Source organism: Quercus robur, chromosome 2 (genome assembly GCF_932294415.1).
Source record: "Quercus robur chromosome 2, dhQueRobu3.1, whole genome shotgun sequence".
Taxonomy (NCBI): Eukaryota; Viridiplantae; Streptophyta; class Magnoliopsida; order Fagales; family Fagaceae; genus Quercus; species Quercus robur.
In genome coordinates this window covers 9,656,424-9,726,927 of record NC_065535.1, presented here as the reverse complement: position 1 = coordinate 9,726,927, position 70,504 = coordinate 9,656,424, and the positions used below count along the sequence as shown (strand labels likewise).

At 33.6% G+C, this 70,504-nt stretch overlaps 8 protein-coding genes across 10 annotated transcripts; 4 read left to right on the top strand and 4 right to left on the bottom strand.

Annotated features, from left to right (window-relative positions):
- The first annotated feature begins 171 nt into the window (after positions 1-171).
- Positions 172-5,525, top strand: LOC126700401 (uncharacterized). Its single transcript, XM_050398541.1, has 4 exons — positions 172-343; positions 3,964-4,055; positions 4,591-4,784; positions 4,894-5,525. Exons 1-4 carry the CDS (start codon positions 282-284, stop codon positions 4,942-4,944), a joined length of 399 nt encoding a protein of 132 aa, XP_050254498.1. The 5' UTR covers positions 172-281; the 3' UTR covers positions 4,945-5,525.
- A 3,724-nt stretch (positions 5,526-9,249) lies between these two features.
- On the top strand, positions 9,250-10,529 carry LOC126694596 (xyloglucan endotransglucosylase/hydrolase protein 2-like). The gene is made up of 4 exons (XM_050390956.1): positions 9,250-9,421; positions 9,664-9,764; positions 9,880-10,070; positions 10,160-10,529. Exons 1-4 carry the CDS (start codon positions 9,250-9,252, stop codon positions 10,527-10,529), a joined length of 834 nt encoding a protein of 277 aa, XP_050246913.1.
- A 1,815-nt stretch (positions 10,530-12,344) lies between these two features.
- Positions 12,345-14,010, top strand: LOC126694587 (xyloglucan endotransglucosylase/hydrolase protein 2-like). The gene is made up of 4 exons (XM_050390946.1): positions 12,345-12,519; positions 12,719-12,819; positions 12,931-13,124; positions 13,629-14,010. The coding sequence occupies exons 1-4, from the start codon at positions 12,345-12,347 to the stop codon at positions 14,008-14,010; spliced, it is 852 nt and encodes a 283-aa protein (XP_050246903.1).
- Positions 14,011-20,285: 6,275 nt separating this feature from the next.
- Positions 20,286-25,559, top strand: LOC126712254 (sugar transporter ERD6-like 6). The gene is made up of 18 exons (XM_050411517.1): positions 20,286-20,671; positions 20,885-20,947; positions 21,037-21,126; positions 21,246-21,305; positions 21,420-21,485; positions 21,572-21,637; positions 21,744-21,819; positions 22,746-22,810; positions 22,894-22,986; positions 23,169-23,249; positions 23,338-23,422; positions 23,821-23,867; positions 23,978-24,040; positions 24,130-24,189; positions 24,298-24,363; positions 24,453-24,512; positions 24,943-25,057; positions 25,285-25,559. Exons 1-18 carry the CDS (start codon positions 20,480-20,482, stop codon positions 25,395-25,397), a joined length of 1,461 nt encoding a protein of 486 aa, XP_050267474.1. The 5' UTR covers positions 20,286-20,479; the 3' UTR covers positions 25,398-25,559.
- A 4,555-nt stretch (positions 25,560-30,114) lies between these two features.
- On the bottom strand, positions 30,115-32,285 carry LOC126712253 (3-ketoacyl-CoA synthase 4-like). The gene has a single exon (XM_050411516.1). It carries the CDS (start codon positions 31,991-31,993, stop codon positions 30,419-30,421), a length of 1,575 nt encoding a protein of 524 aa, XP_050267473.1. The 5' UTR covers positions 31,994-32,285; the 3' UTR covers positions 30,115-30,418.
- Positions 32,286-34,687: 2,402 nt separating this feature from the next.
- Positions 34,688-41,230, bottom strand: LOC126712251 (uncharacterized). Of its 3 annotated transcripts, XM_050411512.1 has the most exons (10): positions 41,072-41,230; positions 40,567-40,638; positions 40,416-40,490; positions 39,722-39,805; positions 38,793-38,873; positions 36,899-36,968; positions 36,707-36,798; positions 36,446-36,487; positions 36,253-36,333; positions 34,688-35,163 (listed from the first exon to the last, which is right to left on the bottom strand). In XM_050411512.1, exons 1-10 carry the CDS (start codon positions 41,096-41,098, stop codon positions 35,092-35,094), a joined length of 696 nt encoding a protein of 231 aa, XP_050267469.1. In that variant the 5' UTR covers positions 41,099-41,230; the 3' UTR covers positions 34,688-35,091. The 3 variants fall into 3 exon arrangements, with proteins under 3 accessions (XP_050267469.1, XP_050267470.1, XP_050267471.1); XM_050411513.1 differs by lacking the exon at positions 38,793-38,873; XM_050411514.1 differs by lacking the exon at positions 39,722-39,805.
- A 2,760-nt stretch (positions 41,231-43,990) lies between these two features.
- Positions 43,991-52,155, bottom strand: LOC126712252 (uncharacterized). Its single transcript, XM_050411515.1, has 9 exons — positions 52,123-52,155; positions 50,405-50,476; positions 50,249-50,323; positions 47,713-47,793; positions 46,786-46,855; positions 46,598-46,689; positions 45,536-45,577; positions 45,331-45,411; positions 43,991-44,227 (listed from the first exon to the last, which is right to left on the bottom strand). Exons 1-5 carry the CDS (start codon positions 52,153-52,155, stop codon positions 46,796-46,798), a joined length of 321 nt encoding a protein of 106 aa, XP_050267472.1. The 3' UTR covers positions 43,991-44,227; positions 45,331-45,411; positions 45,536-45,577; positions 46,598-46,689; positions 46,786-46,795.
- Positions 52,156-54,579: 2,424 nt separating this feature from the next.
- LOC126712250 (protein RADIALIS-like 2) lies at positions 54,580-56,028 on the bottom strand. Its single transcript, XM_050411511.1, has 2 exons — positions 55,619-56,028; positions 54,580-54,865 (listed from the first exon to the last, which is right to left on the bottom strand). The coding sequence occupies exons 1-2, from the start codon at positions 55,882-55,884 to the stop codon at positions 54,841-54,843; spliced, it is 291 nt and encodes a 96-aa protein (XP_050267468.1). The 5' UTR covers positions 55,885-56,028; the 3' UTR covers positions 54,580-54,840.
- Between the last annotated feature and the right edge of the window lie 14,476 nt (positions 56,029-70,504).

The window sequence follows — 70,504 nt, the reverse complement described above, 5'->3', positions numbered from 1 at the left end:
CCATTATTATAACTAATTAAAAACAAACAAAAAAAAGCACCAAGCCCAATCCATCGTCCAAGACCAAGGTTGCCCACCTCAATGGGCCTACAATGTGAAACCAAATAAAATAAAATAAAAAAAGTTACAGAAAACTTAAAACTCTCCTCCGATAAACCCAAAGTTGAAAACCTTAAACCCACGCGCAGAAAACATAACTCTTCATCTGCTTCCTCTTCTCTCTCATTCTTCTGATCTCAATCTCCAACAACCCCAAAAACCTGAACACACCATCTGTATAGATGATGACTTTGATTATGCCAGACTCAACAGGCACAGTTTCCACCATTGTCAGTTCTTCTTGGTACGCTTGCTTTTCCCTTCTCTGAATCTTGCAATGCAGAACTACGTTGGTATTCTTAAGTTTGTATAGGTTTTGGTTGTGCTTTGTATGTGGTTTTTTTCCTTGATTAAATTTGTATAGCTATTTAATTGATTGGTAGATTGGTTTAGATTTGTTATGGTTTCAATGATGTCCAGTGCTAACTATTTGTCATGTAAGCCAAATCTAAGTTTAATATTATAGTCTACAAATTAGGCTTGCATGTTATGCTAAGCTGACGAGTTCTATATTTGATTTTTGTTTTGGACAATATGACGATGAGAGTTGTCTTTGATCTGTTTTCCTTTTGAGCATAGTTGTTGCAATAGACGCCCATTAATCAATAAGTTTAGGGATATAAGACTTTTGAACTTGTGATTGGTGTATAAGAGAAGCAGTGTTAGAAGCAATGTCAGTGGTAGGTTTACATGAATTTGACTTTTTACCTTAGCAAATTGTGAAATAGATTGTGTCTTTAACATTGTTTAACTTGAAAACTTCTCAAGTGCATGGAATTATTTTTTGAATATTACATTCAATAGCTTTCCCATGCCGGGTTAGCGACTAGGAGTACTAGTAGAACAACTTTTCTGGTATACCCAAGACCATGCCTTTAAATTCTTAAGCTGGGGAAGTCTTGAAATTTGGTCTTGCAACCATTGTTCTGTAAATACTGTTTCAGACAATGATAGACTTCTAAGTACTTGACAGGAAACAAATTGAATCATGAATTGGTTATAATTTCCCATATATGCAAAAGACTGAAGATTCATAGCTTCAATTTGAATTGAAAGAGGACAATGTAAGGTGGTGGGCTGTGCTAGTGGTGTTGGGCTGCCTCCTACTGCACTAAGCCCAAGTTTTCTGGATAAGGGAGTTGGGACCGGTCCAACTTCAACTTAAGTTGGTCCGGCTTGTGCGCAAACTAGGCCAGCTCTGTCAGGAACGTGTTCACGACAGACAAAACTGTTTCAGGCAAGTCGTGGTAGACAGACATAATAATAATAAAATAAACAAAAATATCTAACCACTCAGTGGGAAATGACCAAACAGCCCTTGAACTCAATTACAACAGCAATATTAATCGTTTTCTTTGCTGAAGGGAAAGAACATAACAGAGGATATTAAATATTAATATGCATGGGTTAGTCAGAATATTTGGGAAATCAATCAAAATCCAATCCGCGGGAGCAGAACCACAAAGGAAAGAACATTCCTTCTCAACGCAGTCAATCTCTCAAGAAAGAGTCCTGCTGTGGAGATTAACTGCCCTGAGGGAAATGGGCCTGAGTGGTTTTTCTGCACAGATGCTCTTGAGGTTTTCACAGAAAGCCGGATTTCATGAGGGAGAGAATGGACCAATCTATCGGTGCATGCCTACCGTTCTAATTCTCACTTTTTTCTTTCTTTCTTGTGGTTTTCTTTCTTTCTTTTCCCACTCGTTTCTTTGCTATTTCTTTTTAAGTTTTCTATCTCTTAGTCGAAGTTCCTGTCGTTCTCCCCCTTCTATTCACGGCAAGACCCTCCTTTTATAATGCCTACCGTGACCAGATTTTACTGTTTTAGCCCTTAACTCCCTTTGTTTGGTCTGGGTGTACTGGCCGACCATCACTGTTCCGTCTGTGTGTCACCCTCCCATCACCAGACAAGGAAGAGTATTTTGTTTGCTTGTCTGCCGTGGCACCCTTTCCTGCTACGGTCTGGGTTATTTCTCTCTCCCTATCCCTCATGGCATGCACCTAATGGTTCCAGCTCAGCTTGCCTCTTTTGGGTAGTAAGCCATCCCAGCAGACAACTCCCCGAAAGAGCCTGAGTCGAAACCTTCAAAATAGATTTTTCCCCTCTCCTCACCACCAAACCATGCCCTCTGAATCTCTAACCCCCCAACCTCACCATGTTCTATATTGGCTGGGTACAGGCTGGTGGTGCCTGGGTCTTGCGCATGCCTTCATTCCATATGTGTCTAAAATCTGGCTGCTGTCCATTCATCTGCCGTGGTTTGGAGGCTCGCCATCTGTGTTTTTTGACCTTTTATGTGGGCTGCTTTTTGTTTTCCCGCTCCTTTCAGGAGCTAGGCTTTATTTGATGATGGGCCTTACATTTCTTTGGCCCACTCCTTGGTTTCCCTCATTTCTTGCCATATTGTTCTGTTATTCCTACTGTAATGATTTAATCCTGATGGGCCTCTTTAGGCCAGCCGTTTACTCTTTCTCCCAGTGGCTTGGTATGGCCACTAGTTTCCTCTTATTTATGGGCTCCTACGTCCCTTTTGTCTTTTCCTTGGGCATCCTTGGCCCGTTTGCTTTCTTTAGAGTTCCTCGGCCCTTTTGCTAATTTTGCATTCCCATGGGCTTTTACTAACTTCATTGGGTTTCCCTAGCCCAATAACCTTATTCTCATCCTTGGGGTTTATGGGCTTGCCATAAACCCTTTACTTTCTTAGTTTGCATTACTTTGGGTCTGCGGCGGCCCTTTCTCACTTTTCTACATCATACACTGCCCATGAGATGCTATTTCTCTCTTTCCTGGCTTCTTTAAACCCACTTGCCTCTTTAAGGCCCATTTGTTTATTTCTTGGACCTGTGATCTATTATTCCTGCCGCGTGGGCCTGATGGTTTTGCTGTCTGCTTTGCCAATTCTTTGTTGCCCTTGTTATTGGGCTTTCTTTCTTTTCACCTGGATTCTCACAAATGGCCCTCAACAGACAACAATGCTGAACTTACAAGTACTTGAGATTTGTTCTGTAACATTGTACTTTGTACTATCTGCTAAATCATTAGTTCTACTATTTTCATTACTCTGATTTTTATTTTGTTATGATTGAAACAATTGGTTTCATTGGGTTTTGAGAGACCTATAAATAATGTCTGATTGATTATAGTATTATGAAATTTTAGCAATGTAAGAGAATTTTAGAATAATTTATCAGTGTAGATCTACATGGTGCTTTTGTGACTTTTAGAGGTCCTTTTATTTTTCTTAAGTAAATTAGTGTGGTATCATTTTTTTCCCTTGGGTTTCAGTTTTCTAATATAAAACTGAGAACTAATATAGTGAGAAATATATTAAATCAATCAACTTGAACATGTTGCAGAATGTTTTGAACAAAATTTTAAGATGTAGTAGCATCTTGGGGGGAAAAAGAATATATTTTGGGGAGAAAAAAATATAAAATATAGAAGGTTATTCAGGTAGCTTGATGAGTAGCATTTTGAATGTTTATTGTTTGGCACTGGATACAAAGCATTTTCAAGAATTTGGGTTTTGGCCGCAACTCTAATCCTATATGGATCATCATGATAATATACCATATATCATCATTCCCAAGGGGATAGATGCAGGCTCAAGCAAAGTGGTTGAACTTTTTCTAGGTCTGCATGTTTGTGCAGAAATAGGACATGATTGCTTTTGAGTCTCCAGAAATCTCCCGTCTTAGGGACAGAAAGAGATACTATAGGATGTACATATTTCAGATAACATTTAATAAAACTTGAACCTGTTCCAGGAGTGGGGTGGGTCTAACAGGAAAAGTAGGGGATTCCCCCTGGATAATGAGTTTTCATATTGTTCTTCTTATACTGATGTTCGCCTTTAACACTAGGTATAAGGATGCAATTCTACAAAAATTTACCAATACCTTCACAACACATAAATCCTTGGCTAGACACACGGTTGTTGGATGCGGTTCTAAAGGTATGTTAATTTTCTTATCAACTTTCTCTCTCTCCTTTTCCCCTTTTAACTAGATAGATTTTGATTCTTAAAGTTCAAATCATTGAGGCAGCCTTTGGGGAAATGATACAGGTTTAGATAACCAATTTATTGTTAGTGGCACAATAATCCTGCTAAAGAGAACTGATTGCATAATTTTTTGGAGGGAACTGGCTTTGAAGAACCTTCCCTGTTTCTTCCTTTTGCTATCTACTTGCAAAAGTGCTACATCATTCAGAAAGGGAGAGTTTCTACCTCCTTAACTTGTCTTATATTGCTTACGTAGTCAATAATATGGAATATCTACCCATGAGCTATAGCTTAACTAACACTTCCTTCTCCTATAACAATTGGTTGGAGGGTGAGGTTGTGGATTTAAGATCAACTAGGCACAAAGATGGAATTTCTAAATATTATTAAGAAGCTTGTTCATGGTTGAATACTTGAATGGATCATTGAATGTGGGACATCCCCAAGGTCATTGATATTTTCTAATTCCCAATTGTATAATTTGTAGGAAATTCATTCCCACACCTTTCCGTTACATCATCTCCGTTTTCAAGTGGGAATCAAGGTGGCTTGTTGCATAGAATTCCTTTATTACCCAGACCACGCAAATCTATAATGCCTCTGCAAGTATCCAAGGATAATCCATTCGGTTATCGCAATCCAAAAATGACTGAGAAGCCAGAATGGTGGTGGACCATTATTGTATGTATCCCCTATCTTTTAGCTTTGTAGATGTTTGAGACAGCATCTTATGTCAAAAGCTTACTTGACCAACATGGATTCCTTGAGGATTTGTTGTATTATATCCCAGGAGCAGTTAGGAGGTTGCCTTGGTGGTTCCATATACTACATTTCTACTTAGCATACTTTGGAGTGGTGCAGAATAAAAAATGGCCTCATTATCTAAGATTCCATGTGGCAATGAGCTTTTTATTGGAACAGGCCCTGCAAGTGGTAGTTTCGTCAAGCAATTTCATGCCACTTATACACTTCCAAGGTACATGTGGATTGTACTATTGGGTAGCTGTGTGATTCTTATATATTTTCATCATGTTGGAGTGTGTAAGGTGTGCTCTTGCTGGTAAGTATGTTAAAATCCCTTTGATCAGTGATAGTGCATTTATCCATAGTCTTTTTAAAATTGGGGGATACCAACGGCCTTTCTAGGAAGTGCTATTTAGGTCCCATAAAATTTAGGAGCTTGGGATTTGGGGTATGCCCAACATGGAGTCCAATGTTGCCCGGAAGAGGAGGAAAAGAAAGAGTGTTGAAATTTGTCTTTCCCTTTTCATGATGGTTATTTCTTGAGTTGAAAATTTTGATGAACAATAAACTAATTTTTTTGATGGTACAATGTATAAAATGTCTTGCAACTACGAGAACTTCTAAATCTGTGATTAGTGAGAATGGATTACCAAACAAAAATGAACTTTGTAAGCTTAATATACACTGTACAGTGTTCCTTTTTGCACACATGTTATGATCACACATTGTCAGATGTTTTGGCGTGTACATTTAATATTATGCAGTAGTTAAATTCGATGTAAAATGATTATACTAGCCATTTTATGTTTTTACCTCAAAATGGTTGTTTCTCCGATTTGCATGGTAACATGTTAAGGGTTACAAGATAAGTGTTGAAGAAAATGTACATTGATGTTGTCGATGTTACTTTCAGAAAATTATATTCATTTATAGCAGTTACCTTAGCACTGTGAAGTTTACATGTTTGACGAGTTAGATTACCAGTGTCTTTATTCATTCACTAGCAATTGTTCAGAAAAATGGACTAAATTATTGAGCACCTCAAACTCAATAAGTATGAATATTGATCACCAGTTTTTTCAGCAATTGAAATTCTCACCAAGACCAAGTGGTACACTTACAGTTACAGATGCAAAACTCTAGAAAATACATTCAACCTAAAGATGTAAAAAGAGGTATACAATATCCTAAAGCATGATATAGTTGCTTCAGGTTTAGGGTGCTAAAGCTTGTAAAATGGAGCTTTGATATACTATCAGAAATTCTCAGCGAAGCGCAACCTACTCTTTCCAAGTTGCATACCGATAAAAGTTGTGGCACAAAGTTTGAAAGATTACAGGTTAATTAGTTTTGTGGGTTGCTTGTATAAAATTTTAGCAAAAGTCTTAGCTAGCATTAAACTCAAATGGGACACTATAAATCCCAAACTTTTATCAATATACATTTCATTTGTGAGTGTGAGATTTGTTAAAAGTATTTTTTGGGTATTTTTTATGAAAGTCTAGGGTGTAAAATCTAGTGATTATATAAGAACGATCTTACAATCACCAAAGCTACTATGTACCATTCCATTATCGTACTTTCTCATCAACACAACCTGTAGTTAAGTAAAAAAAATACCGTTACTAAATAAGTACATCAATTAAAATATTGTTACTAAATTAACAACTTAAAAAAAATTAATTAAAAACATAAGAGAATGAGGCAATAGTTGTTGGATATATTTCAGAAAATTAATTTATTTTTTGTAATTATATAAACAAGTACAATATTCACAATTCTAATCACAAATAAATTCAACCGGCAAGAACAATAAATAGAAGAAATATGTAAAATAATTAAATAACTCGCAATCCAAACAATAAATAGAAGAAATCTATAAAATAATTAAAAATGATCAACAACATGTATAAGAAGCATTGCAATCTTCGTGCTCAGCGAACTAAACTATGTTTCTTTTTCTTTTTTTGACTCTATACAGATGTATGCAGAAAAATATATGCTTTGAGAAATTTCTTAGTAAAAATATTTATATGAATGAGAGATGATAAATATATACGTTGGTGAATAGACACAATGTTCAAAATTTCTATTGTGCATAGACTTAACGACACAAAAAATAAAAAATAAAAATATTATTTGGACAAGAGGGCCCAGCCCACACATGCATAAACTCAATTTAATATCCAATTCATGAACATATAAACTTATAAAATATTTCTTTCCATCACTATGTGGGACTCAAAAAACTTCACCACTTTAAACGTTGTTTAAGTGGACACATTAGGATTTTCCTAAAAAAAAAGAAAAGAAAAGTGGACACATTAGGATAGGGGCAAAGGAAGAAGGGCTAGGGGCATGGCCTCGTGACTTTTCAAAAAGGGGTTTGACTTACTTTCAGTACTTTTTTAATTGGAATCTCCTTTTATTTTAGTGAAAAATTATCATATCACCCACTAACTAAATTAAAAATAGATATTAAAACTCACTACCACTTGTTATTGTATATTTAAAACAAATGGACATGTCCAGTTGAAAAAGTATTAAAGGACCAAGCCAAATCCTTTTAAAAATCCCTCATTCATCTTATATTTTTTGATAAATAAATGTAACTTTAGATAAAAATTTAAATGATATCCCCCTAGATTTTTACTAAAATCTTGTAACAAATTTATTTAGATGACTAATGCATCATTTTTGTTTCCTCTAATTACTCTTATACCATAATAACTCATTAATTCAAAGTGTATTTAATTTATTTCATAAGAATAGAAATTTTATAGATTATTTATTCACGGTTTCTTTTTTCTAATTACTCTTATACCATAATAGCATTTCCTAGAAATCTATAAGTAAATCTTTTAAATAAAAGCATTATTCACTTCTTAAAAAATTTTCATTTATAAAATTAGAGATATGGAAGCTATTATTTTTCCTTTAGAAGAAATAGTAAATGTTGATTTAATAGTTAGGATTTAAAATTTGTAAGGACCCGATTTGAGTTCCTAGCCCAACACGTGGATGGCTTTAGGCCCAAGAAACCCCAAACAATGAATTTGTAGAGGAATGAGTTGGAAAACTGGGCTTTAGTTGGTCAAACAACGAGCTAGATAGGCTTTATGAGAAAAAGATAAAAATGAACAACCGTAAAATGAAGGAAGAACGTCCTCGGCGGAATCCAAGGACAATAGTTCTTGTATAATGCTTTTAGATAGCATTACAAGTTTGATTGTGGATTACTACAGTATCTCTTCTCTCAATTTTTTGATTTCCTCATCTTGTTTCCTCCTCTTTCTTTTATACTCTCCCTCCTTTTCATCTCCACCTTCCACCTGTATGCTAGATGGTTAGGGCTGATACTTGTCCCATCAGCACTTTTCATAAGTCCTCATATAGTAGCTGTAAGGCTGAAATACACTGTTCAGGTATTACTTCTACATTAATGCGGCCAGGGGATTAGCTACAGTGCATTTAATGCGGAGGTAGCAGCTTTCTCCCCAAATATTTTGGGGCTTATCCTTATCTTATATCTCTGCAATACTTGTTCGCCCCAACTGAATTTCAAGAGTTGTCATCCTTGCTGTAAAACCATCTTCCAGGACCTCGGCCAAGTCCGACTGAGGAAGTTTTCATCCTCGACACACTCTTCGGAGCTATTATGACCAAACCCCACTTTTTATTTATCAGCGGAATCTCCTCTGATGAAGACTTCTCCCCCTCAGGCAAATCCTCGTTCTCGACTTGGGCCACAAGCCCAATATATGGATAAATAATGAGAATCTGGGCCCAAGTGCCCTACAAATTTTTTTTAGTTTTTAGTTAAAATTAAAAAAAAAAAAAAAGAAAAAGAGAGAGAGAGAGAGAGAGAGAGAGAGAGAGAGAGAGAAAGAGAGAGAGAGAGAAATGTTATACACACACCTTGTTATATGTAAAAAAATAGCATTTGTTAAATCATGTTATAAGCATATTTTGGGTGAGTGCAGGTTATTCTTTGGATTTTTATTTTTTATACATATCTTTAGCTTGGCACCCTTGTAGAAATTTTATGGCTCCATCACTGTATTAGAAGTCAATTTCTTATCCGCTTCTTAATATATATATTACACATCTTAATATTTTTTTTAACAATAGTGAGGTATCAAGATTAAAGAAATTTAAAATTGTAATGTGTAAATACTAATGATGATCAAAGATTCATCATATGATGTCGGGTTACACACATTAATAGAGAGCAAGATAACCAAGTTACATCATAATTTAGTAGTTTCCTATCCTATTTTTGGAGCTTTTACCTTAACAGGAACCGTAGAGCTTCCTATATAAACACAACACAAGACCACAAACCACAAGATAACTAGATTTCTTTCCCTTGATTACACACGTACACACTCGCACTTTCTTCATGGATTCATTAGTGCTATGCCTTTTTGTGACTCTGCTTGCTGCTGTTGGGCATGCAAGTGCTGCCGAGGATGTTCCTTGGTCACAAAACTATGTCATCTTGTATGGACAAGAACATACCCAGCTTCTTAACCAAGGGAAAGAGATTCAAATTTCAATGGACCAATCATCAGGTTGATCTTCTATTTTATGATTGTTCTTCTAATTAATTTGTTCTTGCATGCACTTATACACGTGTTTGTGATGTTAACTTGTGCGTCTTGTTTGTATCTTTATGGCTTTTATAATTGTGAAATAATGATGCTCATGTCTAAAAGAGATTACAAAATTTTAGTCTTCGATTCTTTTGTGTGTGTGTGTGTGTGTGTGTGTTTTTTTTTTTTTTAATTTGTATGTGCATGCTCATGCAACACAGGTTCAGGTTTTAGGTCCTTAAAAACTTACGGTTCTGGATTCTTTGGTATGAGAATGAAACTCCCGAATAAAGATACAACCGGAATTATTACAAGCTTCTATGTAAGTAGTGTTTCATATTTTGGACCCCTAATCTCCCTTGGCTAATCCCATCAATTTCCTAATTTGGTATACATCCATAATAAATGATACTAATACTAGTGTTTGTTAATGGCAGCTAAGATCACATACACCCAAGCATGATGAGCTCGATTTTGAGTTTTTGGGTGGTAAGACACAACAATATTTGTTGCAAACAAATGTGTTTACAAATGGTCAAGGTTTTAGGGAGCAAAGAATCTCTCTTTGGTTTGATCCAACTACAGACTTTCATAATTACCAAATACTTTGGAACCAACATCAAGTGGTGTATGAATAATATCTCTCCCATGGCCTCATCCATTTTATTTATTTGCTTATTCTTGACAATATTTTCTAACATAAAAGTTTATGTATAGGTGGTTCGTGGATGACACTCCCATAAGAGTGTTTAAGAATAACAACAAAATTGGAGTGGGTTACCCAGCACAATCAATGCAAATAGAGGCAACCATTTGGAATGGATCATGGGCTGGTGAGCCAAATTGGAGTCAAGCACCCTTCCAAGCCTACTATCAAGGATTTGGCATTGACGGTTGCTTAGCTCAAAACCACACCATTGGTTTTTCTGAGTGCTCTTCTCCCACATTTTCATGGAATGGGGTGAAGTACTGGAAGTTAGACAGTCAACAACAAAGTGCATACGAAGATGTGAGAAACAAATACTTGGTTTATGACTATTGTTTAGCTGGCTCCAAACCTCCTCCAGAATGCCCAAGTAACCAGTAGAATTATACCCGGTCTTGTATATGCCATAATATGCTATATTTTAGCATCAAAGCACAAAAAATGGCCATTAACCAGTCTGATAATAATTATAAAAAAATTTGCAATTGTGCTACAGTACTATTCTAAATTTATAATGGTACTATAACTCACTTAAATTATGTTAAAGTAGAATCTCTATCTTATAAAAAAAATAATAATAAAAAGTTTAAACCAAAAACATTCTAAAAAAAATTAAATAATAAATAAATAAAAAGTTACAGAAATTAAGTATTTGGTTATCATGTTGTTGTATAAGAACGATTACAAGTTACAATCACCAAAGCCACCAAGTACCATTTCACCTTCGTACTTTTTCATCAAAATAATCTGCAGTCAGGCAATTTGACGTTGGATGCTATTCTTTTTTATTTTTCCTTTAGGCTCCGCTTGGGAGGAGGGAATGGAAATGAATAAAAAGAATAATTTTAGAATAATTTTAGAATATTCTTCCCTTCTCTTGTTTGGGAGTTTTAATGGAGGGAATGAAAAGTTCATTACCTTGTTTGGGAGTTTAAGTGAGAGGGAATGGAATGGATAGGAGGGAACACTCATTCCTCTCTATTCCCTTAAAACCTCAAATTTTCATTCCCCCCGAAATTGGGAGGGAATGAAATTAGATTTAATGATTTTTTTACTAGAACTCTCAAAATACCCCTATATATTCAACATTTTATTTTAAAATAGGGGTCTAATAGTAATATTGTCATAAAATGATTCCATTCCATTCTCTCCATGTTGCTCCCAAACAGGATTACTTATATTTCATTCATTTCGATTCATTTATTTTAAAAGATCCAATCAAGGTTACTTAATTCCATTCCATTCCATTCCTTTCCCTTACTTAAATACATTCCATTCCATTCCATTCCTTTCCATTCCCTTATGACCATCTCATTCCATTCCATTCCATTCCCTTATGAACTCCAAAGCGGAGCCTTAGTGAAGTTGGATACTGCTAGTCATGCATGTGTTTTCGATCGTATTGTCTTAATTTGGATTATATTGTTACTAAATAATTAATTTAATCAATAAAATATTTTTACTAAATAAAAAAGAAAAGAATAAGGCAATAGAGAGGCCTCAAAATTACAGAAATTTGCAATAGTGAGAGAGTGTTTTTATCTTAATATAAATTGTGAGTTGTAAATAACTAAATATGATAAAAGATTGGTCATATGATGTCGGGTTACACACATTAATAGGCACATAATTTATTTTGTTATAGTTTTTTACATGTACAAATTAAGGCAAAACAATGCTGTAACTCTTATCTTAGCCCAGAGATCTTTATTAAATCACAATTTATTTGTATGGATGGAGGATCTTTCATAGGATCTCTTTCCAGTTCTTTAGCATGATTTTATCCAATCCTACTTACCCTTTCTTAAAAAAAGAAAAGAAAAGAAAAGAAAATTTATAAATACATATCCATTGTTTTATTTTTTGTGTTATATTTTGTGCTTCACTAATTATGGTATGTCATGTGTCTGATTTTTTTTCTATTTTAAATTATTTTATAAGGAAAGTAAAATAAATAAATAAATAAAAATACATTGTAAGTTATGATCGATAAAATACAAAGTAATAAGTTAGCACATGAATTATAAAAAAGTGACACGATTCGTGATTAAGTTGTTTCCTACTCTATGTTTGGAGCTTTCCTTTTCAAGAAGCAAGGTGTTTTCTATATAAACACAACACAATAGTAAAAGACCACAAACCACACCATAACCTAGATTTCTTTCCCTTGATTACACACACACTCGCACTTCGTTCATGGATTCATTAGTGCTTTGTCTTTTTGCAATTTTGCTTGTTGCTTCTGCTGGGGATGCTAGTGCTGCCGAGGATGTTCCTTGGTCACAAAACTATGTCATCTTGTACGGACAAGAACATATCCAGCTTCTTAACCAAGAGAAAGAGTGTCAAATTTCAATTGACCAAATTTCAGGTTGAACTTCAATTTTATAATTGTTCGTCAAATTAATTTGTGCATGCACTTGTATATGTGTCTGTGATGTTAACTTGAGTTTGTGGTATTTGCATCATTATGACTTTTACAAGCATGTATGATGCTCACGTCCAAAGGAGATAATCCCATGCTTACCTTAAAATTTTTTTTTTTTCATGTGTGTGCATACACAACACAGGTTCTGGTTTTAGGTCTTTAAAAACTTACAATTCTGGATTCTTTGGGATGAGAATGAAACTCCCGAATAAAGATACAACTGGAATTATCACAACCTTCTACGTAAGTAGTTCATTTTTTGGACCCCTCTCCCTTGGCTAATCCCATTGTTTTTCAAATTTTGTATGCATGCATGCAATATATGATGCTAATACTGGTGTGGGTTTATGGCAGCTAAGATCACATACAAAAAACCACGACGAGCTCGATTTTGAGTTTTTGGGTACTAATAAGACACAACCGTATTTGTTGCACACAAATGTGTTTACAAATGGTCAAGGTGATAGGGAGGAAAGAATCTCTCTTTGGTTTGATCCAACGGAAGACTTTCATGATTACCGGTTACTTTGGAACCAACATCAAGTGGTGTATGAATAACATCTCTCCCCTCATTTTACCCTTACACTCATTTTTTTAGTATTTAACTTTTTTATGTCCATGGTGGATATTTTTACCATGCAAATATTCTTGTATTAATTGTGAATATTGATGTAAAATAATTTATGTAAATGAGTGTAAGAGTATTTTTTTTTTCTTTTATTTGTTTATTCATGACAATATTTTCTAGAGTTCGAATATGGTAAGAATAGGATGTAAAACTCATGTTTTAAACTATTCAATAAAAGATTGTCATATTAACTTTTTACTTAAAACTTAATACATCCTACCACACATAATAGTATCTCAATAAATTCCTAGTTAAGTTAGATTTTCAAATGGATATTAAAATTGATTGAGTGTGGTTATATCTATTCTTTAATATGTAATATGATAATGTAATATATTGGGATTGAAGGGATAAAATTTGGGTTTTACACCATATTTTCATTTAATTTAATCTCTATTTTTCTAACATTGAAGTTTATATATAGGTGGTTCGTGGATGGTACTCCCATAAGAGTGTTCAAGAATAATGCAAATATTGGAGTGGGTTACCCGGTACAAGCAATGCAAATAGAGGCGACCATATGGAGTGGATCATGGGCTGGTGAGCCAAATTGGAGTCAAGCACCCTTCCAAGCCCACTATCAAAGATTTGACATTGATGGTTGCTCAGCTCGAAACAACACCATTGCTTCTTCTGAATGTAATTGTCCCACATTTTCATGGAATGGGGAGAAGTATTGGAATTTAGACTCTCAACAACAGCGTGCTTATGAAAACGTGAGACAAAAATACTTGGTTTATGACTATTGTTCTGTTGGGTCCAAACCTCCTCCGGAATGCCAAAATAACCAGTTGAATTATCCATAGGTGTGTTATTCTTCTTAAACTAGAATGAAAGGAGCATATGTATGTCAAATTGTGCTAGAACTAGTTCCTAATAAATAGTAGAGGAATAAAATTCTTTCCCCTGGGGAAACAAAATATATAGGCAAAAAAAAAAAAAAAAAAAAAAAAACCAAAGAGTAATATCATATATATATTATTTTCTCATGTATGACAATAGTTACATCAACTTCGTATTTACATAAGTTAAAATAGTGTTTATTTAATCCAATCAGCTTGTAAATTGTGAACTGTCTTTTAAATTATATTGCTCACAATTAATATTCTTAAAAATATTTTATTAAATAATTTAGAGACTACACGATTAGAATATACTATCACGTATGAGTATATAACTCTATATATATTATTGTCAAAATATAAAATTAACGTTTATCTTTTAGTGTGGGTTTAAGTGAGCTCAAGGGTTATAGTTTTAGAAGATTAGGATAAGATTGCACCCCCCCCCCCCCCCCCCCCCCCAACCCCAAATTAACCTTGGCTTATGCCATTGACTGGTCCCATTTTTTTTCATCCCTTAAAATAAAATTAATTAATTAAAAGTTAAAAGTTGATATGTGAAATAGGTGTTAAAAATAAACGAGTAGATAGAGTCATTAGCATTCTTTTTTTTCGTGTGTGCGTGCATACTTTCTATTTTTATTTATATCATTATTTTATTTCTTTAAATTAAAATAAATGGTATGGATGATAAAAACATAAAAGAGGGATGTTAATAAGACTCACCTGAGAGATAATCATCTAATGATTATAGAATGACTTATTTGGTTGTCAAGAAAGTGAAAATAAGTGAGTTTCTCCCATAAAAAGTGTGATTGGCATTATTCAAAGGAGATTTTTTTTTTTTTTTTTTTTTTTTGTGTGTTTGGTTGCCAAAAAGTGAGAGAAATGAAATTGAAGATTAATTTTTTAAATTAAATTTTTCTTTCATTTAAATTGAAGAACTTATATTTTGTGCATGCACATGATTTTATTTATTTATTTATACAAATTACGTAATCCAATAACCACGTAAGTTTTTTCCACCATTAAGAGAATGACAATTATCAAAATGATAATTGGTTCAAAAGCTCAAGGATCAAAATGAAAATAGTGTCAAAATATAGGTTTAAAAGAAGAAGAAAAAATTGTTCGAAAGTGGGGCAACCAGCCATAGCAATTCTACTTGGGCTAATTGAGTCTTTGAAGATTTTAGCAAGACCCGGCTTAAAACTGTCATTATTGTTTTGAAAACCTCTGTGCCCAAATGGCCCAACTATTTAAACGAGGCCTGTCAGATTGGCACCTTCTAGTCTGGAATTTTCTTCTATCTTTTAATCCCCCCGAAAAAGGAAAAAAAAAAAAAATCAAGAAAATGCTACATGCTGATCCAATGTTATTCTCATTGTTTTATTATTTTTATCATTATGGGCAAGCAGAGACTGAGCCCATTTTTTTTTTCTTTCTCCTTTTCATTTTCTCTATTTTTTTGGGTTGTTACTTGTTGACACATGTCATAAATGATCAAGTAAAATCATTTCTTTCAAGTACAATCTTCTCTGTTAATTGTATGTGGTTCCCCCTTAATGGGAGATGGTTCCCCCTTAATGGGAGATTTACTTTTGAATGGGTGTACTTCTAAATTGATGTGGAGAAACTTCCTCACACCCGCATTGAAGACAGTAATTATTGAGTTTTCTATTAATACAGTAACATGATCTCTCTCCTTTTATATTGATGGTAAATCTTATTAATGTGTTTTTTGAAAATATCTAATAATTTTTTTTCTCTTTTTTCATAAATTTTTCGGTCTATGGACAAAGAAAAAATAAATTCTTTAAGGAAAATGATAAAACCCTTCAAACTTCTTAGTTTTTATGTCTTTTTATTATATGTAAGTTTTGAAATTTTAACTATTTAATTACATTTTTTTAATATTCTTAACACATGTGTCAAATCTCGTTCAAACACGATATTATTTTTATTCGATCAATAAATTTATTTTTTTATACATAATTTTAGATCACAAAAACTTGAAAAGTAAATATTTTGTTGATAATATAACTATTTTTTTAATATAAGATAGAAATTATACTCTAGTTTAATTTAAGTGTATATGTGTATAAAAACTCTCTTTTGAAAACTTGAACTTCATCTTTTTCCTCTCACATCCCACAAGTAAATATTTGTAAAATTTGTAAAATGACTACTACCACACAAATGATACATGACAGTTTGAAGACATAATTATTGATTTTTTTAAGAACATACACCCAACTGTCAAATTCTCAAATTTTAAAAAGTTTTTTTTCCAAATTAGTTCGAAGAGAGAGTTCGGCTGACTTTTAGCGGTGCCATGTTTGGTATGCACGTGCACCATTGCCCTTGCTCAGCTTTAACTTACAGGTGAACTGTAATTTTCTGCATTTATTTAGAGCATTTCCCCACGTGACTTTTTTTTTTTTTTTTTTTCATTTTCTTTGTGGTTAAAATTTAAATTCTAAAATGGGCATTTTTAAGAATCTTTTTGCCTGGGAGGTTGTGAACTTGTTGTGATGCGACTTGCGAGCTCTCGTTTAACCCACCAAAATTTTGCACATTTAAGATTTAATTATGTATGGTTAAAACAAATACTAGTTACTAAAAGTAAAAGATTATGAGGACCGTTAGGTAGAGTTTCTCTCTGATTCATATACCATCTCTTCAATTACCTACAACGGTACATGTATTTTTCTATTTTAATAGGAGCTTGGAATGTTTGGTTAATCTTTTCGACATTTTTTTTTATTTTCATTATCATAATTTTCTATTGGTGGTTGTTTTTTTTTTTTTTGAGAAGCCTATTGGTGGGTGTTAATTGATTGTAAAATAAGAATGATGGATGTGACTATCTAACTGAGGTTTATATAGTGCATAAATTACGACGTGCAAAATCACGTGCTTTTTTTTTTTTTTTTTTTTTGGCAAAAGGAAAGCACGTTGTTCCATTGAATGAACGTGTGTTAAAATTAATTAAGTACTTGTGTTTAGTACTTCAAAGTTCTTATAAAATACGATTATCAATAAAAGTTCTTATAAAATACAGTAGTAATTACTACAAAGCTCTAATAGGAGAAAAACAAATAAAGCAAGTAGTGATAAATTAAAGTAGTAATCAATGTTATCAAGATTAGGCAGCCATGGATCATGTAGAAGTGGACATGAACTCACACGTGGACTCAAAAGTAAGCAATGACTCATTGGTGATCCATTAATCCATAGAAATACGATGAAGAACCCTTAGTTTTACGTTATAAGATGGTTTAGACCAACACTAAAAGTCTAAAATATTTCAAAAAGTCTAAAGACACTCACCAATTTACACACACAATTTAAATACTTGTTAAGATGTTCCAAACTTTCCTAATTCATGCTATAATAAATTTATTATCCATTTGAAAACAGTTTATCTTTTTTTTTTTTTTTTTTTGAAAATACTACAAATAAAAAGTAGTAAAAAGTTAAATAAAATAAGAAGGTGACTCATGTAAGACCAACAAATAATAAGAAAAATATGCAAAAAATAAATAAAATAAGTAAGTGACTCACATAAAATTCACAAATAGAAAGAAAAATATACAATACAGTAATTTATAATCCTATTCAATAATGAATAATCCTATAATTACTGTGTGTCATAAATGGTGAACGGGTTTAATCCAATCCAATAATCCCACAGCAAGTTATTCAATAATTCAATAGTGATCAATCCAAAGGTTAATCACATGTGAGAAATAAGGAATATAATAATAACCCTTTGGGGATCCTCTATTTTCATCATTGAATGGTCCTTAAATTCCTTACAAGTGTAACCACCACCTATGGCCTACCAACTTTTATAAGACTAGTTTCCAATCAAAACAACATAATTGAAAGATATTTCAATCAAAACTTAAAAAATAAATAAATAAATAAATTCATTCTCTTATCACCGGAGTCCTATTTCAGTAGCATTGTACGATTTATGCTTGCACTTAAAGACACATTGCTTTAGGAAATTTTGGACCTGTTCAACATATCCCCATCAATATCAAAACCCCCCTTCCTGAAAAACACGAGGGAGAAGCACAGTTTTATTGTACTATTTTCTGAGTCTTGCTATAGGCATCGAAAAAATACACTGAAAATAACAGTTTCACACTTTCACCTCACTTGGGGGGGGTGAGAGAATGTGAATTTCAGTGAGAGTTTTTGTGTCTCTAGGCTTTTCCATTTTACAAAGAAGAGCAATGATATACGTACAACTGGACAAATATCTAAACCATGATTTGGGAGAGGCACATTAGTGTGTATATTTGTAAGTACTGAAGATTCGGGTTCAGTCATATGCATGATTTGGTCAATAATCAATATATACCTACCACGCATCAATTTTTTTTTTTTTTTTTTTTTTAAGAAGCTACAGTCACGGTGTATAATCTTACTACTAATAACAAATCACCAATAATATAATTCAATTTTAAAATTTTCTAATATTTATCATAATAAATTACTAATTATTTCAAAATGTTAAAGTTGTTAGAAATTGATAATAACCATTATATTTACCCTACACTATCTGTAAATAGGATTATCGTTTTTTTCTTTCTTTTTTTTTCCTTTTCTTTTTCCCACTTTGAATCTATAATAGTAATGCTACCCAAAAAAAAAAAAAATATATATATATATATATATATGTAAGGACTCGATTCGTAACGACCCCAAGATAATATTGGGCTCGTACGTAAAGAGGGCCCAAACAATATCATTTATAAAGCGTGGGTTTGAAAGGCTAGGTTTTAGTCACCGGACGGTAGTTCGGGTTGGCTTCGGTCAATGAAACTCGTCCGAGGAGGCTGGGGAGCTCTATGCTCTTCCTAATCTCCTTGCTTCTAGGACACCATGGCTGGGAGGACAGGTTGTTCCCCCCCCCCCCCCCACCCCCCTCTCTCACACTGCCTCTCTTATCCTTTTATACGGGCATTTATCCTCTTACCAGCGTCCACGTGTAAGCTCAATTTCCTAGGACTTAAAACTTGTCCTGTCAGCCCATACCTAGAGTGGTTGGGGGTGGTTGTAAAAGCTGAAGAGCATGGCTCTGTCAAGTACAGAGTATTGAATGGCAGTAATGACAGCTTTCCCTTTGTCCTTGGTCGTCATACTATCCAGTGTCTCCTTCTCTATTGATATAGATATTTTAGATTTTTTTCCAAACTGTTCCTATACCGTTTTTGCCCTTTCTTCCAGGGAGACCTCGGATATGCCGAGGACAGAATCATCCTCGGCTATATCTCAAGACTATTTGGACTTTTATTACACATCCTCGGCTATACCCTTCCTCGGCTCGAGCCTTGGGCCTCAATGCAAAAATGGACCAGGGTCACAAATTATTGGACCCCACAATATATATAAGTCAAATTTAGATATAATATCAAATTTAATTATCTTTAAAAATTAATAATATTATTATTAGATAAATGCAATGACGTATATCGAGTTGCAAAAGATTTTTTTTAATTATTTTTTTATAATTATTATTTTTAAAAAATAAAGATAAGAGAATTTGGATTCCATACGTCTTCGTTGGGACATTAAAACATTAAAAGATACTAACTTATTGAGCTGCAAAGATTTTGAATAATATATATTTTATTATTATACACTTTGTTACAGCTTGTGAATCTGTCAATCTAATTATTCTAGAACCACGACTAATTTCACACTCATTTTTTATTATGATTAACTATCTGTCATTTTTATAATCTATTGCTCACAATTAATTACATCGAATAATTATGAAAATAAATATAATATAAAATTTGTTGTAGTTCTTATAATAATCCAATGACCACATGCAGGAGTCGCAGTAAAGTGAGTGGACGTAGGTTGTGACTGTGTGCCCCTACTCCCTAGATTTTTTGCTAAACTAATTGTAGCTTAGAAACGTGGAAGAGCAGGTTGCCAAATTGGTCTCACGGTTTTTCCATGAGACGGAGCGAAACGGCCAGTTTGGATTTCCAAAGTTTCAACTAACAGTTTGGTCTCTGGTCCCGTGTGGTCGTGGTGGCGTTATTACATTACAGCCCATCAGCCAGCGCACAGACAAAAATAAACAGATAATGGGACACCACTACACTACACTACACTACAACATAGGCCAGGATCACAATTATTTACGTTGGACGAGCTGTGAGTAATGGTTAATCTTCGTTAAGTAACAAGTTGCGACAAAATTTGTTTATTGTGATTCTAACCTTTTCATTTACTTGTACCAATTAGTATGCATTTTTATTTTCTCTCTCTCAAATTTTTTTATAAAACACTGTCTCAACACTCAATAGTCCCTCAATTCTCTTATTCGTGGCCAAATAAATTCAATCCCTCCATTTCTCTCTCACTATCAGTGTCATAGGCTTGGTCTGAGAGAGAGAGAGAAATGAGTTTCAGGGATGAGAACGAAGAAGGGAGGGATCTCAGGAAGCCATTCTTGCACACTGGGAGTTGGTATCGTATGGGGTCAAGGCAGTCCAGTATGATGGGCTCGTCTCAGGTCATTCGTGACAGCTCTATCTCTGTCGTAGCTTGTGTTTTGATTGTCGCTTTAGGACCAATCCAGTTTGGTTTCACTGTAAGCAATCTTCTTCTTCTTGATCCTTAAGCAACAAATTAAGCTTTTTGCTATTCTGGGTGTCACATATGTAACAGCAACAAAGCTTCAAACTTATTTTCTTAGCAACTAAACAGAGAACTTAGTTTCTATTTTTGTTTTCATGTACTTTTTGCAGTCTGGGTATTCATCACCTACTTAGTTTCTATTTTTGTTTTCATGTACTTTTTGCAGTCTGGGTATTCATCACCTACTCAATCCGCAATCACTTTGGATCTTGGGCTTTCGGTTTCAGAGGTGTGAATCTATATCTGCTGTTTTTTTTTTTTTTTTTTGGTGATTTGGATTTTGTCTTATACAAGTGTCTAACAATATTCATGGGCCAGTTTTCTTTATTTGGCTCTTTATCCAATGTGGGTGCAATGGTTGGGGCAATAGCAAGCGGTCAGATTTCCGAATATGTTGGTCGAAAAGGGGTAGGATTTGGTTCATTCATTGCTTTTCTTATTGTTACTACACATTGGTTTTATTTTGTTTTTGATTGTTTTGGTTATGATTGATTACTGAGTATTAACTTTCTTGTGATGAATTGCAGTCCTTAATGATTGCTGCCATACCAAATATTATTGGATGGCTTGCCATATCCTTTGCCAGAGTAAGATATAGTGATTGTTCCATTTTTAGATTTAATTCAACTAGGCTTATGGATTTTGGAAAGTGGGGGCCAAAGCATATCGTCTTATATAAAAAAATTAACTGATGTGTGTAGGATTATTCATTTCTCTACATGGGAAGACTGTTGGAAGGGTTTGGTGTGGGAATAATATCTTATACGGTAATGTTGCAATTTTGATCTTCTAGTTTGGTATTCTGTGCAAAAGATGATATCTTGGGAGGTTTAATTTTGTTGATTATCTGTAGGTTCCTGTGTACATATCTGAGATAGCACCTCAGAACATGAGAGGTGGTTTGGGTTCAGTGAACCAGGTTAGCTATGTTTGGTGGTTTATCTTAGCATGAGATGGTGTCAATAACACTATATGAGACCAATCACTGGCCAATTCAGTTATTTTTCTTATTTGTGTTTTCCTAGCTTTCAGTCACCATTGGAATAATGCTGGCTTATGTGCTGGGACTTTTTGTTGAATGGAGAATACTGGCAGTTTTAGGTAATCCTCTGAAAGATTCAATCTGGTGGTCATATATGTACTCTCATTTTCTTTATATTTTTTCTCATACAGATGAAACCTCATCTTCTTTGTAAGAGATGATATTGATTAAAAATAAAGTTTCTTCTATACCTTATTTGTCTACCAAATCACTGATGAGCAGAGATGCTTACCAGGCAGAAAGCTTGCTTTCATTAATTATAGTCATAAAGTTTCAGGCCTACAAAATTCAATTGTCTTTATTAATAAGCTTAATTTTCCTAAATTTTATGAAGGGTAAAAAAAAAAATTGTGGTGATGGGGTTCTTGACAGAGGTTTTTTGTGTAATACAATGGGAGTGGTGAAACTTGTTTAGCTCAAATTTTGTTGAGAAGTTAAATTTAAATGTATTTCTAACTTAGTAAGGCTCAATGTCTAGTTGGTCTGTACTGTTTGATTTTGATAAGGTTTATCTTCATGAAGGGGTGTTCATAAGCTTTAGGGTTTATCTTTTCATGTAGTGTGATAATCCAGTTTCCTTTTTAGTAAAATCATATCATGTGAATAATATTCATTTATTTTTTGGTATTTGAAAAGAAAAGGGCTAAAGCCCTGCATAAGAAGGCTATATCAACAACAAAAGAGACTCAATCAATCTACAATAACCCCAAAATTTTAAATTTTTGAGGCTTATTCACTGAATACTTGAGACTTTGGGTTTGGGGTGCTCATTGGATTTGTGGTTACTTCAGTGAATTCTTTTGTGGTCTATGAACAACTTCGCACTCGTTAACTCCTTGTCATCAATTTATAAGTAAGAAGTTAATTCTCCTACATGTTCTAAAGGAGTAAGGAAAATGTGAGCTAGATATAATTGAACAAAAGGCTTCATATATTTGAAAAGCATCTTGGGAATGATAGAAAGTTATGACCTCTTCTGTTGCAGGTATGCTGCCATGTACAATATTAATACCTGGTCTGTTTTTCATTCCTGAATCTCCTAGATGGCTGGTAAGATTTTTAAAATTGGCTTTCTTAATTAGGTGGATAGCTTATTATAGTTTCTTGATTTGTGTTTTCCTTCCTCAATCCAGGCAAAAATGGGTATGACAGAAGAATTTGAAGCTTCTTTGCAAGTTCTCCGGGGGTTTGATACTGATATTTCCATTGAAGTAAATGAAATCAAGGTAAATGCCACTAGTCTGCAAATTAAACTGGTTTTATAATTTTACTTTATTCCCTGTCATTAAAAGAAGTCAACCCTTTGACATTCACAATTTCAGGCTAGAACTCTTGAAGTACATAATTATTTATTCCACATATCTGGGAAATTACCTATTTAAATGATGGTCAAATAAGCATTTTGCAGAGATCTGTAGCATCAACAAGCAAAAGGTCAACTATCCGGTTTGCGGAACTCAAACAAAGAAGATATTGGTTTCCTCTGACGGTATTAATTCTTTTTCTAACATGTTTAATTTTGTGAATCTTTGTTGTGGCTTCTACCTAGTTGATTTTGGCTAATTTATTTCCTGCAGATTGGAATTGGATTACTTGTTCTGCAACAGCTTAGTGGAATCAATGGTGTCCTATTCTATTCCAGTACCATCTTTGAAACTGCTGGTAAGCATGAACTCAGTCATCTTACATTGAAGCGTTTCATAGAGGTAGTGTACCATAAACACAGTAGTCTTAAAATTGAGAGTGTAAGATTGCATACTCAGAAGTTTAACACAGAACCTCAAGAAACTACTAGTTGTATCAAGCAACGTTTTTCATTTTAAATTCTTTTTGCAATAAATGGTTCACTTTTCAGTATCCTTATATTGTTTTATAATCTATTATTGAACAACCTTACTTTTACATCCTGAAATAGCTCAAAGCTTGTCAATGTCCCCATGTTGGTTTTACCTGAATAAGGTTTCTTGTCCAATTTCACACAATTCTTGTATACAAACTAGTGAACTGGAAAATCAAGCTTAATGCTCAAGTGTCTTATTAGATGCCATAATTGTCTACAGGGGTTACATCAAGCAATGCGGCTACGTGTGGACTTGGTGCTGTTCAGGTACAGCTCAAAGATAAAATGCAGTATATGTAAATAAAATACTCGATTTCTTTTCCTTGTTGTCCAATGTTCTCAAGTCATAATCACACATAAATTTGTATGCCATCCAGGTCCTTGCCACTGGAGTGACTCTATGGTTCGTGGACAGATCAGGGCGCCGGCTTCTTCTTATTGTGAGTTGGAACATTTTCCTCAATGTTTATTCACCAGGTAATGATCTACCTGGAGGAGAAATGAAGAATTTTTTAATTTTTTGTTTCAGATTTCTTCCTCTGGAATGACCGTTAGCCTCCTAATTGTTGCAGCATCATTCTATCTAAAGGTAATAATTTAGTGGATTTTGTGGACAGAAGGATTGTGATATGCATGCAAAAAAGTTTGTTATTCTTCCATGTTCTCTACAACTTAAACTGTATGATTATGATCCCAGGATTTTGCATCGGAGGATTCTACTTTTTATAACGTATTGGGCATTGTTTCAGTGGTTGGAGTTGTGGTATGCCTATATTAGTATATTCCAACTCATTATATATTAAAATTAATGCTATAATTTCCTTTATCAGTCTAACCTATTATTTCTTTCAGGCAATGGTAGCGACCTTTTCACTAGGAATTGGAGCCATTCCATGGATTATAATGTCAGAGGTACCACCATTACATTACATTTTCTCATTGGATTTCTTGCTTTTGTCAGAAAGGCTGAAATGAGATGCTTTTGACAATGTCCCTCTTTATTTTGAACACCACCATCTCTTCATTAGTGAAACTTTACCCTCTATTATTTCCACTTAATCTCTATAGAAAGGGAGAAGCATAAGAATCTGCTTGAATGTCAAACCTTCTACATTGCAAATCTTAATTTTAGCTGTAAAATAACGTTTTGTAAGTTCAAAAGTTATTGTGTAGATTCCACTGGAAGCAACTCAAAAATAGTTGTTCATCACTATGTTCACTTTGGATTGGAGCATCGACTCATTACCATATGACCTCTATGTAGTCAAAAGAACATTTTTATCTGTGTAACTTGCTGCAGTTAATGTTACAGCTCACGTATTGCATGAATTTGGTGATGCAGATTCTTCCAATCAATATTAAGGGCCTTGCCGGAAGTATTGCAACGCTTGCCAACTGGTTCATTGCCTGGGTGGTGACCATGACTGCAAACTTACTCTTGGACTGGAGCAGTGCAGGTTTGCACCTTTCTCCCTTTCCCTCCAACTACATGTGCTTGACACCATGCCAGTTACTCTAGGGAAAAAAAATGCAGGAGATGACTTTTGATCTTTAGTCAATTATGTACATTGACCTACAGACAGAATTGTTTATTTTAATTCTCTTCACTTTAATCATGTTGCTTCTTTTTTACTATTGGTTTCATTGGTCTTTAACTAATTCAGGCTGCCTCTGCTATTGACAGGAACCTTCACCATTTATATGGTATTGTGTGCCTTTACTGTGGTATTTGTTACACTTTGGGTCCCTGAAACTAAAGGGAGAGCTCTGGAAGAGATTCAGTTTTCCTTCAGATAAAATTTTCCTCTTTCTTTTTGTTTTCACCTTTTTTATTAGAAGAAACAAATTTCTGCGATTCCAATTTTGCAATGATTCTGCAGATCCTGTGCGATGTAAACATGTATATCTTTTGCCCATGCATAAAGACAGCTTTTTCAGTGAGCTGTGTGTTTCTACAAATAGCTGTATTCTGTGTTCGACAGTTTCCTCATTTTTTTGTTTAATTCATTCATATCAATTTTTCAAGAAAACAACATTCACTTGCATATATTGCTAGATATTAAGGGACCAAATCCAAATGCAACCTAGAGAATGTGTAAATTGTTTACACGATAGGATACGATTTAACACTCATGGTGTCTGTTATATGATAATTCGTTTTTATTATTATGCCAAGACATCAATTGATTTTTTGTTGTTATCGTTGGGAGTTGAACCATTCTCTCATTCCACGACTCGAGTTTACAGGAACCCACTACATGTCTACATGATTAAGTTGTCACATCATATGCAACTTAGAGAAGTTAGGTCAAGTGTATAGACACTGACCTCTCATTACTAGACAAAACGTATCTACCATCCTTTATGAAGAGGGACAAAAGGTATCATATATGAGAAGAGATATATCTACCCTTAAATAAATTTGGTGGTTACAGTATCAAATTGTCAATAGCTCTTGCGAGCTACTGTCCACATTTTTTGGTGAGTAATGTCTACAAGTTTCTGTATAGCTGGACTGACCCCATCCCTGATATAATTTACAAGCATGATTATGTGCTTTGATTTGATGGGCATCATAATCAGTATGTGCATTGATTGAACTAGGGGTTATAATCAAATTGTCGATTACTCTTGTACGAGCTTTTGTCCACATCTTTTGATGAGTAATGTCTATGAGATTTATGTATAGCTGGACTGATCCCATCCTCAATATACTTTACAAGCATGATTATATGCATTGATGGTCATCATCATCATTATGTGCATTGATGGAACTAAGTTTTTATTGACCTATTTTTGTACATTGTGTTGAGAATTTGGATAGGAGATTTGACGTCCATACATTAAACTGCAAATGAGTTTGTACTTGGCTTCAATTTCATAATACCATTTCCATTATAAAAGATTGGGAAATTTTCAAAAAGCAAAACCTGACCCACAAACAATCTGAGCTTGGCCCTCAACTTCTTGGCTATCTAGTGGGAAGACCCATAACATGAACTCAACCTCATTTGGATGCCCCCACTGGGCCACGGGATGTTATAGATAATATATTTTCTTAATCATTAACCCAATGAGTTAACCTCCAAAAAAAAAAACACACACACACACACAATGAATTATTATTAGTTTATTACTTATTAAAGTACCTCATATTTACATGGACTCTCAATTTTACACCATTGGGGGTAGGGCTTATTTATTCAAAACATTTGAAAAACAGATGGCTTGTTTTCTTTGGTCAGTAAAAAACACATGATTCATAAAACCCATAAGAGGAAACCATGGATATGGTTTACCCATCTCACTGGTAGCCCATTCATTGGCCAATCCAATACAACTTTAAATTCGTCAGACCTCTCTTTCTCTGACTCAGAAAAAAAAAAAAAAAACTGCAAATTCAAATATAAAATTAGGTATAACCAGAACCATCCATGATCCAACGGCAAGTCAAACCATCAATTTGATTGGTAGGCATGAAAATGGTAATTTACAGCCATACAATCACTAAAATAACAGGACTAACTTCTAGATACAAGTAATAGTTTGGCAACAAAATTACAGTTTTTTTACAGGTAGCTGGTAATACAAGTTTCTTCAGAGCCACAAATTAGACTCACTTTCAGAAGTTCTCTCATCTCTGCTTAGGTGAGATTAAAAAATGAATAAAATACTATTTTAATTTCTAAATTTTATCGTTACTAAATTAAATTTTTTTTTTTCATCTTTAAACATTGTAAAGAGTTAAAAAAAAAAAAAAATAGTTTAGAGATTAAAAAAAACCTTTTTCTATAGTTTAAGGATGAAAAACAAACTTTTGATAAAATCTAAGAACATAAAGTAAAATGAACTTCTGATAAAATTTCAATAGTTTAAGAACGAAAAACAAATTTTTAATAATTTAGGGACGAAAAATGTTCTTTTGGTAAAATTTAAGAACCAAAATGGTATTTTAACCTTCAAAAAATTAGACACTTTTTCTACCAATTTGTGAAAGATCCCAGGAAAACTATGAGCCCAAATGATTTATCAAAACTTCATACCATTACCAGCCTCTGTAACTTATCAAACTTCTCAAACCAGCCTCACTATATACCCCTATAAATTTCAGTCATAACTTTTGTCAACGCAATTGATTGTATTATAAGAATTCTACTACAGGCACTGAATTTTTCAAAAAAAAAAAAAAAAAAAATTCACATACTCTCTCAAACTCACCTAACTGAGACCCACCACAAGGTCCACATCATAAAAAATACATAATTTGGGTGAGGCAGATTTTTTTTAACCATGTTAGTATGACGTTGTAATGATGGGATCAAAAGATGGATCTGGAAACGCCCAGCTCTTCCAAATTCCATTTATATAATCTGGAAAAGAGTTCTTTAAAAGTAACAAAAGATTTGTTACTTATTTTCCAAAAACAAATCTTTGGTCCACGTCTTTAAAGTTGACAATAGCGTGTATTTTTGTCTTTACAAGAAAGTACCTATTAACAAAGATAGAATATCTTTCCCAAGTACTGTAGGAGCAAATATTACATGATAGTTAGCAAAAATTTTGAATCAGTTAAACACCGTAAAATCTAAGAAAGGTTCTATAATTGCTCATGTAATCTAACCAAATAATGATGTTAACGCAACAAAATAGCTAGAGACAACTACATGTTATTCTTTACTATTGTTTTGAGTTTATAAAAAAAAATGTCACTCTCTAATGAGACTGACCAAACTTGATCTTGCATGTATTAGGAGGCATCCAGAGAAGTAGAAGAATATGCTTGCAGATTCTCCATTGATAAAAATGACATTAACGTGACACAATGATAGGATCAAAAAAATAAAAAATCTAATCCTGCATGTATTAGGAAAGCATCCAAGGAGTAAGAGAATATGCTCGTAGATTCTCAGTTGATATAGATGACATTAGTATGTGCATAAGGCTCATATTTCTCACATTGACATCAAACACACAATCAATTTTGCAGTTCCTTATGTATCTCAATAATTTAGAGGGACCATCAATACATATATATATATTTTTTTTTTTGAGCCCCAATACATATTTCTCTTTCATTGATACCAAACCCCACTATTATTTTGCCATTGAATTTAGCTTATAGTTCCAATGCATACTGAATATCTGCAACAGTTTAACAGAAAACAGGGTCCCCAAAAAGTCAAATTGGAAAACAACAATAAGATCAAAGGAAAGGGGTATCCAATGTTTAGATGGCTCTGCCAATTTCTTTGGAAAACTACCATTGTAATTCCATCCTCATCTCTGGGATGTAGAGCAAATTTAGGGTTAACTACGACTGTCCACCCTAAACTTTACGTTTGTAATGTACACCATAAACTGCAAGGTCCTGCAATCAGTATCTTAATTCGAGATTAATTTGCAAGGGCAACCCATGGTCAATAAGGACATTTGCAATGTGTATCCTAAACTACAAAATTCATCAATCAACACTCTGATTCAAGCCCACTAATCTGCTAATTTAGACAATAACTTGGATAGTGACTAATTAATTATAATATAGAATTAGGGTGTTGGTTGTAAAAACCTTGTACCAAAGGGTGCCTTAAAGTTTAGGGTAGATAGCTGCAACTAACCCACAAATTTAAGAGATTTAGAAGGCTGCATTTAATGCTATATACTCTCTACAAACTGCTACAGATTACATTGAGAGAGAGAGAGAGAGAGAGAGAGAGAGAACATCCTAGTTTCACCCCTTTTCTTGAAAAAATCATAAGATAAATGACATTGGGATCTTTCTATAATTGTCATTTTTCCTGCAGTAGTTGGAACCAAAAAGAGTAAAGCATTCTTAACCGATCATCCCAACCAGCCAATTTCTTGCATATCAGATCTTATCCATAAGCAGCAAAAATAAACCTTGGCAAATGGCAAGCCAGCAGAATCAGAAGTATTACCTAACTAACAGTGTGACATTAGCATCGGAAAGGGGAAAAAAGCAACCACTGATCCAAATCTTGTGCGACAGAGAAGTCGCCTATATTTTGAATTATATAGTTTAAACTTCTACATAGCGGTGTGTACAATAACATAAAATATATACACAATCGAGAAGATGCAAGAAAATTTTAGGAAGAAAGTCTACATGTTTCAACCATTCAGGGTGCATATACATTTGCAGATGAATTCTTCTACATTACTTGTTCTTTCTGTATATATGCAGTCTTAACTCTTAAGCACTAAAAATTAAGTTATGCTACATGGACAAACAGGATAATTGATGTCTTCCTTCCATTAAGAATTTACATAAGAAGGCACGAGTTCATCAAATAGGGAACAACAATCAAACACATATCCATAAGAAAGCTAGTTGCGGATAGGCCTGGCATCGAGCTATCTTTTCAACAGTGGACAACCAAGGACTTCACCTAAACTAAATTCTAGTTTTACATAATTTCACATTTCATGCAACGCTTCTATCTATCGAAAGAATGGAATACGAGACTTCAAATACAAGTTGAGGATATTCCATAAATTTAAGAAAAACTCTTTATCATTAACAGAAAATTACAGATGAACAAGATTATGCAAGTTGAAATTTTGGAGCATTATTAAATTACAAAATCAGCATTTCTCCAAATCATAGTACTCTGGAAACATAACTGAAACATACAAGAATTGTGAAGTAAAAAGGACCACAATTTGACATCTGGTATCAAACAAAAAAAAAAAAAAAAAAAATCCAACAAAAAACAATCTCAGGAACAGACAAAAGGTTGAAATAAGGATGGTTAAGCTACAAAAGAAAAATACCCTGAATGGAGAGTCAAACCAAAATGCTATTCAGAGAGTGTTTTCACAGGATAATTGTGAATACTGTCTTCCCAAGGACCGTTATGAGACGGCCTCACATTCCGAAGTGCCTGCCAAACTGCACTATTACATTTGAAACCACTTCCAAATGCAATCTGCCACACACGATTGCCCTTGCGCATCCTCCCCTTAGCCTCTATATAGGCCAACTCATACCAAATGGAGCTGGACGAAGTATTCCCAAACCGGTGAAGAGTCATCCTAGAAGCCTCCACATGAATTGGCAACAACTGAAGATTCTTCTCCAATTCATCAATCACAGCCCTTCCCCCAGCATGAATACAAAAATGATCGAACGCCAACTTAAAATCCGGTATATAAGGCTTGACATCCGCATTGAACAACTTCTTAACAAGCAGGGTCGCGAAGAACAGAAGCTGCTCACTAATTGGCAACACAAGAGGACCCAATGTGGTGATATTAGTCTTAAGTGTACCTCCAGCAATAGCCATCAATTCCTTTGACAATGAAACACCCGTCTTCCCATTATCATCCTGTTCCTGATAAACACACCTAAAGGCCTTATCATCGGCCCCACGATGTGTCCTCACAACATGTACCAGCTTATACTTAGCTCTTCTCCGATCCACAGACTTATTGGAGAGCAAAACCGCTGCACCCCCAACACGAAACAAGCAATTGGGTATCAACATAGACTTCTTGTTCCCAAAATACCAATTCTGAGTGATATTCTCAGTGCTCACAACAACAGCATTAGTATTCCTATGAACTTGTAACAAATCCTTAGCTAAATCAACAGCTATAACCCCAGCACTACAACCCATACCCCCCAAATTAAAACTCCGTATATTACCCCTCAGTTTATACTTATTCACAATCATAGCCGACAGCGAAGGAGTTGGATTAAACAGACTACAATTCACCACAAGAATACCGATATCCTTAGGTTTCACACTGCAATTCGAGAATAGCTTATCCAAGGCACCAAACATAACCTTTTCGGCTTCGTCCCTCGCGGCCGCCATCGTCGGCTCCGGCGGAATCGCATGCATCGCCTCCGGCACATACGTCTCGTCGCCGAGGCCCGAGCGCTCGAGGATCTTGCGCTGAAACTCCAACGACGAGTCGTCGAAGTCGCCGGTGAGGCGAGAGTGTTCCATGAAGGAATGGGACGGAGCCTTGAGATGATCAGGCGGTTTGTAACACGAGTAATCCACGAGGTAAACGGGTTTGGGTCGGGTCATGATGTAAACGGTCAAACCGAAAACCAAGAAAGCCGAGCAAATGACGACGCTAACAAGGTTGTACTGGAGGTGAAGCCAAAGCTGCCGAATGTCTTCGAGTTCCATTTGCGAGGTTTCGATTAGGGTTACGAGGATTAGAGGAACGAAACATAGGGTCAAAAGGTTCGAAATCAGGTAATGGTAACCTAATTTTACGTACTTGAGATTCACGCTCTGTAGAAAATCCGGAAGCCTACGTGACTGTTGGATCTGAACACCAACCGAACCACCACCACCAACAACGACGCCGGAGCCACCGTTAGCGGTGGTTAAGTGGGTTGCGCGGCCTTGGTCCATGGCTGTGGGCCAATCAGTTTGTTTGTTTTTTTTTTAAATTAAATGAAAAAAGAAAAAAAGTAAAGGATCTGAGAGATTTTGTTGTGTGGGGTAAGTAATAAATGAGAGAGATTTAGTGGTAATAGCAGGTATGTGTGAGTGTGAGAGGACAGTGTTTGTTAGGCAGTTATAAAAAAGGGAAAAACAAATTAAATAACGGCCCGTGGAGAAGAAAAGGAATCTACGGTGGGTTTGAGATTTTGACTGTGTTTTTTTAGCCAATCAAAGTGAGTCTGTGTGTGTGTACAATGTATTTTTATGCGCGTGTAGTTTTGCAGGGAGGTTATAACTCCTATAAAAATAACAAACAAAAGTTTCAGTTCATTACGAAACGAAAAACTTTTGTTTAATCAAAAAATTCAAAGCTTTTGAATCTCGTTTTTTGACGTGAAGACTAAACGCCGAAACTAACTACTACTACACATGGGATTATACCTCGGTAAACATCGTTTTCAAAGCCGGATTTACTTTCGGATTTTTCGGGGTTTTTGCCGTCTTCAAAAGTTATTCCTTATTTCTTATTCTTATTATCAAACCTTTATTTATTTATCTATTGGTTTTCTAGTTTGATTTTTATTTTTGCTTTTACTTTTCTAGAGTTCATGTTTACTTTTTTTTTTTTTTCTTTTAAAGACCATTTAAAGAAAGTTTAAATTCTAACCATAATTTTTTTTTTCAAAGTTTCTAAAAATATTTTTTAAACTGGTATTAATATTTCCCTACTCTTAAAATTAGAAATCATAAATTCTTTTTTTGTAATTTTTTCATATAACGGTATTTTTATGTAAATGGTTTCTATTCTATACACTATATTTTAATTTGATCCTAACATTTCAATTATGTCAATTTGATCCCTAACTTTTTAGTACTGTATTAATTTAGTCTATGCCTTTTTTTTTTTTATGAAAATTGATGTGTCAAATGACTAAAATAAAAAAATTAGCTTCCGTTTATGTGACAATAAACTTAAATTTTATTTTGATTGTTTGACATGTCAGCAATTTTCATCTAAAATATAATGACATGGACTAAATTGACATGATATTAAAATGTTAGAGACTAAATTGACACAATTAAAAAGTTATAGGCTAAATTAAAAAATAGTGTCAAAGTTAAGAACTAAATATATAATTTATCCTTTGTTTTTAGACAAAATAAACAGATGAAAGTTGAAACTTTTTTTTTACTGAGAGGGATTTTTTAGCAACTCGTCATTTCATGTATCTCATCCAAAGATGTGTGATGAGTCTGATGGCTCATATCCACTGCCCTTGATCAGCCCCCAAAAAAAAAAAGTAAAAGTTGAAAAATATGGTTTTGTTCTTAGCCAAAAGAAAAGGTGTGCTTTCATCATCCAAAAAGAAAAGGTCGCTTCCTGTACCGGGCTACTGACTTTGCAGATTGCAAGTGGAAGAATAACTGAATAAATCTCACATTTATAGGGTAGTGAGCAGTGAACATTAACAAATCCTAGACCTTGCTGTAAGCAACAAGCAAACTTGTTTTGTTCTCTGACAGCCCATGATAAGGACCTTGTACTATGTAGCTTTATCAAATCTTATGGTGACCATCTAAAGTGGTGCTTTTACGCTTGGCTGCTCGTTCCACTATCCACACTTTAGATACCTTTAGTGGTGGTGTACGTGATTCAGTCTGAATGGTTTGGGAAATAGCTAGCAAGGTGCATATACATGGACTAGCGGGACATAATGTCAGATTGCTTGGTTTTTCACCATACGTGTAGAGCACGTTGTTATTGGCTCACACGGCACAACCATTTTGGAGCCTGTAAGTATGGAAAAACAGTGGCAACGCTCTCTGCATCGAGAAGAACCATGCTCTCTCGACTGAAAGCAATGATAAGTAATGCAATAACTACCAATGAGAAAGGTGTAGCGATCACATCGAGAAAGTGAATATGATACATGCATTCTCCCTCTTGTAATATATTGATCTCATGCGACTGTAGAATCAACACACTGTAAGAGTCAAAATACATATATGATATATGATGCCTAAGATAACTAATGGGTCACATCAAACAACAATGGGAGCTTATGGTTACAACCACGAGAGCTTATTGTTTTAGCACTGGAAGAATGATCAGAATGTCTAGCAAACCCATACAACTGCACCCTAACTCGCTTGGTGGAGAGAGAAGCTGCCCTCTCTCCTATAACAAGACCATTAAAATGTTGAAAAAAGATGATGATGCCTCCCCGTACACACCTCAATTTCATGCCTACTACAAGAAGTATGTGGCTTTAGTTTCGATCCTCCTATCTCGTTTAAGACTTCATATTTTACTTGTTAATATTCAATAGCCCTTCATTACAATTCAGCTAAAAAAAAAAAAAAATACATAGAAATGAAAACAGAGACGTGACTTGTTAAGACTCCAATTATTTTGTTTTACATTTTTTTTTTTTTTTTTTTGTGGGTAAACAACGAATGAAATTGACATGATTTTAGCTATGTATTATTTTGGACTGGCAATTTGAGTAAATAGCTTTTATAGAAGAAGAACAGGCTGTATTGCCAACGCTCTTTTTTCCTTTTTTTGGTGGCTTGCGGCCCACCATTTCTGTGTTTTGTAGCCTTTTGACAATTACAATGAATCACCATGACTGCTCCAGTTCTCACATGGTGATCAAATCCTTCTCAACCATTGACATGTCAACATTATTTTGCTCACCAAATCTTACACTCTATAGCTTCTACAAGTTGGACAATGATAAATGGCCTCAACAATCATATACCCCCATGTGTTCTTTTAATGGAAAAGAATCATTAACTGTAACAATATGAAGGGGCATAACAATGAAAGCTAATAGGGCCCAGCATTCGGATAACTCATTTTGAAAAATAAAAGCAGTGCGCAACAGGTGCACGTGAACTGGAGCAATTAACACTAACAACAAGCCTTAATCCCGAATGAACTGGAGCAATCAATTACGAAATTTGAAGAAACAAGATCGGAGGTCAAATAACAGGAGGATAAGCTGTGTCAATTGGGTAAAATACCGAATAGGACTGGAAGATTGAAATGGCTGCAGCAGCTAGAGGGCCTCCTTTATAAGCTTTTCAGTGAGAGCTTTGGGGAGTCCCATCACACTGTCAGTTGTCCCAACCTGCACAGAGTATCACCAATTATTATTATTTTTTTTTTTTTGGGGTACGTACTAATTAATGTCTACCAAAACATGAAAGAAATATTTGTCAGTAATTAGTAACCCAGACCAAAGCTAAAGACAAGCCATTTGGAAAACATTGAAGCAACTTATCCAAGCAACCTTTTTTTTATTTTTTTTTATTTTTACAAGTACTTATCAAAGCAACCTTGCAATGAATTAATCTCTAACAGCTAATATTCAGAGACACAAGAAAGTTTCTCAGTATTATTGATGGTGGAAAAGTTTTGATCAAGAGATTCAAGACCATCACCCTGCCTAATTGAAAGACAAATTTACTTCCCCGGATAAATGCTTCAAGAAATTGAAGCAAAATGAATTATAGACACATTATATTTGTTTTGCCTTTGAACTTCCAAGTTGCCAACCCAAAACTAGCTCAACTTAGATCTTATAAAAAGGTGAGTTTAATTATTAGTCAATATTCTAACACTCCTCATATGTGGGCCCAAGCTTCCCCACAATTCAGAGACCCAATACATGGAATACTTAAATGCAACCCAACATGCGGAATAAATTACAAAGTGAAGACGTGGTTTGAATTTAGGACCACTTGCTCTAAGACTATACAAATTACCATTAATCCCAAAAGGTTCAGTTTGATAGAAAAGGAGTGAATTTAATTATTCAATCAATATTCTAAGTAACAGGCATGTCTAAAAGGATCAAATAAAGGCATGTCTAAAATGTAACAAATTGTCTGCCATGCATAAATGACACCTCCTTTCCCTGTAAAAATAAAGTGAAGGGTGATGTCATAGGGTTCAAGACTCATTAGGTGAATATGTAACTTATCAATAATAAAAATAATAAGGCTAAAAATAAAAAATCAATCAGTTTATTCAAGTGTATCGGAAGGTCAACACGTGAGCTTTTGGGGAAAACATCCCATCAACTAAATTTTAGGAACCAATAGAGGGGACCACAGTTTTTGAAATGAAACTTTGCTTTTCCTTTATACCTATTATCTCTATTATTTACAATTTTGGATTTCTGTTAACGGGGGTACTCAAAGATTAGCAAACTAACCACTTGTTTTACAAAGGGCAGTATCAAAGGATGCTCTATGATCAGTCCCCCAGCAACATAAAGCACAGTCCCCTCCTCAATCTGAAAATAAAGGGGGCAAAAAGATCAATGGAGTGCTATAGCCTATAAATCATTATCTCACCAAATGATGCAGAAGCAACCCCCAAATTCAATGAAAGAAAGCAACTATTACCAGTTTCTCAATGGTTTCATCTGGTATTGTATGGAAATAGATCTGCAATGCATCACCACATGAGTAAAATTTGGCAAATGTATCTCTAAAGACAATAATTAAGAGCCTTGATACTCAAGAAAAAATGGAATAGCTTTTCAATGGAACACTAGTAGGACAAGATTTATAAAAAAAAAAAAAAAATTTAAATTTAAAATTTTAAAAAAAAAAACCCTCAACAATAATTACTGAGTTTCACAAAGCAATAAAAGCATATGGTACCTCCACTCGGTCCCATTCTCCTTTTCTGAATCCCGTCTTAAGATTTGTCACGAGCACTGATCCCACAGTTGCTGCGTGGCCACCAGAATAGTCTGCAATCCATGTTGATAAAATTTCCTGAGTTATTAAATAGGAAAACAATAGGGAACTAGAAAAAAAGGGGGCGAGGGGGGAGCAGAGAGTTAAGCAAACCTTTCAAAAACTGCCGTGCTTCTTCCTTACTGGATGGTTTTTCCCTAACCACACCTTCATAGACCACCACCTCCAGATCATTTGATAATGACAGTAAGAAATGACACAACATAAAGTTCAGTTCCTAACAAGGTAAAAAATGAACATTCCTACATCTACAAACAATTCTTGTCACCAGAAGGCCATTTATGTTTGAGGATACAAGGTGCAATTTGCACATATGGGCATAAGAAACATCAGTGTCCATAATATCTCTCCAGAAGTATTGAGGGCATATGCAAGATCATAATGATATAGATACCAACAGATGGTGAAGAAAACTCTAGCCTCTAATCTACACATGTCATGCAAACTAGGAAATGTTCCTTTGAGAGTACAAATACCTTTTATTTGCCTAAAAGTATGCCGCATCCCATGACACACAGAGATATATATTCTGTTAATTTGCCCAAGGCTAAATAGAAGTTTTTGCCACTCCTCAGATTATCCATAATAAGCAAACTAGGAATAAGATCTATGGCAGAGATGTTCCAAGAAACAAAAGCAGAGCACAGAAGTTAAGGGTATGTTTGGTAATTATTTTTTCCCCTTATTTTTAGTTTTCAAAAACAGGTTTCTATATTTGAGACTAAAAAACTTGTTTGGCAACCCAAAGTGGACAGAAAACAAAAATTGTTCTAAAAACTCAATTTGCAAAGGAAACTGAAAACATGCAAAAGACTATTTTCAGTTTCTAATTTTTAAAAGTCAATGAAAAAACACATTTAATTTAATGAATTTGTCTCATTTAATGAGTTAGCATTAGAGTTCAAATCCTAGTAACAACATATTTTAGTATTTTCTATTTTTTTTTTCTTCAAAAAACTATCTTTTTAATTTCAACTAACCAAACATGTTTTTGATTTCAAAAATACAATAAAATTGTTTTTTCTTTATATTCCCAAAAACAAGTTTTTGAAAATAGAAAACAAAAACTATTATCAAACATAACCTAAGGTTTTTTTTCTTTTCTTAATATCACTGTTTCCTTATACTTTTGTTTGCTAATTTCCCACCCGTAGAGAAAAAAAGGGTTAAGGCATAAGTGCAAGAAAATAAAGCCTTAATGATATTCTAGCATTCAAGAAAATAAATTAATTAATAGAGTAATTCCATTAGAGAGAGTGTGTGTTGATTTCGGGGGGAGGGGGGAGAGCATATTCATGTCACTTTTCAATGTTGCAGTTGGCAGGAAAATTTTAGAGGGCTAGAAGTATGCCCACAGCTGATAGTTTTAAATAAAGCCTAAGAGAAATAAAGGAAAAAAGGTTGGGCCTGGTACCAAGCCCACAGCTGGAGGTTTTCTTATGTGCTGGAATTGAAACCCTATCTGTTACTTATGAATTCTGATCTAAAATAATTAAATCATTGCTGGCAGCACTTGGTTAATCAGAAGATTAATGCCCGGTTTATTTCACTGCAAAATTTGGTCAAACCTGAAATTGTTTTCCATTGACCATAAAATCCTTTATAAAATTTTGTAAAACATTTTACCAAAATAAATTGGTAAAAGGTTTTACAAAACACACAGTGGCTCTCCCCCCCATCTAGTGGCTGGGCCGCCAGTCAGGTGGCTGAGAGGCAGCAGTTTTGGTGGCTTGTGCTTGGAGAATTTTATGTCACACCAAGCACCTGAAAATATTTTATAGCAAAACTGACGGAGCATAGGTCTTAATAGATTAGACTTATCTAGGTTGGCATGGAAAGAAGGTCAGTTTCCAACTAAACTCTACCAGCCAATTCCCTATACATCCTTTACATATTGTGGACATTTATTTCCTAGGTTGAAAAATGAAAATGCAAGATAAGTGCAATAAATCAGGAATATAAATATATCAAAGGACTTGATTTATACTTGGTCACAAGTAACTAACAATGTTGGCTCAGCATCCTTTACATAGTCACCAATGGGGAGCCTTTGTAAGATGGCTTCTGCCTGAGAGTAAGGTTCCATCAGCTATTGTCAGTACAGAGTCACAGTTCCACTACAACCAGAAACCAGTAGACTGTATTGAGACAATAACCATGGCAATAATGATTGTACGGAACTATGCATGTTACCAATCAAAAAATGATATAGAAATACGCATGTTACTGGCAGAGAGAGCAGAAACAAACACAAAGTGCATTAAAAAGATATAATTCCATAGATGCAACAGTTGAATATTGCAGCACCATAATCAATATATTGGTTTTCCTCTTAACAAATAATGAGTGTGCAGTCAATGTCCCAAATTAAGACAAATCTAGCCTTTAAAACAAAGAGTAACCAACAGCCATAATATTGATTCCAATCAATATTGATTCCAAATCAATGATCACAACAAGCATATAGATTTACAATTTGTTTGAAAGATTAACTAAATACATATGTTCTGATATCCATGCTCAGAAAATAACATGGTAATGAAATCCAAATCCAAGTTTACATTTGTGATATCCAGATATTCATCTACCATTGATAAACAACTTTGATTTGGGTTTTTACGAAAGGAAGAGAAAACCTAACCAGAATGGCCTCATCTCCCTCCCTTGACTAACAGCATGAACTACATTACATCTGTGCTTAACAAAGCAATGGAAGTGAAGCACTCATGTCTGACTATGAAGATCCTGTGAAATGCAAGATCTGTGGTGCAGGAACTGAAGAACAATAGTTCCCCTCTCTAAAGGCAATGTATCCTCAGTCCATAAATGGCACTAGGTGATACCAGACCTAATACACCCTGTTGTTGAAACAGAGAGTTGAGTCGATAGAAAAATAAAAAAGAAAGCAAGACATACTGTGTCAGCCGCAATCAAAATTTTTTGTTCGTCGTCCTTCTCTTGATTACTGATAGTTTGTAGTTTTGATAAGATGGCATCAGCCTGAGATGCAATACACACTCAATCAATGGAAGAAAATTAAAAGTAAACATTCCCACTCTTCATTTGTGTTACGAATGGAACAATAAGACAATAAACACATACAGACAGAAAGCATGACAGTGAATGACTACTAAAATCAAATGTAAAACAAGAACAATCTACATCCTTCTACATAATCACAAGAATGGTCTATAAATTAAGCATTTAGTTCACTACAGTGTTTCAACAGTTTGAAAGTATTGATTAATAATTGTAGGAGAGTTTATTATACATATTGCTTCTGTATGATAACTAGCATAAGAATGAGAATTCTTTATAGCCGTAGTGCACATATCAACCCAAAGTTGCCAATGAGCTATAACTCAACTGGCAATTCCTTCTCCCATAATAATGGGATGGAGGGTGAGGACGGTCGGTTCAAGACCCACTAGATGAATTTGCAACTTACCACCCCCCCAAACCCCCCCCCCCCCCAAAAAAAAAAAAAAAAAAAACCCAAGTTAGAATATATATATATATATATATATAACATTTACTAATGCACTTTGAATTTTTTTTTTGATAAGTGCTAATGCACTTTGAATTTGAAATTCAAGATAGAAATCCCCACCTTAGCCTCAGCAAGAGCCATAACCAAGTCCTCTGGCTTTTCCTTTCGGATGCATTTTTCATCAATATCTGCTGTCTAAGTAATTAAAGGAGTCAACTTTCTGGCTATCAACATGAAATGAAATTTAGTAGCTAGCTGAGAGTAAAAATACCATAATTGTGAATTCATATCCCATCTCAGCTAATATTTTTCGACGTGCTATTGACGATGATCCCAAAATTATCTGCACAAAAATGCACACGCTAACACTCAACAATGGTGGATAAATCATAAATCAATCATCTCAAAGGTCATAACTTCATGTCCACTTCAAATTTTACATGACTTCAGGCACAAAATTTATTGTATAGTCCTAAAATTTAAGATAAAACATCTCTGACCACCAAAAAAAGAAAAAGAATAAAATGTTCAATAGTCCCAAAAGTCTAGACTTCATGGGGTTTCATTTGATAGAAAAATATTTGAATACCCAGTTCTACATTCTCAAAATATTAAAAGTTCACTGCTCTCAGTTATAACTTATACTATAACATACTCACTCAGCGAAGAAATTGCCAAGGTTGGAACTTGGAAGATAGTTCTTTCTTATTTTCTATAATTCCTTCGAAGAGTAAACAAAATGTTTGATTTTTTTTTTTTTGAGGAGTCATACATACCTTGAATGGAGAAGTAGTCGCTTCCATGTTTCTCTCTTTCGAGCTCCAACGAAGATGTGAGTGATGGTATACAGGTGCAGCAAGAAGAGGAGGTTCAGGTAAAAGTATTAGCTACGCGGTTTATACAAAGGAATCAAATGTAGCAAATGCTAATAAACTTTTGGGGTTTTTATCTGTGCTGTGGTTTGGGCCGAACTAAAGAAGAAAGCCCTTTTTGGGTTTTTTCAAGTATTTTGGCCCACTTCTTTTTTTATTTTTTTAATAATAACTGGCAGATTTTTTATGGAATCTGACCACAATAAACATCGATTTTTAAGCCAGTTTTACTTTCGGATTTTATGGACCTCCGTCTTCGGAAGCTAATCCAAAATTCTTAGATTATCATCAATTGTTTAATATTTTTCTGGTTCGATTTTAGTTTTGTTTTAATTTTTAAAAAGGAAATTACATTTTTATAATTAAAAAAAAAAAAAAAAAACAAGTATAACGGTACTTTTACTCAATTTTTTTTAACAAAATAAACCAAGCCATTAAGAAAATATTTTAGGGGAAGATATTCTCCCTTAATTTTAATTCAGTGTTGTTTGTTGAAACTATAATTACTGAAAGGAAATTTATAGCAACTGATTATTTTACGTGTCTCATCCAAAGATGTGTTAGATGACTAATAAGTAATATTCAGTGCCTTTGATGCAAGTATAAGTAGGAAAACTGGAAGTGTTCTTAGCAAAATGACAAGACCTTGAAAAGTATAAGCTTATTCAATCTTATTATGGCGACCATCTATGTGATGTTTACAGCTTGGTTGTTTATCCCACTATACACAGTTTATTTGTGGTATACCTGCTAATGTTTGTAGGGTTTGGGAAATAGGTAGCAGGGCACATATTCATACACTGGCAGGACATTATGACAGCTTGCTCGGTTCTCACTGGATGTACATATCAAGTTATTACTAGCTCCCATGGCACAACCATTTTGGAGCCAGTAAGTATGGAAAAATAGTCTCAATGATCACTCACTCTGCATTGTCCAACAGCATAAAGACGAACTCTTGCTCATGCTCTCTCAGCTGAAACCAATGATTTGTAATGCAATAACTATTAGTGAGAAAGGTGTAGTGATCATGTCAAGAAAGCATCTTATGCGTATAAAATATGCATCCTCTGAAAAATAGTGTATGCGTCAGGCGTATGAAATACTATCTCATGCATCCTCTCTCTCACAACATATGAATCCCATGTGACTATAGAATCGACAAACAGTAAGAAGGAGAATGCAAAGGATAATTAATGGATCACATCAAACAACAATGAGAGCTTATGGTTTTGGGACTTGAAGAATGATCAAAATGCCCAGTAAACTATGAAGCACGGACGCGGCACCGGAGGTGCCGCACCCGCGTCTGACGCGGCCGGACGCGGCGACGCGCGAGGGACGCCGTTGCCCGCGCGTCCGACCGAGTCCTGCCACGTGGCAGGCTCGAGATCTCAGCCGACTCGCGCCGACTCACGCCGATGCGGCTCCGACTCAGGCCGACTCGGGCCGTATCGGCAGATATCGGCCGATATCATCGGCCGAAACGGCCGATTCAGGCCGATATCGGCCGAAACGGCCGATTCAGGCCGAAATTAAAAAAAAAAAAAAAAACACACACACACACAGAACGCACCGTTTAATCTAAATACTAAACCCTACTCACTCGTTTCTCACTCTCATTAGCTCTCTGCCTCTTTTTCATTAGTTTCAATCTTGTGGGTTGTGTTTAATTTATGAATATCATGTTTTAGTTATTATCTACTATTGTTTATTGCTCTTAAATTTGGTATATATTTGTATAATGTAAAAAAGTATGCTTAGCAATATATTAAAAATATAAATAAAAATATTTTTAATAATTTTTTAATCGCCGAGTCCCGCCGCACCCGCACCCACCTTTTTCAAAAATTGCCGAGTACCGCACCCGCACCCGCACCCGCACCCGAGTCCCGAAACGCACCCGTGCTACATAGCCAGTAAACCCAAACAACCACACCTTGACTTGCTGGATAGTAGTTTTTATAATTCAATAGTTATAACTTACAACAACTGGGGGGTGTGAGGGGGGGGGGGGGGGATTTGAATCTTGAATGTCATAGACATATTAGGATGTGCCAACTAGTTGAACTAAAAAACTTTTAGCACCCTAACTCATTGAGTAGTGGAGTGAGAAGTTCTACCCTCTCCTGTGACAAGAATATTAAAATGTTGAGAAAAGATGAAGATCCCTCCCCGTTCACACACCTCAATTTCAAGCCTCCTAGCCGTAGCTTCCATCCTTCTATCTCGTTTAAGACCTAATATTTACTTTGTTAATATTCAATAGCCCTTCATTCCAATTCAGCTAAAAAAAAAAAAAAACATAGAGACGTGGCTTGTAAAGACTCCAATTGTTTTGTTTTACACGTGTCCTTTTTTTTCGGTAAACAACGTGTGAAATTGAAATGATTTTAGCAATGTATCATTTTGGACTGGCAATTTGAGTAAATTGTACTTGGAAGAGAAGAATAAGATATATTGCTACTCTTTTTTCCTATTGGGCTGGCTTTAGGCCCACCATTTCTGTGTTTCGTAGCCGTTGATAGGTAAAATGAATAACCATGATTGCTTCTTCGGTTCTCACATGGGTGTCCAAATTCTTCTCCACCATTGACATGTCAACATTATTTTGTTTACCAAATCCTAACCTCTATAGTCTTAACAAGTTGGACAATGATAAATGGCCTCAACAATCATATACCCCCATGTTTTCTTCTATAGAAAAAGAATCAGTAACTGTAACAACATGAAGGGGAATAAGCATAACAATGAAAACTAACAGGGCCCAGCATTTGGATAACTCATTTTGAAAAACCAAAGCTGTGCACATTAGGTGCACATGAAGTGGAGAATCAACAACAAGCCTTAATCCCAAATGAACTGGAGCAATCAATTTTGAAGTTTGACGAAACAGGATCAGAGGCCAAATAACAGGAAAGGATAATAAACCGTGTCAATTGGGCAAAAATACCGAATAGGACTTGAAGATTGAAATGGTTGCAGCAGCTCGAGGGCCACCTTTATAAGTTTTTCAGTGAGAGCTTTGGGGAGTCCCATCACACTGTCGATTGTCCCAACCTACACAGAGTATCACCAATTATCATGCCCTTTTTTTTTGGAACATAACAATTAATAAGTCTACAGCACAGAAGAAATATTTGTCAGTAATTAGTAATCCAACAGCTTATAATTAGCAAAGCAATTACAAGCTGTTTGGTGCCTTATATAACTGCAGTTGACTCTGCAGCAAATCACTCACCATTTCACAAACTCAGATCAAAGCTAAAGACGAGCCATTAGAACAACATTGAGGCAGCAACCTTGCAATGAATTACTTTCTAACAGATAATATTCAGAGACATGATAAAGTATCTCAGAACCATTGATGGTGGATAAGTTTTGACCAAGACCATCACCCTGACTAATAGAAAGACAAATCTACTTCCCCTTGTAAATTCTTCGAGAAACCTAAAGCAAAATGAATTATAGACACATTGTATTTGTTTTGCCTTTGAACTTCCAAGTTGCCAACACAAAACTAGCTCAACTTAGATCTTATGAAATGGTGAATTTAATTATTAGTCAATATTTTGATGCTCCTCATATATGGGCCAAGGTCCCCCTCAAATCGGCGAGCCAATATATGGAATACTCAAATGCAAGCCAAAATGTGGAATAAATTACAAATTGAAGACATTGTTTGAATTTAGGACTAATTGTTCTAAGACCAAACAAATTTTTACTTATCCCAAAAACTTAAGTTGATAGAAAAATAGCGAATTTAATCATTCAATCAATATTCTAAGTAACAGGCACCCAATAAAAGAATCAAATATAGGCATGTAACCAATTATATGCCAGAGAAACATAAATGGGCACCTCCTTCCCTTTTAAAAATAAAGTCAAGGGTGACGTCATGGGGTTCAAGACTCATTAGGTGAGTGTGTAACTCACCAATTAAAAAAATATCGATCATTTTATGCAAGTGTATTGGAAGGTCGATATATGAGGTTTTGGTGAAAACATCCCTTCAGCTAAATTGTAGGAACAGAGGGAACCACAGTTTTTTGACATGAGACTCTGCTTTTCCTGCCTCTATATATTATACCTCTTTTGTCCATTATTCACATTTTACAATTTTGGATTTCTGTTAATGGATACTCAAAGATTAGCAAACTAACCACTTGTTTTATGAAGGGCAGTATCAAAGGATGCTCTATGATCAGTCCCCCAGCAACATAAAGCACAGTCCCCTCCTTAATCTGAAAAAGAAAAAAGAGGGGGGGGGGGGGGGGGGGGGAAGAGATCAGTGGAGTGCTATAACACATTATTTCACGAAATTATGCAGAAGCAACCACCAATTTCAGTGAAGAAAACAAATATTACCAGTTTCTCAATGATCTCATCTGGTATTGTATGGAAATAGACCTGCAATGCATCACCACATAAGTACAATTTGGCAAGTGTATCACTAAAGACTATAATTAAGAGCCTTGACACTCAAGAAAAAAATGGAATACCTTTTCAATGGAACACTAAGTAGGAGACATAATTTAACAAATATATCATTAACAGAACAAAGAAAATAAAATAGAATCAAAGAATTTTTAACTTCAATAAAGTCTGATGCCATGACCATTTTAACAAGAATCCTAAAATATATATATATATATATATTTTTTGAGAAAGAACCTAAAATATATATTTTGTATACAACAAAATGTGCACTTGTCCAAAAGTTTCAAATGAGATCTCCTAGCCCCCTAAGATGCAACTAAAAGAACTCTAAGCATAAAAATATACAGTTATTTTCTAAAGGTTCAAATTAATAACTGTACAGAATCATGCACAAAGAGACTATGAATTCTAATAGTTCTTCTTAAGTTTATTGTAGCAGGATCATCTAGTAGCCATCCCAAGCCCTTCCAAGTGATCTTTATATGGACCAAAAAAATCAGTAAGTGTTTACTTCTTTTGGTCTCCAAGTTAGGATGCTAGCAGCCATGCAGAAAAATATTTCCCTGAGCTCTAGCAATGAAATTATAGGAGGTAAAACCAGAGAGCAGGCACACACTTCTTACATGTACCTCGTAGGTTTTAGCCTTACATTGGGAAACCTTGCAAGGTCTTCAACACATTGTGAGAGGACGTCATCATATAACACCACGCTTTTTCATCTTTTTAATTTCTATTAAATTTTTTCAAAGCACCAGTTCTACACGGCATGATAAAAAACTAATGCCTTTTATGACAATAACAACAACAACCAAGCTTTGGCCCCAATTTTTTGGAGCCGGTTATGGACCTCAATAGATTAGTCAAGGTCAGCCACATATATTGCAACGCATTGCTAGTAGGGAACACCCCCAATGTCTTGTGTGACAAGATAAAAAAAACCTTAAACAATAATTACAAAGAGTTTCACAAAGCAATAAAAGCATATGGTACCTCCCCTCAGTCCCATTCTCTTTTTCTGAATCCGGTCTTAAGGTTTGTCACAAGCACTGATCCCACCGTTGCTGCGTGTCCCCCAGAATAGTCTGCAATCCATGTTGATAAAATTTCCAGAGTTTTTAGATGGGAAAACAACAGGGAACTAAAAGGGGGGGGGGGGGGGCGCAGAGAGTTAAGCAAACCTTTCCAAAACTACAGTGCTTCTTCTTTACTGGATGGTTTTTCCCTTATCACTCCTTCATAGACCACCACCTCTAGATCATTTGATAATAACAGTAAGAAATAACACCCAACAAAAAAAAGTACAGTTCTAAACAAGGTAAAAAATGAACCTTCCTACATCTATAAACGTATCTTGTCACCAGAAGGCATAAGAAACATCAGTGTCCACAAACTCTCTCCAGATGTCTTGAGGGTATATGCAAGATCATAATACTACAGATACCAACAGGTGGTGAAGAAAACTCTAGCCTCTAATTTACACAGCTCATGCAAACTTGGAAATGTCCCTTTGAGAGTAAAAATACCTTCTTTTAGCCTAAAATTATGCCACATTCCAGACCATACAGGGATATATATTCTGTTAATTTGCCCTAGGCTAATAGAAGATTTTGGCCACTCCTCAGATTATCCATAATAAGCAAACTAGGAATAAGAACTATGGCGAAGATGTTACCCCCAAAAAAAAAAAACCAAAACAAAACAAAAGTAGAATGTAGATGTCGAGGTTTTCTTCTTAATATCACTGTTTCCTTTTACTTTTGCTCCTTTTAATTTCTGCCATAGAGAAAACAAGGGTTAAGGAATAAGTTCAAGAGTGCAAGAGGGCTTATGCTGGAATTGAAACCCTAACTGTTACTTAAGAATACTGATCTAAAAGAATTAAATCATTGCTAGCAGCACTTGCTTAATCAGAAGATTAAGTCTGAATAGATAAGACTCATCAGATTGGCAAGGAAAGAAGGTTAGTTTCCAACTAACCTCGATCAGTCAATGCCCTATAAATCCTTAACATATTGTGGACATTTATTCCCTAGGTTGAAAAATGAAAATGAAAGACATGTACAATAAATTAGGAAGATAAATATATCAAAGGACTTGATTTATACTTGGTCACAAGTAATTAACAATGTTGGCTTAACATCCTTTACATATTCACCAATGGGGAGTCTTTGTAAGATGGCTTCTGCCTGAGAAGAAGGTTCCATCAGTTATTGTCAGTACAGAGACACACTTTTACTTATCAAAAAAAAGAAGTGCAGAGACACAGTTCCACTACAACCAGAAACCAGTAGACTTTATTGAGACAATAACCATGGCAATAATGATTATATGGAACTATGCATTTACCAATCAAAAAAAGATATGGAAATATGAATCTTACTAGCAGAGAAAGCAGAAACAAACACGAAGTGCATTAACCAGATATAATTCCATAGATGCAACAGTTGAATATTGCAGTACCATAATCAGTATATTGGTTTTCTTTCTAACAAACGATGTGTGCAGTCAATGTCCCAAATTAAGATAAATCTAGCCTTTAAAACAAAGAGTAACCAGTAACCAGTAGCCATAATATTGATTTTAAATCAATAATCACAACAAGCATATACATTTGCAAATTGTTTGAAAGATTAACTAAATACATATGCCCTGATATCCATGCCCAGAAAAATAACATGATAATGAAATCCAAATCCAGGTTTACATTTGTGATATCAAGACATTCATCTACCATTGATACACAACTTTGATTTTTTTTTTTTTTTACAAAAGCAAGAGAAAACCTAACCAGAATGGCCTTATCTCCCTCCCTTGACTAACAGCATGAAGTCATGAACTACATGACATCTATCACTGTGCTTAACAAAGCAATGGAAGTGAAGCACTCATGTTTGACCATCAAGATCCTATGAAATGAAGAATAATACTTTCTCTCTCAAAAGGCAAAGTATCCTCAGTCCATAAATGGCAGTAGGTGATACCAGACCTTATACATCCTGTTGTAGAAACAGGCAGTTGAGTCAATAGTAAAATAAAAAGAAAGCAAGACATACTGTATCAGCCGCAGTTAAAATTGTTTGTTCATCATCCTTCTCTTGATTACTGATAGTTTGTAGGTTTGATAAGATGGCATCAGCCTGCGATGCTGTTAGGTTCTAAATGTTTAGAACAATTGGCAAATCGTGAACACAAACTTGTCTAGATATAGATCTTAGAGTCTATAGGTTTTATTAGACAATGCTCAATGTGATTCAAGTCAAGATTCAAGAACATACAAATTGCAGGAAGAAGATTTCATAATCTGTCTGATTCGATCGATCGAAAGACAGGCTCGATCAATCGAAAGTCGTATCTGCAGAATTTTAATTAAACCCAAACAACAGTTTGAGCCCATTAAGGATTAGGGTTTCTAATCTACTTCTCCTAGTATACAAAGGAAACCCTAAGCACGTTTTTATGTGGCTTTTCAGAGAGAAAAGAGTGTGCCTCTTTTGTATTTAGGGTTTTGTTCCTAAAAAGCTCTCTTATGCCTTCTACCGGTGCTATTCCTTGAAGAATTTCAAGATCCGGTATTGTAGAAGTTGTTGTCTTCTCTAATCATTAAAGGTGTTGATGATCTAAACCTTCAAGGGTGGTCTTGGAGTCACAAACAGGAGAGTTTGTGTTGCTAAACCTTTGAGTGGGATCTCAAAGTCACAAACGGGGGTGTTTGTGTTTTGCAAAGGCCAAAGAAAGAAGGAGTTCGTGGATTCGGAGCTTGCACGTGGTCGTGTCAGTAAGTTCTACTGATGGGTAGCAATAAGAAGTCGAGCGTGGGGGCTTGTAAGTCTTATTATATGAACTTCGATTCTTTTTAGTGGATTTGTTTTTTACCTTGAGGATAGCTAGGTTAAATCCTCCCCAGGTTTTTTACCGGTTTGGTTTTCCTGGGTTATCATATCGTTGTGCTATTTATTTTTTCGCTGCTTTGCATGATATGATTGTTTGATTGTGATAACCTAGATTTGGAATTTGGACTAAGTAACAACTTGACTAATTACCTAGGTTAATCCAATTGTGTTTTAAAGGGGTCTAAAAACTATCAGATGCAATTCAGACTCAATCAATGGAAGGAAATTAAAACAAATCCACTCTTCATTTGTGTTATGAACAAAAATAAGACGATAAACACATAGACAGAGTGCATGAGAGTGAATGGCTACTAAAAGTAAATGTAAAACAAGATAGATCTATATCCTTCTACATAATCACAAGAATGGTCTATAAATTAAGCATTTAGATCATTACAGTGTTTAAACAGTTTATTTATTTATTTTTTATAGGTACAGTGTTTAAACAGTTTGAAAGTATTAACTAAGCATTGTAGGTAAGTTTTAATATCTATATTGCTTCTGTAAGATAAATAGCAAAAGAATGAGCATTTTTTCTAGCCATAGTGTACACATCAACCAAAGGTTGCCAATGAACTATAACTCAATTGGCAATTCCTTCTACCATAATAATGGGATGGAGGGTGAGGACGGTCGTGCGCTCAAGACCCACTGGATGCATAAGTAACTTAGCAATAAAAAACCATAAACCCCAAGTTAGAATTTATAACATTTACTTTTGCACTTTGAAATGCAGGATAGAAAACCCCACCTTAGCCTCAGCAAGAGCCATAACCAAGTCCTCTGGCTTTTCCTTTCGGATGCATTTTTCATCAATATCTGCAAACTAAAGTGATTAAAGGAGTTAACTTTTCGGTAATCAATAGGAAATGAAATTTGGTTGATAGTTGAGAGAAAAAAAAAATACCATAATTGTGAATTCATATCCCATCTCAGCTAATATTTTTTGACACGGTATTGATGATGATCCCAAAATTATCTGCACAAAATGCACACACTAACACTCAACAATGGTGGATGAATTATTCATCTCAAAGGTAATAGCTTCATGTCCAAATCAAATTTTACATGTTCATCATATTTTCACAACACTTTCACAACAAATCCAAGGTAGTAAGTTGTTATTGGTTCTAATTTGAAATCTACCACTGAAATTACTTTTTTCCCTAACAGCCAATAGTAACATGCTACTTGGAATTTATTGCGAAAATGTTATGTACATAACATTTCTGAATTTTTCATGAATTCAGGCACAAACATTATTATATAGTCCTAAAATTTAAGATCAAACATCTCTTATTGCAAACAAAAAAAAAAAAAAAAGTAGAATCAAATGTACAATAGTCCCAAAAGTCTAAACTTCATGGGTTTCAGTTGATAAAAAAATCTATGAAGGGTCCCGTTAATGTCCTAAGGGCACATATTAACCATCCATTTTGGGAAAAAATTTTATGAGAAATTGAAAAGGCTGTCAAAACAGTAAATTACTTTTTCAATTTTCCATAAAAAGTTTCCTAAAATGGATCACTAATATATGCCCTAAGGGCACATGTTAGTAAATCCCATATAGGAATACTAGGGCTGTAAATGAGCTGAGTTTTGCCGAGTAGTGTATGTTCAAGCTTGGCTCATCGGTAAAATTAAAAAGCTCAAGCCAAAATATTGTTTGTGCTTGAGCTTGTGGGAAAGCCAAAAAGCTTGAGCTTGGCTTAAATTGGCTTGATTCATTAGTCAAGCCAAGCTCGAGCTTAATATCAAACTCAAACTCGAGCTCAGATCAAGCTTTTGAGCTTGAGATCCAACAAAATTATCTTATCAAATGCTTAAATCTCCCAAAATCAAGTAAACAAAAATAAGAAAATAGCATACTCATTTTATCATGCTTCTAGTCCGACCTCTGATTAGCCATTGTTCATATTGCAAGTTTACAAAATTAAATTCATCCATTCATCCTTTATTGTCTATAGCTTCATCAATTGTTTAAAAAATAATTTTTACATCCACATTAGATGATAAAGAACTAGAAAAAGACTTGTTTGTAACTATTGTAAATGAGAAAATTAAAATTAACATGTTTTATAACTTTATATTAGATAATGGATAAGGAATGACCATATGTGGCCCACTTATAAATATTTTTAAAAAGATAACTAAAGTCTAAAGTGGTACCTGATTAGTTTAGAGGGAAGTGAAAAATTAAGGTAAAGGGTAGTGGTCCATTATGGAATATTTTATTATTAAGATATGTGTAATGAGTTTATTTAGAAATCACACATCAAGCCAATAAATGAGTCTGTACTTGACTTGTTTTGTATCGAGTCTTATAACTCACGAGCTTATTCATGAACAAATAATTTTGCTTGGGCTCAGCTTGTTTACTAAACAAGTCTAAAACTAAGGCTCAAGTTTGGCTTATTTATAAACAAACAAACATGAACAAGCTTTTTATCTAATTAAGTTCGAGTTGTTTTTAAACGACTTAGTTCATTTACAGCCCTAATGAATACCCAGTTTTTCATTCTCAAAATATTAAAAGTTTACTGCTGTCAGTTAATTTATACTAACATACTACTACTCAGCGAAGAAATAGGCTCCAAGGTTGGAACTTTGGAAGATATTTCGTACCTTGAACTGAGAAGTACAAGTACTCGCTTCCATATTTTTCTCTGTGTCATTTGAACTCGAACTGAGTATAAGGGTGCAGCAAACAAGTTACAATAGAAGAAGGGGTTCAGGACCAGGCGTGTTTGCTACGCTGTCTATAAACTATAAATAGGGAACGATAATTAGTTTTTAGTTTTACCTGCTGTGAGTGGTTGGGCAAAGCCCAAGAAAGCCATTTTTTGGTTTTCTCAAGTATTTTGACACACCTTTAAAAAGATCCAATTTTTTTTAACGGTACATGCCTTTTGTATACATTTGTTATTTTTATTTATTGTATACTATGATTTAAACACATGTTTAGTTTAAAAAGATATTGGACACAAGCTTCACCGATTATTTATCATCCTTGTTTAATGGTTAGGTTAAGTTCTTATTCCACATCCTAAAATCATTGATATGGGAATTTTAAAGATTATTATCTCAAGTCGTTTAATAATCATTACCTTTAAATTTAAGGGTTATAATTAAACTGATCAGTGATACGCACGCTGTGAGGATTTTAAAGACAACTATCTCAAATCATTTGTTTTTTTTTTTTTTTTTTGGTTAAAAGGGTTATATTATAATCAACTAACTGTTTACAGACACAAAAGATGGGCTTGTCAGCCTACAACATGACACACCATACATATCTGCATACAAAATAGGAAGAAATTCTACAGTAGGAGGCTGATCAAAAATGACAAAATCATCTTGCATACAGCAGCCCCATCTAGCCAGAAAATTTGCACACATGTTGGCCTCTCTAAAAACATGCACTACTCTGACTTGCTGCAGTTGGTCTAACAACATCCTGCAATCATGCAAAAGAGGAGAATAGTTTCTATTAGGAGTACTGTTAGACTTCAAAAGCTCCACAATCACCTTAGCATCTAATTCAACCTCCAAATGCTGGCATCCTAACTGGATAGCTAAAGTAAGACCATCCCTTAAAGCCCACCATTCAGCAACAACACTGGTAGTATAACCTATTGACCTTGAATACCCTTTAATCCACAACCCATGGCTATTTCTAATGATTCCACCGCCCCCTGCCTTCCCAGGATTTCCTAGAGATGCCAAATCATTTGTTAATCATTATGTTTAAATGTAAGCATTATTGTTAAACTTAAGATTCTTGTACCTTAACTAACATATTGGTGCTTTTAACTATTCCTTAACACCATCTATAATTCCCAATAAAAAACGAACCACAAAAAAAAATTATTATTTTTAACAATATTCTAACAGTTGCTTTTGCACTTTAAAATATTTGTTGAAGGCTTCTATTTGAGGAAGACAGCAGCCTATGTGCAGTAGATTCACTCTATTCTTGAAGTATATATTCTAGTCATTAGCTCGTACTCGTAGGATGCATAAAATAAAGTTTATTAAAAGCTATTTATAAATCATTCATATTAAATATTTATCAAGACAAAAATCTAAATAGTTTTTTTTTTTTTTTAGAAACATGTAATGTGATTAACTTATATTTTGTTAAAAATAATAAATGTAGTTTAATCAACGTGTTTTTAGTGTTGGATTACTGTATTCTAATAAAATAGTGAGTTACAATCTTTAAAAAAATATAGAAAACAAACAAAAAGATGTAAAATAATAATTAGAAGAAGAAGTGAAGAAGGGTGTCAAAAGGTGTGAGGTTTCAAAAGCATAGGTATAAGAAATAAACTTGTTATATCGTATGTCATTATAATTATCTTATGGGTGTGTCATAAACTTTGCCCCTATTAAGTCAAATATTGATTCTGTCAATGTATAGTGTGAAATCCATATTAATTCCATATAAGTGAAAAGTTGATATAATATTATTGGTTCCAAATCCATAGCCCTAAAACCACCTTATATATAAACTTCCCCCAAGCTATTATACATACATAACACTGGCAATCCCCTTTTAATTTTTGACTTGTATTTGTGATTATTTGAGGTGGGTTTTAGTCTTCTTTCTGAGTGTATGCATGCAAGGATGCAATATGGGTTATTACTTATTAGGTGTCGTATTGCGTACTTGAATAATGTTGCATGCATGGAACGTTATTCATGAGTCAATTAATTGGGTGCTAGCTATTCCTTCAATATTGAGCAAAGAATAGTCTACTATTGTATGCGGCTTAATTTGTTTCTTCACTTCAGGAAGATTGTATATAAAGGTAAATAGATGCCTCTTATTGAACACGTTCTCAAATTAAAACTCTCTTTATAATTAATATTGTACACAAAGTAGTTGAGAGATTCTTATTGTTGGTTCGTTTTATTGGATTATTTGGAACTTTGTTGCGTGTGTTTGACTGCTCTTTTAACTAGTGAAACCAAACATTTTTAGCGGATTGCATTACAGATATCCAACTGATATACATAATAATAAATTATCAATAGCAATCCTTTGATTTAATATGCTTATTTAAATGTTCATTACTCAAGGAAATCTAAGCTTTTATTATTCATTTAAACCAACTAGTTACTTGCATTCAAAGATTGACATTTTAAATATTTGAACGAAGTAGAAACAAGTCGCTTGATGCATCACTTTTCCTTGATACATGTAAACGAAGGAAATAAACGACGTTGTACAGAAAGTAAGTAAATTAAAAGTAGATATCCATTACACATCACATCTTATTCTTTGGCATTGTAGTACTGCATTTGCATAACGGACTCGGCTAGGCTTCTATCCATGCTTCATTTCAGCCTCAGATTCCTCAGCCTGCATTGACAAATATGATTAGCACTAGAGATAAAACTTCTCATGCAATAAGAATAATGCTAGGGACGCATAAAATGACATAACTTGTGCCACAACTCATAACTCGTTACATGAGCGAGTTGTGACACAAGTTGTGTCATTTTATGTGTCCCTGACATTACTTGAAAAAAAAAAAAAAAAAAAACTGTGATATTCAATAATTTTGATTGATTTTATGCTAACCTTGCAACTCATGTATCAAGATAATATGGCATTAAATATATTAGAGATTTAGAGATTATAAAAGGAGATAAGATAGTCCACGCCTAAGAGTTAGAGATATATACATGGAGCCATTATGGTAAACTTTAAGCATAATTTTTTTAATACGTAGGTATTACAACTATAAGCAAATAAAAAATGCTTTCATTTTATCTCTTAACCAACGAGAATAAATATACATAAATATCAACATTACTTAAAGTGAAAGTAATTTGTAACAAGTAGTATCAAAGTTAGATGGTAGGTATTGAAAGTGGATCAGCACTCACAGTTATATTTATATATATTTGGCTTCTATATGATCATGCTGTTTAATTTTTATTTTTGATAAAAGGATGCTTAATAACTAGATGATTGAATGATTCAGTCTCATAATTTATAAGTGGTTTAGTAACAAAGTTATTAAATTAATATTGATGGACACAACAAACTCAATAGCTTAATATATAACATTAATAAATATAAAATTATATATATATATATATATAATACCTTTGTTCTTCATCCATGTAATTGTAACCTTTGCTGTTCTCTTCAGTGTCTCTGTAATTGGGCAAGGGAACATGGCCAGTCTCAATCTGCCTGAGATCTTCCACAAGTTCCTCATAGTGCTTAATCACTTCCTCCACAGTTTTCCCACCCACTGCTCTGGCCAAATTGTGCCAGCGATCTGGGGTGTCCTTGGGATACATAACCAAAGCATTCTCAAACCTTTTGTTTTGTTTGGCTGTCCAGTTAGAGCTACCACCTGAAGCCATTTCTTACTTCTATATAAGAAACTTTTACTACACAGAAAAACCTGGAAAGAACTATGGAAAGGTATGAACTATATTAAGCTTGTATGAGTAAAGAGAATGTCATTGGTACACCCTTTTATAGAGGAGGATTGGAGAATAGGTAGGACGGTGGGTTTGTGTGTTTTTGCTGAGCTGTTACTTTCCTTGCAAAACAATGGGATTCGTAAAACATATAGACGTGGTTTCCTTTTTACTTTTCCAGGTAATTTGATGGGCTTGGATTGGCTTAAAGCTCAAGAAATTGATATAAGTCCATGCCTCACTTTCTTTATCCAAGAAAAGTTATTCCTCAGTCTATTCACACGTACTCATTGTTCTTGCTCTCTTGTCTTCTTTCTTGTCACGGGCGTTCTGTTAATTACCGGGTTTTATGGGCCATTCAGGACTTTCATGAAAGGGAAACAAGTTTAACCCAGACTATATTGGTTTTAGAGTGAAATCTATACCTGCGCCTTTATGGTTTCATTTTCATATGGACTTTGTTGTAACATTTCTCAGCAAATCATATCACTTGAAGATAAAACGAATTAATAAAAAAATTATAAAAAATATCAATTGCTTTTAATTATGTGATCTTTTCAGAGAATAGATCTTTAATTAAAAGTGTACAAAGTGGCATGTTGTGTTAAACTAAACCATAAACTAGATATATTTTAAATTGAGAGATTACTTAGAAAAATATGTTCAGTCCATAGGCAAACCGTGACCATATGTAACCAAATTCTAGGAACCTTAATGTATCTAGAGTATGTTTGAAGTGTATTTCAAGATCAAGCCAAGTAACAGGTTCAAGCAGCAAGAAGACTCAAGTTTCTAGAATCTCAACTCCAATTCAATCCCTACTCGACCGATTGAGCTTTACTTAACTCAACCCAGTCCATTTATAACGGAGTTATTGGAGAAAATTTTCAAGTGGTGGTTGAAGTCATGAGTGGGAGTTAGGTTCACGTTCAACAAAGACTAGAATAAAAGAGTCCATAGATTTGGACCTGTATGTGGTTACGCTAATAAGTATTACATGAGAAAGTAGTAGATTTAGGGTTAAGTCTATTGTATAAATTTCGATTCTATTTATAGGTTAAGCCCTTCCAAGGGTTTTTACTTTGTGACAGTTGTTTCATTGATTTTCTTAGATTAACATATTGTATCATTTGTATGTTCTTGTGTTCTTTATCTTGTCTAATATGGTGTATGTTCATATACTATTTAACACTCAAGCATAATTGGACTAATAATGAATAATCTAATTGGCTTTAAAATTGGTAATTTGGCACTACCGGGATCTAAATCTCTAACAAAATAAAACTACTTTAAAAAGTTGTACATATATCAAAAAAGTTAAGGCATCCAAGTTCTAAAACCACCTTAAACTTATGAAACGTTACTGTAGCATAATTGAAGATTATAGTTACTGATGACACGAAAAAAAAAAAAAAACAAACAAACAAACAAACAAATTAATAAATAAAAAGTTCAAGTCTCTTTCAATAGTCACCAACCTTTGGGTTTTTTCCCATTAAATCTGCTTGACCAAAAATAAAAAAGATAACTCAGACAAAAAAAAACCTTGGGATTGCGTTGTTGGGGGGGCCTTATATTATTCCTAACCAATCTTTTATTTTATAACTTATAAGGAAAGAGAATAAAAACCAAAGACCTTTTTAAAAAAGAGTTATAAATATCCCAAGCTATATCTTTTGTGAAGGAAAAAAATATTTTCTTAGACTCGTTTACATCTATTATTTTACATATATATTCTCACAATTAATACGAGAATGTTTACGCTATAAAAAGCTAGAAAAAATTATCAACATTTAAAACATGAAAATGAATGTAAAATATGAGTATAAGAGTATCACTTGTGATGAGGATGACACTTTCTCTGCATGTCACTTAGCCATTTGGTCCAATATAGAGCTGCTGACATTTGGCATGGATGGAGCCATGGTTGGATCCCCCAAATTAAAAAAAAAATATATATATATATATATATATTATTATTATTATTATTATTATTATTATTATTATTATATATAGATACTAATTTTAGCAATTTATTTTAGAAAATTACACTTTTGTCCCCTTAAAAATATCATTGATTCTTTTAAGAGTATTTTTATAGTCACAAATTTTTCTATAATATTTTTACAAACTGTTAAAGTAACAAATTCTTATTGGTTCACATTTGGACCCATCACTTACATTATCACCAATTTGTAAAAAAAATTATAGTTCAAACATTTTCCTCATTTTAAAGACCATTAAAAAATATTTATAAGTCTAAAATCTAAAAAAGAAATATATAAGCCCAAAAAAATTAGTATAACAACAAAAATTACTAATAGTGAAACTAAAAAAAAAAAAATTAAGCCTAATCAACCAATTTTACCTAAAACAAACAATCTAACCCTTTAAAAAATTTTAAACAACCAGTAGTTAAGCGACTAAGTAACAACAAAGTTGAAGGCCAAAGTTATTGCACACAACCAACAACAAAGTCACCCCCTTAACTTTAAGTTCTGTCTCCGTACTACTGTGTTGGGTATAAATTCTAATTTAAAGTTTTTGGGGCAACAGGCTGATTGATAAGATAAAAAGAAAAGCCTTGGTCTAATTATCACATTCGTTTAGAACTTATTCAACAAAAATTTTCGAAGGAACAAGAGGTTCACAGCAAGCAAGTTATATAAAAAACCAAGCATGATATCCGAATGAATTTACTAGACCTTGATATTAGCATGTTTGGATTCACACACACGCAGTCAAGTGCTTCATGAAAGAAAGAGGATCTTGGCACAAGCAAGCATGGAACCTATTGAAGTGTGAAAGTTCTTGTTTCCACGTGGTAGTCCATGGACTACAGGCTACAGCATTGTGATTTTTTTGAGACTGAAAAATGATCAAAAGGGTTCGTCATTTTTGCACAACACAATATCGTGATAACTCATCATGCTGCTGTGCAACTTGTATAAAATTTTACATAAAGTGATCCTTTCATCCTTCAACGTAGTGACGTACATGATCTCTTACTGATATTATAAGAATCCTTATCATCCAAGTAGGGGTACCGGTACATATCGATTATCGAATTTATCTCCCTCTAGATACCTGTCCATTCAATTTCAAAAGCTTTGTGGTCATTTTCCCTCCTCCCACTTTGCCCCTAGTTTCACAAATTGCAGCTGAGTGACCTATGGCTCACATTGGTGGTCATTTTTTAGATTCCTCTGAGGCCAAAGACCAGATACTGATCGATCATAATGTTCAACTACAGATACTGTCGAGTGGGAAACCCATGATTCTTATGATCTTATCAAGAGAAAAAGTTACTAATTTTAGACCAGTCAGCATGCATATACCATAGCTAGCTAGAGGGAATCGTATCAAACACATGAAGCAACTGCAAAAATGAGAAACAGATCTGTTAAAAGAAGGGAATTTATGTTTTTGTGTGACTACTAGTTTCCATTGAATAATTATTATAACAAGCACTTCCACCTCTCTTTTTCGGCCAAGTAATTAAGAAGAAAGAAATGATAGATGAAGACTTATAAATGTAAGCTCCAATCCAAGCCTAACTCCCCCTAGCCCTTTTTTTGAAAAAAGCTAAGAAGCATAGACACAGCAAAATGCTCAACACGTCTACAAAGTGTAGAGATTTTTCTTTTCTTTTCTTTTCTTATTTTCAGATTTGGTTGGGACAGAGTTGAGACACACGTGAAAAACAACTTGAAAAATGCAAGATTTTTAACAACGTAGCACAATTTGAACAATTGATCAAGTTTTTAGGTTTGTAAAGTTTTCAATCTCTCTCTTTGGAACTTAGGAGCTTTGTTCTTTGGTCACTTTTCAAACATTTATTAATTACTATACTTAATTGTTGTTGTGCGCCTGTCATATATATATATCATGTCCTACCTTTATCAGCATGTCTTGTATTGTATGTCTTATGTCATATGTGTTGCTTTTTAGGCCACAACAATAACTTAGATCGTGGAGAGTGGGGACTTATCTTCTCGTGTGGTCATTATCTCAATCGAACAAATGTTAGTAAGAAATTTTTTCTTTTTTTCTTTTAGACTAAGACATCAATTGATTATTGATATAAATAGGATTCAAACCCAAGTTCTTATTCGACAATAAATATTTTACTAATAAAACTAACTAAAATCTATTTTTTATTTAAATTTATGGCGTCATCTTGATATAAACGAAATTTAAACTCAGATTCCTTATTTTTACAACTATAAACTTTACTATAACTCAAACCCATGTAACACTTAAAAGGAGTCTTGAAATTGGTTTTAGTTTAGACCTCTTTTGTACGATGATCGGAACATGATGCTCAAAATCAATTTTGCATTGCCAAAATGTTGAAAAGAAGAAAAAGAGGGGTAGGGGACGGGGGGGACGGGGGAGGGGGTGGTAATAATGGACATGCAATAATAATCATTTATTGAAAATGAAATGAAATTTTGCTAGGAACCTATTGTAAAAGTTGGTAATATCTAGAATCCTTATCATCCAGGTTTATTCTTGCTATAAAGTAACTGTGGATACCCATTCTTTAATCTCATTGCCAAGAGCTTTGGAGTCTTTCGTATCTCTCTGGCTGCGGTCCCTCCTTCCAAGTTGGAGGTGGTCATTATCTTCGCTAGCTCTAGGGCACCAATTAATTGTTCTTGAGGCAGATGTTTTTAGATTCTTCAAGACTCAGTTGTATATTTGTTGGGGCCATGGAACCGTGAATCCCATATACGTAGTATTTCTTTTTCCTAGGGAAAACAAAAGTCTACACCATTAGGGTCTGTCGCTGTACTATTCGTTGAAGCCTTTTTATAGCAATTCTTAAATTTTCTTTAGGCTGTGGAATCATGAATCCACAAACTTCTTTTTCTTATTAGGAGGAAAGAGTCCACCATGGGGACCTGAAGGACCTGAACTATATATTCAGCAATCAGCCAATCACCATGCAAGAATTTTTTTTTTTTTTTGATACGAACCATGCAAGAATATTGAAAAGGAACGGAAGCGCTCAGTTCCATATATATACATATAGTTTCCTTGAGGTGTCCTATTTTTATCTTTACACACATACAAATGTAAATGTATTTGAATATGTATATGTGCACATATACAGTCTATGGTTAACTCAGTCCAAGATTGGGTGTGCATTTGGGAAGTGCTTAAAGTTGTAGGCTTGTAGCTTATTGTTGATTTTAGCCTATTTTTGTTACTGTTTATGAGTCTCACTACACTTTTTGATACTATTCATAGGTTTCACTATACTATTCAGCTTATTTTTTAATTTTTTTTTTACACTTTCAACAAAAAGTTTTCAGTTTCAACTAAATAACCTATTCGCAAACGGACATGAGATATATTATACTGGTTTTGAGTTTTGACACCTCAACAACAACAACATAGTTCATTAATTCCAATAATATTATAATAACCACGTGAACAATGGGAAGTTTAATTTATTCAATGTATCTCGGTGTCAGGGCCGGCCCTACCCTTAGGCGAATTAGGCAGTTGCCTAAGGCCCTAAGTGGAAGGGGGCCCAAAATTTTAGAAAAGAAGGGGTAGTAGAGGCAAAAAAAAAAAAAAAAAAAAAAAAAAAAAAAAAGTTTCAGATGAATTAGAAACATCCAGAGGGAGTTTCATATACATTCTATTTTGTATCAAAAAAAAGAAATATCTGGAACATCTTTTTAACCAAAAAACAAAAATTTTGATAAATCGAGTTAAACATTGGCTCTAAACAAAATTATTGCTCAAAAATAACATTATTATCCTCTAGATAAACCAAAAATCAACCAGATAAACTACAAATCCGGTCTAAGAAATTAACCACAAAACAATCACAAATCAAAACAAATAAAACAGCTCAAATCCCTAAAATTTTTAGTTTTACCGTTCCCTCTGCTTCTTTCTCTCTGCTCTCCTCCTCTCTCAAGCTTCCTCCGCCTCCCTCAACTGCTCAAGCAAGCTGCAAGCTTTCTCCGCCTCTCTAGCTCTCATTCCTTCTCTGAATCTCTGATTCTCTACTCTCCGGAGTCTTCGCCTCTCTCAACTACTCTAGGACTTTGAGTTTTTTGATACAGTGCGGTGCGTATTAGGTATAATATTTGGGCGCTTGGCTTTCAGTTCAGCCTTTCTCTTCATTTTATTTGTCCAATGGATGTTTCACTTTGTTTGGGCCTTCAAATTTTTTTTTTTTAATAAAGCCTGCGGTTTTTTTTTTTTTTTTTTTCTCTTTTGGGTATAGATAATAGATACAATTTGTTTTGGTGGTTTTTTTGGTGGGTCTTATCAATAAGTCTTGTGTTATGGCTGTGCTTAAATTTTTTTATTTTTTTTAAATTTTAATCTTGTGTTTTTTATATATATATTTTAGTTAGTGGTAATATATTGAATAAGTCTTTATTTATGTAGGTTGAGATTGTTAAAAACTTGTTATTGTTCGGTAAAACTACAACAATACTTTTTATATAAATCATGTTCTATTTCTCATTTGCTCTACACTTGAAAGTTATTTTTTATTTTAGTCTTTATAAATATATTATTTGATTAGAAATGTCTACTAGAAAATATGCATCTGGATATGAAAAACTTAAAAAAAAGAAAAAAAAAATTAATTGAGTCTCAAAAAGGATCAATGGATAAATTTGTTATTAGTAATAAACAAAATATAACACAAAATTTAGATGAAAATATTACAAATGAGCAAGAAATTCACCAAAAAAAGTTAGAAGATAATGAAATGATACAATTGTGAGATAACAATGATACAATTGCAAGATAATGAAATGATACAATTGAAAAAGAGATGTTAGAAGAACTTGAATACAAAAATTTAATTAGTCAATTTGCATCTCAAAATGCAAGAAAAATAAATTTTAAATGAAATATATTATAATATAAAAATATTAAATAAATATTAATTTAATTAATATATAAGTATAAAAAAATGCTCCATTTTTAGTTCTAGTCTAAGGTTTCAAAATGTCTACGACCGGCCCTGCTGGGAGTATCTTGGGTATAGAATGAGAAGATTATTATTGATTCATTAAATTCAACATCTAGCCTAATGAAATGAATCTTCATCAAGAACGAGTAAAATGGAGAGTAATTCTGGAAGAAAAAAATAATAATAAAAATAAAAGAAACCATGAGTAACTGAACTGAAACTCGAGAAGCCAAAGAAATATTAGTACATCGTAACACTCGAGAAGCCAAAGTCTCAATGAAGATATTGATATCCAAAGATCGGTTTCCTTTTGAGCCCGGCCCAGTTCCTGAGCCCTTGGGCCTGTTTCTGTCAACATTTGCTACTAGGCCTTAGTTTCTTCTTGTCCTTGTTCCTTTGCTTTTTGAGATGAAATCTAGAGACTGCTTAAGATATCCCTGTCAATGCAATCCTTGAATGGTGGTGCATGTACATACTCGTTTCACACAATGGCCCGGAATTGTAACTTATGGGCGAGAGATGATTCGTGACCCAATATCTTGACTGAACTCTAATCGAATAGACAAGTAAGAGTAAATTCAAGAGTATTTCAGAAGCCTTGTAATTCAATTGGTTATATTTTTTGGTGTTGACAATATCTAAAGGTTCAAATCTTCTATCTCACAATTATTGAATTCAAGAGTGTGCGCTGACATCAAATATGGGTTGTCATAAAAGTTTTATTGTTAAGAGTAAATAATTATTATTAATTATTATTTGTCATGTGATTATACAATTCTTGGTCCCATATGGAACAATAGCTAGAATTGGTCTTGTCTTACTTTTCCATTTGAGTTTCCGGTTAATTAGGCGTGCTCCGTATGTGGACTAATGACTAGGATTCAGTTTACACCGTTGAAATGAGAAAACTCTTGACCGTTAAGAGTACAAATATAAAATTTTATAATTTTTTTTTTAAAATGATATATCTATAATATTTTTACAATATTTTTACAATAAATTATAAATGACAAATTGTTACTGACTGTTATTATTGGGGCAAAAAAGTAATCTTAGTGTTAGGTTTAAATTTGAACCAATAATAATTAACTACCTATGATTTGTTGTGAAAATGTTGTAAAAATGTTGTGAATGTAGCACTTTTTTTTTTAGTGTAATGTAAATTTTTATAATGAATATCATGTTTGTTATTAATTTGTAGAGGTACTAGAATATTGTTAATTATAGTATTCTTTATAATGTTTTCATTATTTTCTCTTTCTCTTGGTAAAACTCTTCTCTTCTTCTTCTTCTTTTTTCCTTCTATAATTTGATAATTGAGGAAGAGGGACTTGATCATTGTACATCTCCATTGGAAACACTAAAATGTGACATTGCAAACTATGATTTATCATATATACAACACTAAAGCTTTTGATTTTTAAAGGGGGGGGGGGGGGATTCCCTAAAAATTTTAGCTAGTCACTCCTCTATTTTAGCTAGTTTAGTTTTCAAAAACACTCTCCAATAAATTATCTTTTATTTCTTTATTTCATTTATATACTCATTTTTTGGGCGGCTTGGGGTGATTGTGACAAAGCAAAGACTAAGGATGACTCAGTTGAATATTGGGAGGAATAACCTATTTTTTTTCCAAATGATGATTTATGACAATATTGTTCCCCTAAATCAAATGTTTATATTTGGAGTGGACACTTGTTTTATTAAGGAAAAAACAAGAAAACCAAAATTAATGGAATACATTTTTTTTTCCATTGAAGTGTTTGAATTTACATAATAATAGAATATAAATTACATAATTTGCTTCCTTGTTATTAGGATCAAAGAAGGGAAAAAAAAAAAAAAAAATTTTGATTCCTATTTTTCTAAATTTTTTAAAAGAAAAAAGAAATATGAAGTTATCATTCCTAGTTACTATCTAAAAATTATGTAAAATAACATTAGAAAATGTCTAGTCTAGAACTAATAATTTAATATAGGTTTGGTTATTATGTTATGGAAATAGGAAGAGATTAGGTACCCATTCTATGAGAAATTATACAGTTTTCTATTGGTCCATGTCACTTATCCACCATTCCACTAAAAAACTCCCACTTATTTAAAATTGTTGAGTCAGTAATTAGTTTTTGTTTTAAAAAAAAATTTAACTCAGCAATTTTAAACAAATGAGAGTTTTTTAGTGGAATGGTGGACCACGTCACTTATCCACCATGAGGACCTTATAATTTCTCCCATTCTTCCCTACCAAAGTCAATCTTATAAGAATTAATGGTCATCATTATTCAAGTCATGCAATGTACAAGAAATCAAACATTTCACAGCATTTCAAACACGTCATAGATAGAATTTTTTTTTTTTTTTTTTTTGATATGATAGAAAATTATTCTTATGATCAAGGAAAAATCATATTAATTATACTCATGAACATGATAGGGCTCATAAATAATAATATGTTATCAATAGAAACATTGAAAGACCATATTCATCATTTTTTTTTTTGTCATTATTCATGCAAATGATCTCATTATTTCATGTGCATTACTCATTCAAGTTTCAAATTCTAACTTGTGAGTATTTGATAAAGCATGTCAACATTTGAATATAAAAAATCATATTTTTATCATCCACCATTCCTGTTACCATTTAACTAAATCAGGCTTTATCATAACGTGCATCACTCCAATCAGATTTTAATATAATAAAATGAATGGTTACATTTTATAAATATTTAAAGGAGTAAAATTGAACTGAATCAAAATTATCATGTATTTTAGGGATAAAAATATAATTTACTTATATATATATATATATATATATATTAAGTCATGTCACGAACATGTTTTTCTTCACTTTTTTTTTTTTTTTTTTTTTTGAGGAATATGTTTTTCTTCACATTTTAAGATTCAAGATGCTTATAGATGTAATAATTGGATATCCACGAAACCTATATATTGCATATATAAGACTCAGTCAAATGGATTTTTTTTATTTTTTGCGTGGCTGCGCCGTATATAGCTACTGTTCTCTCTTCATAGTCAAGATTGTCTCATCACCGATTGCTGCCAAAAGCAGCTGACATATACAGAAATCAAGTTGGACACGTATTTTTTTCGACTTTTAATTTTTTTTATCAAAAAAATAATAAGGTTAATCATTGTGAAGGTTTGTTCCACGTTCTTTCCTTCAAGTCCTATCATTATCATGAATCATGAACCAATAAAATATCCGATTGTGGTTTTGCTTTTAGTTTGCCTCCTTTGTAATCCATGATGGAATTCGTTGCAAAAGTTGTGCATAGTAGTATGGTACAAAGCTTTGCCTGCCTCGTAGTGTAAATGCCATGAAAAAACAATTCCGTTGAATGAGTCAAGGACCAAATTAAACCATATGTCAATCTCAATATATTGTGGAATTTTATTTTTGGATGATTATTGGAATTTGCAACATGCAGTCTTGCACGAGAAATTTAAGTCCACTTGTTGTTCCAAATGTTACCTCGTAAAATGACTGTTCTGAAATTTTCTTCTTCTAGATAATTCAATAATAATAATGGTGTTTATTTTTTTTTTTTTTTCATTCTTTTGATAATTCTATAGTTATAATGGAGTGGGAGTCTAAAAACTAAATATGTTTGTCGGAAAGATTAAAAAAATATCAATTAATCTAGCAACAAATTATTTTATTATTATTTTTTGGTAAGTATGAGTGAGATTTTATTAACGGAGGGCTAACTGAGGCAGAGGCCTAAAGGCAACCCGCCTATTAGTATCCTCAAATAAGCATGTGAGAGAGATGATTTAGGGGGTGTTTGATAATGTTGTTCTATTAATGTTTTTTGTATTTTTTGAAAATACATGTGAGTGAAAAAATATATAAAAATATGTATAATGTTGTTTAAACATTGAAAACTATTATTCAAGTTACTACCCAACAGCCCCTTATTTATCCGAAACATAATATTTTGAGATGGGTTGGGTAAGCCATACAAAAAGAGTTTGTATTTGTGGTTTGCTTTTGTAATGCATGACAGTGGCTATAGAAGTTGTACGGAGTACAAAGCTTTAGCTTTAGCCTGCCTCGTTGTAGCGCAATGCCATGAACAGCACTTCGGTTGAATGAGTCAAGGACCAAACTATATATATATGTCAATCTCAATGATTCTCTCTTAGGAAATTTATTTTTGGATGACTATTGGACTTTGCCACGTGCAGTCTTGCACTAGACATTTAAGTCCACTTGCTCTTCCAATTGGTAGCTCATAAAATGACTATTCTCGTTTTTGGACTTTGTTACCAAAATTTCACAAGCGTCAAAATCACTTGATACAAATACTAATTTTTTCTTTTATGCTTGCAATAAATAAGAAAAGGAAAATCTAAGTCCAAATTCTATTTATGCAAGAATTGACCCTGCTTGATACAAATACACTTTTTTTTTAATACTTGTCATAAATAAGAAAAGGATCGGAAGATCCAAATCTAAATTCTATTTCATGGAAGAATTGAGCTAGGGTCAGTAGGCAAATGAGGCGGCCGTCTAAGACCCCAAATAAAAAAAAAGCTCACAAATTTTAACCAATAGGGTTATTTATTTCATTGTATAGTATTAATTAAACCTAAATATTAGCTAATAAATAAAATAAATTTTTATCAAATGAAAAACAATTAAAAAAGAGAGAGATAAATGTTACATCCAAAACATTTTTTACAATATTTTTACGACAAATTATAAGTGGTAAGTTCTTACTGACTATTATTAGTGGACAAAAAAGTAATTTCAATTATAGGTTCAAATTAGAATCGTTAACAACTTAACATAGGATTTGTTATAAAAATATTGTGTGAATGTAGCACTTTTCAAAAAAGAACGAGAAAAAAAAAAAAAGCAATACACAAAAATTTCACAACATTCTTCACAATAGTTGAGTTGAAATTTTTTTACTAATTCGTATTTAGTTCTACCATTAATATCATTTTTCTTTTACTTACCACAATCAATCTGTCGCATCAACAAGTGTGAACAATTTTGTCAATTTTTTTGTAAATATAAACTTTCTTAAAAAATAATTATAGAGTTTAAGTAATATTTAATTTTAAAAAAAATTATATTTAAATATATAAAAAAATCTCAATTTAATTTTCACCTTAGTCCCCAGTTGAATCAAGCTGCCCTTGAATTGAGCAATATTATTTTGCCATAACACTTCTCGTATTAAACCAATTAACCTATGATAATAATAAAAAAATTAAAAAAAAAAAGTTTATATTAAAGGTAATAGAAGGAGGTTTGACTTAGTTCTAACACTCTATGCGCATCGGATCCTCTAAACTAATGCAATGTTGGTGGTTACTCAAAACTAATCATATGTTCCCTATCAAAAAAAAAAAAAAAATTAATCAAATATCTGTTTCGTATCGTGTCATCCTGTCATCCACCAAGCTTCGTTGATGGGAGAGTTGCCAACTTTTGGAGGCAAAAGTTTCGAGGCCCACGTGGGATCCACGCATTGGAAGATGGCACGTCTGTCACAAATCACAACTAACACTGTTTGGCCTGCCCGCACTTTCGTCCCTACTTTCTTGGATACTTAATGGTAATTTGCCCAGAAAAAATTGTTTGGATAGTAACTATCAAACGGGACATGTCCATTACAATACGACGTCCTTGCTTTCCCGTTCAATCACGTTCATGTTTTTCTGTTTTCACATGATGCACGCCTCGTGGTCTCACACTAGAAGATTAGGCTCCATGAATGCGACAAAAGGTCGATAAAGAAAATTGAAAAAGAAAACACATACGCAATCACATTCTTTTCACGTTAATGTTAAACTTAAAATATTAGAGTTCCAATTAATTTGTACCATTCATCCCAATCATTTTATTATTACTTTATTAATGCCGTGCAGTTGCGCACTTTTAGCGTGATAATTATTTTATAAGTGGTTGTGAGATATGAAAGGACAAAAGTTCAAGTTTTTAGAATAAAACTTTATATACATGATAGAGTAAAATTTTATCTTAAATTTTGATAGTATTTGAAGTTAAAGATCTTTTTTTTTTCCCCCAAAAACTTGATATTTACAACAATTTGAGGATTTATTCTTTTCCATTACATGTTCATGCATGTCTCAGATGAGCACGGATATCCACTCCTTTGTGAGACTTAATGTGAAAGGATAAGATGTGAAAGTTACACATAAATTACCTCTAATGGGAAAAAAGAGATTTTAACCTCTGTAAAGAGCGTAGATAAAGTCAAAAGTAAATATAAAATATTATTTTAATTTGTGCATATCTTTTCTTAAAGTCATGTTTTCACTTGTGCTCGCGTCATGAAACATTCAAAAGTATTGATGATTATGTGGTATTATCTAGGTAAATAAGGTGCATGATCTTCTCAACTTTCACATTAAACATTATGAATGGGTCATTTTGTATCAAAATTAAAAATTTATATCAAACACATGGCATAAAATTATACAATAATTAAAAATTAATTTAGATTCAACTTGAATTCTGATTGTATTTAATCTTTAATATAATAAATACATATATAAATATATGGTTTTTTATTGTATAAAATTTGGACAAAAAGTTTTCACTGGATGCTATGATAACTGCCAAGAGACATGTATTCAAGTTACTTTTTATGTTTTTCTACAATCACACAATTTGCCACAACTTAATAATATGTGTGGTTAATAAATTATTTTTTCGCTTAAACCTGTAATTTTTTATTTACTATTTACGGTCCCACATATTAAGATTAAGATTGTGCCAAAAGTTGTGTGAACACAGTTTCTTTCTCTATTTTTGTAGGACTGAACTGAACTTAACTTAACTTATGTTAGAAGGGTTGAACGCCCCACAGTCTTTGCTGGGTACAACTTTTCCATGACCCTTTTCTTCCCAATGAATTTTGAAAACGATGTTTTTACTTTTTAGGTGGGAGTCATTCGTATTATAATATCCAATGAATTTTCTAATGACGAGTATCTTTAATTACCGCCTTTAAAGTGTATTTGGATTTTGGAATGTCTTTTGATTCACTTTTTATTATTACTTATTTGTTTATTTTATTAAAAATGAACAAAAATATATTTATTTTTATTAAAAGTTAAGGTTTTATAAAGTTCTAAATATAAAATAAACTAAAAAATCTTTAAAAAATCTAAACCGAATACATAGTTGGTATTGTAATCATAATCATATATTTTCAAGTGGATTTAATCTTCAAAATTTTCTTCATTAATATAAATAGAAAAACTCATATCAAATACTTGAAATTAACGATTCTAATAATAGTTTTTGAGTATCTGTTAATGGATACACACGGATGTTAAAGAATGTTAAATGTTATCTTCTAAAAAAAAAAGAAGGTTAAATGTTCAATTTTTTTTATGGGATTAAATGCTCAATTACTATATATAATAGTTGTTTTTATTAGGGAAAAATACACACATTAATTTTTCACTAATCATTCTTTTTTTTTAATAGAAAGTTTCACTAATCATTCAAGTATGTTGAATTTAATTTTTTTTTAAATATTTATATACTATTTAACTGTGTTTGAAAAAACAAATCACAATGGTATGTTTAGTATTCTAT

Excerpts from the sequence above, each read along its gene's own strand:
- LOC126700401 (XM_050398541.1), top strand. The coding sequence starts at position 282 with ATGATGACTTTGATTATGCCAGACTCAACAGGCACAGTTTCCACCATT. Across the intron at positions 344-3,963 it reads ACCATTGTCAGTTCTTCTTG|GTATAAGGATGCAATTCTAC; the intron begins GTACGCTTGCTT and ends CTTTAACACTAG. Across the intron at positions 4,056-4,590 it reads TGTTGGATGCGGTTCTAAAG|GAAATTCATTCCCACACCTT; the intron begins GTATGTTAATTT and ends TATAATTTGTAG.
- LOC126694596 (XM_050390956.1), top strand. The coding sequence starts at position 9,250 with ATGGATTCATTAGTGCTATGCCTTTTTGTGACTCTGCTTGCTGCTGTT. Across the intron at positions 9,422-9,663 it reads TTCAATGGACCAATCATCAG|GTTCAGGTTTTAGGTCCTTA; the intron begins GTTGATCTTCTA and ends CATGCAACACAG. Across the intron at positions 9,765-9,879 it reads GAATTATTACAAGCTTCTAT|CTAAGATCACATACACCCAA; the intron begins GTAAGTAGTGTT and ends TGTTAATGGCAG.
- LOC126694587 (XM_050390946.1), top strand. The coding sequence starts at position 12,345 with ATGGATTCATTAGTGCTTTGTCTTTTTGCAATTTTGCTTGTTGCTTCT. Across the intron at positions 12,520-12,718 it reads TTCAATTGACCAAATTTCAG|GTTCTGGTTTTAGGTCTTTA; the intron begins GTTGAACTTCAA and ends TACACAACACAG. Across the intron at positions 13,125-13,628 it reads TGGAACCAACATCAAGTGGT|GTGGTTCGTGGATGGTACTC; the intron begins GTATGAATAACA and ends GTTTATATATAG.
- LOC126712254 (XM_050411517.1), top strand. The coding sequence starts at position 20,480 with ATGAGTTTCAGGGATGAGAACGAAGAAGGGAGGGATCTCAGGAAGCCA. Across the intron at positions 20,672-20,884 it reads CAATCCAGTTTGGTTTCACT|TCTGGGTATTCATCACCTAC; the intron begins GTAAGCAATCTT and ends TACTTTTTGCAG. Across the intron at positions 23,868-23,977 it reads GTGGACTTGGTGCTGTTCAG|GTCCTTGCCACTGGAGTGAC; the intron begins GTACAGCTCAAA and ends TATGCCATCCAG.
- LOC126712253 (XM_050411516.1), bottom strand. The coding sequence starts at position 31,993 with ATGGACCAAGGCCGCGCAACCCACTTAACCACCGCTAACGGTGGCTCC.
- LOC126712251 (XM_050411512.1), bottom strand. The coding sequence starts at position 41,098 with ATGGAAGCGACTACTTCTCCATTCAAG. Across the intron at positions 40,639-41,071 it reads CGACTACTTCTCCATTCAAG|ATAATTTTGGGATCATCGTC; the intron begins GTATGTATGACT and ends ATTTTTGTGCAG. Across the intron at positions 35,164-36,252 it reads TGCCCTTTGTAAAACAAGTG|GTTGGGACAACTGACAGTGT; the intron begins GTTAGTTTGCTA and ends TACTCTGTGCAG.
- LOC126712252 (XM_050411515.1), bottom strand. The coding sequence starts at position 52,155 with ATGGAAGCGAGTACTTGTACTTCTCAGTTCAAG. Across the intron at positions 50,324-50,404 it reads GATATGAATTCACAATTATG|TTTGCAGATATTGATGAAAA; the intron begins GTATTTTTTTTT and ends TAATCACTTTAG. Across the intron at positions 46,856-47,712 it reads TGTTAATTACTTGTGACCAA|GTGGTGGTCTATGAAGGAGT; the intron begins GTATAAATCAAG and ends AATGATCTAGAG.
- LOC126712250 (XM_050411511.1), bottom strand. The coding sequence starts at position 55,884 with ATGGCTTCAGGTGGTAGCTCTAACTGGACAGCCAAACAAAACAAAAGG. Across the intron at positions 54,866-55,618 it reads TACATGGATGAAGAACAAAG|GCTGAGGAATCTGAGGCTGA; the intron begins GTATTATATATA and ends TTGTCAATGCAG.